Raw genomic sequence first — 51,951 nt, 5'->3', positions numbered from 1 at the left:
ATTCTCCAACTGAAGTCTTAAAACAAAAGTAAGTCTCTCCATACAGTAAATTTCTTGAATGATCCCATGCCACTGGTTCAATGTTGGAGGATCTGGTTGCAACCACCTTCTGGTTATGGCTTTCCTGCCACTTGCCAGAAGAATCTTCAACAGTTACCTGTCCTTATGCCATAGACACCATTTCTGAAAAACTTTGGCCAAACAGTAGATGAATGAAATGAAAGGCCATCTCTCTTCCCATGTCAGGTATTTTCTAGAATTTTTCCTTGAAGAATACCTTACTAATCCCCAAAAAACATAATTTTTTACAGCATATGTGATTAATATTAGTCATTCATTATTTCTTAAAGGACATCACTTTGAAATACTGTTTCTTTTCAGATATGCCAAGGTAATCATCTTGTTTGTTTAAAAAAAAAAAAAAAAGGGGAGAAAACATGTCTTTGTAACAGGCTGCTAGTAACAAAGTGCCTAAAGTTAGGGTTAGGGTTAGGGTTATTTTATTTGTTTCTCTTTATATTATTTTATGTATTTTTAATGCTTCTTGCACTCCCTGCTGCAATGCTTTTATTTTATGTAAAGCACTTTGAACTGTTTGTACATGAAATGTGCTATACAAATAAATTTGATTTTGAAATTTTGATAAAGATTCAATTTAAAATGTCTTCTTTGCTAAGTTGTTTGTGTAGGCACAAGACAACCATTGAGTTTGGTGCCTTTTTAATGCTTAAATGATTCATAGGTCAGTTTGAAGTGGCTTAACAAACAAAAAATACTCCTCTGAACATGGTCAGGCACAAGGCTGGATTGAAAATGACTGAAAAAGCAAAAGCCAATGTCCAAAGAAAAAGTTTGAAAGACTTCCAGAGCGTCTGCAGAACTACCGCTCATTACAAGATTACATGAAAGTCTGGAAAGAAATGAGTGGTGGCTCAAAATGTTTGCAATGACGTGTACCGTTTAAAAAAAAAAAAAAAAAAGTATACTTAGCTGTAGATGAGTATTATGAGTTTCAATGAGAAAATAGGTGTGGATGAGATATTTCCCAATCATACATTGCTTTTAATGGTTAGAACTTCACAATCTCGAGTATCTAAATTATAGTTAAATGTAATATAAAGCTTTTTTTTTTTATTCTAAAGACACTGTTTGAAAAAACGTTCAGAAAAAATCTCCCCAAAACGTAAAATAATGATGAATAAATACTTGTACCATTTCTTTTTGAAAATGTAAAACGTGTTTTATTTATCAAAACCAGGACAAAGTATAAAACTAGCTTCAGAGGCAGTTATCAGCACACGTGCGCAATCCCCTTCTTACAGTTTACAAAATAGGGGACCTCGGGTTTAAGGTGAGAAGAGAGAATAACCAAGAGCCAAATGAGCTTTACAAAAACTACAGTTCTGAGTTCTAAGACATAAATAACAAATTATTTTTCAAATTAGAGGAATGTAGACAAAATGCACAAACTGATCAAATATTCCCTTTGGTAAATTAAGGCTTAAGGTTCTCATTTTCAGTGCGGTCGTTCATCTTGCTGAAGGACAGAAGAGTGGGCCACACTTTCACCCAATAAGTTCCTACACAAAATCATCCAACCGGCTGTGGCAGAAAGGTCCATGTTTTAAACCCAAATGTACGCAGCAAAGGAAACCATGGGACTTGGGGTGTTCAAAGAATGACTTCAGAAAGGTAACCAAACGACACAGGCTTTACAGGAAATGCAGAAAATTAACAATGCATACATTCAGCACCTCATTTTGCAAATTTGCAAATTTACAAATTCCATACCAAAGCTCTTGAATCTGTTTATATATCGACAACTGATCAAAGCTGACGGTCCATAAAAAGAAGACCTCAAATACTATGTTCGAGTACATTGTTGTATTGGAAAACTATTTAAAAATAATTAGAATAATAAAAAAGAAAGAAAAGAAAGATGTTGAGTTCTTGAGAACGAAAGCTCAATGCAATAGCGTCAGTAAAGCTTTGTTTATTTTATTTATCCATTTCCCCTATATAAATCAACATATTCAATTCCCTGGTCATCCATGTCCCCCAGGAGCTCCTATATTCCAGCTCGACAACCACCGCTTTGAACTACGACAATTAGTGTTTAGTATAAACTGCAAACCGTGAAGTTGTTCAAAAGAACAACAATCTTGTTGTCAATTAGGCTGTTTGAGTTTGTCTGGGGACATGATTCTTCATTTGGTCAAGCTAGTCCGTGAGGGAGAATTTAGCTTCAGATTTCTACCTTCCATTCCACAACTGCTGAAGAAGGTCTTTTATTGTGCAGTAAAAGCTATTAAGTGGACTTTGAAGAGTTCTAGGCTTTACTTTTCTTGGATATTTTTACGAGTGACTCCCAGTTTGGCATTAAAAAAAAAAAAATGACTTATTAAAATCTCAGTGATCCTTTTAAGTTTAGAAGAAGCATATGAATGAGATGCTTCCTCTTCTCTTGGACACTGGCCTAAACAGCTATACTTATGAGCCACTGGAGAAGTGGAGGATTCTGCTGCTGCAAACAAGATGGCTGCTGTCGCTCAGCTCTTCCGCTGTGTCTCCAAAACCATGGTAGTGTCCATAATGCAAGAAATCCACACATTCTGCTCCCATTAGCCTCCACCATTCAGGCTGGTGGGACGCAGTGCTGCCGGGACTGCTGGTCTGATGCAGTGAGCCACACATTTCAGCCGAAGTATGCTGAGAAGGCTCCTCTCCTGCATGCTGATTGGCTAGAGAGGAGGGTGGTGAGGCTCGGCTTGTAGGAAGCTCGGTGTTACCCAAGGCATTTGAAGGCTGTGCATGATGATGTCCGCTTAGCACAGCGTTGATGTTGTTTTCTGGTTTAAAAAGAAAAAAAAAGTATAGAATTAACATAGAATTAGGGCTAGAAGGGTAAATTATTATTTTTTTTTTAAATTCCCATAACTTTACAAGTCAGAGTTGTACACACTTTTTGAAAAGTGCACCAAAGAAAGCAAGAGAAGGGGGTGGTTCCTCTAACATCAAAAAGAAAAAAGAAAGTTTGAAGATGTCTTTACAGGCAGATCGGGCCACACTGCTTCTTTTTTGTTTTTGTCTTCAAAAATAAATATGCTACAGTAATAAATAAGCTGAAAACCCACCTGAATTGAGCTCCAGGTTCATGCTCTCCACGTCCTCACCTGAGCTACTCTGCATCTGCCCCAACACAGCTGGACACAGTGAGAACAATGAATAAAGTCCATAGGTAAACATCATAAAGCTTTCAGCAGCTGTGTGGCTTTACATGGTTTTATACTTCAGAATGTTCTTAAATATTATTATGTTATTAAAGTATAATAAAAAGGTGTGTTGCATAGGTAAGTGGGTTCAGTGTTAACCCAGTGTCCATCATCGGCTGAGGATTTGTGCACCATCAGACTTAAAGACTGAGCAACACTCACTTTTCCTGTGTTTTACTAAGGATGCCATTTTAATAAGCCTCTAGCATGAAACAACCACAAGTTTTTTTTTTTTACTGAACATTTGAAACATGCAATTCGCTGTTTTCTTTCTTTTTTTTATGCTTGTAATGTTTATGTGATGTTGAAAACATGCTCATGATGATCATGTCCACCTTTTCCTTGCCATGCATCGAGTCAGTTAACGATTCAATCACAGACAACAGTATAAAGATATACGGTTTCATTGTAGATTTATGTTTTTACTGCCAGCTAATATTCGGCCTGGTCTCTCCTCAAGGTTTCTTTTTGATGTTTACCTTTCTGGAGTAAACTTTTGGCTTGTATCTAACATGGAATGCAAAACAACTCTGAAAGTTGTACTCTGCAACAGCACGAAACCGCATACTTCTCCTACTAACTTTCACTTTTTTTAAGTTCCCGGATGCATACTAGATTCTCCGAAATGTTGGGTATGCATTATGAGGTTACTACTCATACTCAAACTACCCAAGATGCAACGTAACGTGACGTCGCCGATCCTCATTTCCTGTCTAAACGGCAGTTTCAAGCTAGCTACAACGAGGGTAGGTTCACTTCCTGTTTTCAAAACAAAAGCACCAATTGTATCGGAACGGCTTTCCCTATGATAAAAGGCAACGGGTATTTTATTTTGTGAAAATAACCTGAAGTGCGTTGCTCACTGCGGCTAGCTTTAGTAGCGCCGAATTCGTCGGAACAAAATTGTAAATAGCCGGTATTTTGTCAGGTTTTCAACACGTTGGGGAACTAAACGACTACTTTCTCACCTGAAAATGTTTCAAATGTTGCTAAAGTTTACAGTTTAGAGCTTAAGCGAAATCAGGTGATTTCGGCTCGGGCAGGAGCGAAATGCATTGTGGGTAAACGCTCTGCATACTGTCTGATCGATGAGTATGCAAGTATGTAGTATGTAGTATGCGGTTTCAAACACAGCCTGTCTCTAATCCAGTAATAAATATATTCAGATTTATTTTTTATTTTTTTCATACATCATTACTTGATTTTGAAAGTGATGAAGATTTCTTAGAAATAGAACTATTAAGATCCAGTAAAGGGGACTTTGTCACAGTGCAATAATAAAAATAGCCTATAGACATTTCTTACCATCAGCTCTCCTGGCTTTTTTCATGTGACGAGCCTCAGTGGCAGTCAGCTGCCTCTTCCTGCTGTCTCCTCTTTGCACACAATTCACATGGAGTTCACTGAGCTGTTGCAGGTGTGTCCTAGCATTGGAGATGAAGCAGAAACAGTCGTGGAAGCCGTGAACATTGGCCAGGTCCGCTGCTGTCTGCCCACTGGAATTCCTTAAACTGAACAATCAGGAAAACGAGTTAAACTACTTAATTTGAAACATTTTCTAACAATCTGACTGCATCCTGCACTCATCAATTAATGGTTATGACCAAAGATGAATCTGACAGTCTTTATTATTGCAGGAAGAGATCATTTTGACCAGCTCATCAATTCTTTTCAATCTTATTGTGAGGCTGGTATCTATTTATGTACAAAAGTGGTGACTGACAGTGGCCATATTGGATGTAACATTTTAAACTAGATTAGAATTTACATTTCACATGTGTTACACAGGCAAAAGTTAAAGCTACAAACCTTACTGTGTTACAAGTCAAGTCCACTATAAAGGACGGAGTCCTGTATACTGAGATAGCACATGCAAAAATTGCTTTAAGTCATTTGTATAACATGAAATCTCCTAAACAAATCCCTAAAGAATCAGACTCATAATTTATCTTCTAGTAAAATGAAAAAGATACATAATGTTTTAACATAGTATTCTGGTCTAGAAACAAGAGCTATGGAACTTAGAATTTAAATCTTAACTCAAGTGACAAGTCTTACAGAGAGTCAAAGTTTTATAACTCATATTAGGGGTCATTTGTTTCAATTAAAGATAAGCTAATCTATAAATCACAGTCATGTGAAAAATAAAGTCCACCCTCCCTCAGCTCAAATGCATCTTGTATCAGGATATGGTAAAAACACATCTGGTCCTTATCAGGTCTTAAAATAGGTAAATACAACCGCAGATAAACAGTACTTTTCTTTTTTTCTTTTAACAAAAAAGAACTAAGCTAAAATCCAAAAGCAGTGTGTGAATTAATTGATGATTATGGGCATCCGTTTAAGGACAACCCTCTTTTTTTTAATATATCTTTTGGGGATTTTTTTAAGCCTTTAATGGACAGGATAGTTGAAGGGAGAGACAGGAAGCAGGGGACATAGAGAGGGGGAAAGACATGCAGTAAAGGGCCGCCCGATGCAGGACTCGAACCGGGGCTGAATGCAGCGAGGACTGTAGCTTCTATACATGGGGCGAACGTAACAGTTTGGTGAACGTTGGCGTCATTCGGACGCTATTTAGATCACTCGAGATCCGCGTATATCCATATAACGGGAGTGAACGGGGCATAGACAATACAGCCTCTAAAGAAGGCATTATCTGTCTTTATTTCACCAACACTTTAAGACGAATGAATGAATGAACGCGTACTATTGCACTGTTAGTTTAGAGCTGCCGTGTTGTTGTTATCGGGGGCTTTCTACACACGCGTCTACTGGGATGATGTCATCGACGTGCGCCACTGCAGCACAGCTCATTCACTCCGTGCTCTGTGACGGCCGGCTATCTTTACAGAGTTTGCTACTGTAAAGATGCTGCTGCAGCACTAACAGTGCAATAGTACGCGTTCGTTCACTCATTCGTCTTAATTGGTGCAAGAACATTTTCGTATTCTTATTTTAAATTTCTCACTTTTTTCGTATGGTGTCGTATGAACAAGCCACGTCAGATTCAACAAACGCTCTTAACTTTGGAAAAAGTTTGTAAACGACCTGCGTAAATGATGAATGCCACCCGTGCGTATTTAAGTGCACATGTACGAGGATAGTAAATTGCATACTCCACGCCCAAAATAATACCATATAAGGCTACGCTTCCTCTCTCCTTTGCCAGGAAGTGTTGGGTCATGAGAATGGCTTTTTTTTTTCTTTTTTTTTTAAACGGGACCTGCTCATGGATCTACGGGCGGTCCATGAGGGGGTCTTCCTGGGCTTCCTGTCTGCCTGGGCCCATTCAGGTAGTAGGAAGCCCTCGTTCATGGCAATATTGTGCAAAAAGGCAGCTTCTCTGGGCTATAGAGCAGTTTGCCCCCCGCTGTATCGAGACACACCCACCTGGCCTTCAGCTCAGTGCCCTCCATGACAGCACGGGTGCTTTGATGCGTATATGTATCTATTACAGTCTATTGCTCCGATTATGAAAGTGTCTCTTAATTTGTACTTGTTGGACAGCAGTGTATGGGAATCTGATGTATCATGGGTGATAATCTGATGAGAGCTTTGATGACCAAGGGGAGCGCACGACTCACAGAGGACTGGGACACCCCCGATCTGTCTCTAATCTCCCTCTGAAAGGTTTCAGTGGCCAAAAATCCAAGGGTGGTGAGGACCTGGACGTGTGGTGGAATTGGGTTTGATTGGCGTGTTTCTCTCTGGAGTTGTGGCTCTAGCAAGCTGCATATTTGCAGCAGCACAGTCCTTGGCAATCTATATCGCGATGTCAGCCATTCGTCTGTCTCCGCAGGACATCTACACGGTCTCGGAACACGTGCTGTCTTCCAAGAACCTGACTCGCTAAGGCCGCTAAGGCAACCAAAAGTAGCAAGTCAGCCGCTGGTTACACTTCCCATTGACCTTGTTATATACAGAGTCAAATTAACCTTCAATTTGTGCATAATTTCAGTCAAACAGAATAACGTCAGCATAATTATGGGGTATTTATGTATTTATTTATGATTGCTTCAAAGTAATTAAATTGTCAAGCAAACTTGATTAGAATAACTTTTTTACGTGACTCCTACGACAGCTCTGGATCACTCGTAAATTCAGTTTGTACCTGAAAGAAAACTTAAAATACAAAAAAAATTGCTGAATGCGCAAGTTCTCTTAAATCACTCGTACGCACGACTTAAGTAAAAATCTGTGTGTACGAATGATTGTTGCATGAGACCCATTGTTCATGAAACAGACTGAGCTTCTTTTGATTTCTCACTAAACTTACTATTTTACACCACAGAATAATAAAACAATCAGTTGTGAGTTAAGCATGCAGGCAAAGACATGACTATCATTATGAGTGCTTTCTTAGCATTACAATCAATCACTGTAGGAAATACCTTGCCAGTTTTGCAGGTGCAGAAAGTGTTGGAACAACAGTGAACACTCATTCTCAGAGCTGTGGTGCTTGCAGATGCATGTGTGGCAGACTCTGCAGTGTCAATTTGGATTGCTTCCTCTTTCAGGGATTACTTGAGAAAATCAGGCTCAAATTCAATGGCTGTAAAACATCAGAATGAGTAGTGTGTTTTTCTCTGTCAGCATAGTTTGAAAATATATCTCATAGATCATCGTTTATTTACATAATACAGCACATTAACCAAAGGCAAATCCCATTAAGTTAAAAATGTAACAAGAGCTAGCAACAGTCAAGCAGTAAAATACATATCTCGACTATTGCAGACTGTGATACTGAAGCTGAAAAGCTCATATGTTATGACAGAGATTTCATGTTAAAATCGACCACCACTAATTTGATTTCTCTTGAAGTTAAATTCAGTAACAGCTGGACTGAGGACAAGTTTGAAGTTACTGCAACAACAAGTAATTGTTGAGTAATTGGGGTTGTAGGAAAAAAAAATAAAAATCACAACACTTAAATCTGTGACGAGAGCAACTTTGGTGGGCAAAAATCTCACAGCATCAGAGAGGAAATGTCTTTACAATGGGTGTCTATCAGAGAATTTTGTAACAAAATTTGAAGGATAAGTTAAATTACGTCAATGCCATGTGCCAATAGAACGAAGGGCTGCCACCTAAACTTCACTCTTACGCATATTATGTTGTTGACAGAGCCACAGCTTCAATGCATAAAACACTGGACCATGGTGCCTCTCCGAAAAGGAGGATAATCAGTAAGGAGAGACTCCTTTACCTAATTACTACCTGTGTGTTAAAGCAATCTTCAAGAAAGGTGGAAAGAAAAATAGTGTTCCAGTAATTTAGAAGAATTTCATGTAGTCTGGATTTTTCTTTTTTAAACATAAGAAAGCCCTTTGCAGAGCTAGAACTGATTATCATTAATCATTGAGAGGAGAAAGAAACCTTTGGTGTCTTTTCAGCACCATAGCCAGGCTGACTAAGGGTCCAATTGACAAGTCCATTGTACTTAGGAACCCTTCTAACTCAGTGAAATGACCTAAAAGTATCTGAGCAGCAGCCATGATAAAAGCTGTTCAAATTCGCCAAATGCTAACGAAAGGAGCTGAGATCCTTTTTTTAAGATTCCCTTCGTCATACACCAGACCATCCTGTATTAAAGAAAAGAAATAACTTGCTCAATTATTTTCATCCAGTTGTACCAACACTATCTGTCACTTTAGGGATCCCCCCCCCCCCATTTTCAATTAGGAACCTTGATAATAAAGTAATATTCTACATTATCTTTAATATATGAGAACACCCTTGCGTAACAATGACAAAAAGATAAAAGTATATGCAAAAGACAAAGTACATGAACATCTATAGTTTCAGAGCTGTCGCTTATGTCAAAGTTTATATCTAATCTCATGTGATGATCGATCACAACATTCCATTACAGAGACTTTAACTTTTATTATGATTAAAGGAACTCCATTAGGCTGTTTTAAGTCATAACTATCTGGCAGATTCTAGTTTGTTCATGTAAAATATGAGTCTTCCTCACACATGAAGTTAGTGATGGAGTTCTGCAGGGCTCTGTGCTTGGACCCATTATTTTCCCTTTGTACAGCATGACATAAATTTCAATTGCTGAACAGATGATAATCAGGTATACTTATCCATGAAGCCAGGTGAAACCACTTATTTAGTTAGATTAGAAGCATTAAGACCTGAGTGCCTCAGGAAGACACTGTCTAGCCATATAGTTACTCTAGATTGCATTACCTTGGCTTCCAGTGCTACCATCAGGAACCTTGGAATGATTTTTGTCTAGGATGCACCTTTTGGCTCCCATATGAAACAGGTTTCTGGTAATGCCTTTTTTCACCTTCGTAATATTACGAACAACCTTTCTAATGCTAGAGTAATGCTGAAAAGCATTGTCTAAGCATTTGTTACATTGGACTACTGTAAGTCCATACAAAAATTCTCTGAAATCAGTTGATCTAAAATGCTGCAGCAATGGTTCCATTAAGAGAACAGTAAAGATCATCTTTCTACAATTTTGATTTCTCTTCATTGGCTCCTTGTTAAATCCAGAATAGAATTTTAGATTAATCTTCATGCATAAAGCTCGTAATGGACAAATAATGGACAAATTCCATTATATCTTAACGATCTCATCACTCTATATTTTCCCAGCGGAGGACTTTGTTCGTGCACTGCAGGCTTACTTATGGTTCATAGAGTTTCTAAAAGTAGAATGGGAGGCAAAGACTTCAGTTATCAGACCCTCCCTTTTGGAACCAGCTGCCAGCGTGGATTTGGGAGGCCGACACCCACTCTTTTTTAAGATAAGGCTTAAAACTTTCCTGTTTGATAAAGTTTATAGTTAGGGATGGCCCAGGTGCCCCTGAATGATTCATGAGTTAAGCTGCTGTAGGCCTACACTGCTGGGAGATATCACATTATACAATTAAACTTTTCCTTACTCTGCTCATGTAACTCTAGTTTATGACATCACTGTTGTCCTTTACCTAATTGGCATGGACAGAATTTTGACTGGATTGAATTGTGCATTTAAAGCATCATGAGAACACTTTTGTTGTGAATTGGCCCTATATAAATAAAGTGAATTGAAAAACCATAAACTAAAGTAGTCTGTTGAGCCCAGTTTAGAGCTGACAGCAGGTAATGACAGTTTTTACCTAAAGCTGCGGTAAGCAGGGGGTATAGTTGGGATTTTATTGATATTCCTTAACTGCCCCTGGTTCATTTGTTTTTCTAAAATTTCTCTTCTATAACCGAAAACTGTACAGTCTTATATTTCAAATAAATATTTTCAAATATTCACGGCACAAAGGAAATTACTAGATTAATAACTGCAATTCCTTGCAACAGCAGTTGCTTCATCAATGGAACAGTATCTCCATGCAAACAAAGACATTATTCTTATAATTACAGCTGAATTCAACAGAAAAGGGAAAAACCTGGAACTCATTAAGCATTCACCACTAATTAATTCATCCTCTATTCTACCCTAATAACAAGGCTCGATGCTCAAAGCTGGACAGCTTACAAAGGTACAATAGTTTTATAATGAATAAATAAGACTGCATATTTTTATATACTATATGTGATGGACAAACATACACAAAAAACATCAGCAAATTTTCTAGTTTATCTGTAATACCGTCTGCTTTTTCTGATTTACCATTTTGATGAATTTGAATGTGCTGCATAAGTGAAATCAATGCATGTGCCATATAATTGGTTTTGTATACTGCAGTGCCACATATTACAAAATAGCGGATAACATTTGGAGAGGCAACATTCAAAGTCGCTGGTGTAAAAAATAGCAAAATAGAGCCAAACATTTCTACTTAAAGGAGAAGTTTGTTCCTTTAAAAAAAAGTTACGAGGACCTTAGCCAGAAGCTGAAGCCTTCAATTCTTACTGTTAATCTGTTTATACTGATAGATACATATACAGATTTGCCACTGCTGTTTTTATATATCTTTTAGCTTGTATATATATATATATATATATATATTTTAAATTAATTTTTATTTATTTATTGCTGTTTTGCACCAGGGATAAGAGAGAAACACTTTTTAAATTCTGTGTATGTCCTGCACATATGGCAGCATTGACAATAAAGTTGACTTGACATCAGGGGCTTCTGTTGGCCCCTGATGGAATCTTTTGTATTCAGTTTTTAAAGAAGGTGAGAAAACTGACAACTATCTGATAATTGGGAGTCTGATTGTTATTAATATCAGAATTTAGGTTAAAAATATATAATTAAATAATAATAAATGCTCTGGTCATTTTAATGAGCGAAAAAGATTGACAGTAAAAGTAAACTATTAGTAGTGTAGACTGAAGTTTTCCCAACAGCGCTCCCATGTGGTCATACTTTATGGTGGTAACATGGTGGACACAAGCTCCACTTCATTTACTTATCTTGAGAAATAGCTTTAAATGATTTTAAAAATGCACCAGATTTTAACTTGAACACAATAATTTACCTAAAATAAAAGGAACTGGTTATTAAGCTTTTCAAGAGAAATCAAACTGTAATTAAAAAGAAAATTTCCCATTCACACGACATTATGATAAATGCTTTAGTTCAACAATTTTGTGTCTCCCTTTCGTTTATTTGCATGCAACGGTTTTCTACATGTCCAAATGAAATAAGGTTGTTTCTTTACTCATTAAAACACATGAGGTTCTCAGCTTTTGCAGTGTCAGCACTCTCGCCATCTTGCCATTGCATGTAAACAGCGAATTTTCATCTATGCAACGAGGAAAATAAGACACATGAATAGCATTGAAAACAAACTCACTGTTTAAAATGTGACTCAATTGTATGAATCCTACTCAGTCACCTGGATTTGAGTTATTTTTTTCTGCAAACCTTATGAAACATCAACATCATGGGGTCAACATCTTAAAGGATAAAAGGGAATAATGGCCCACTTACAATTTTTTGGTCTTAGCACGTCTAACTGTGCCAAAAAAGTTTGTTGCAATGAAAACAGTGCCAGACTATAATAACTCTTTGAGGTCCATTACATTGTGCTATGAATCTTTGGATAAGATGTACATGAAAAGTTAAGCCATCGACTAATTTATCGACATCACTGTTCTGTTTATGTGCAGCTAAAACAGATCTATGACTGGAGTGCCGACATTGATCTTTTTAAATGTGCTCTTGAAGGGACTTTTGCCAATTATAAAATACAATTGTGGCTTTATCATTAAGGCAGTCATGTAGATGACAGTTTGTTTATAGGATTATATCATTTATGTATAAAGTTTTCAAGTATGCATGATTGCTCCAGATTTCCAGCTGTGGTGATTAATGTGGACATGTAAAAATCCTACAATAATACTGAAATTACCTTTTTTTTTTTTTTTTGAGTCGAATACTACTTTTTCAACGAATACTATAAGATGATACACACTCCAGGCACAGCCTGTTGTAATCAGACAGATTAGACAGAAGGTGCTGTACCTACATACACTGGAACTGCTCCTTTCCTCGTCTTGTAAAAGTACAGAATACATTCTCTCTACTCTTCACAAAAAAAGTCATTTTTATTTCTTTATTCATTCATCAATACATATAAACCTTGTGAGAGCATCTCACCTAAGTGACACTGCGAAGACAGGACAGAATGCAGAATACTTACTGTGGTTTAGCGCCTGCTATCAGCAGGACCTGGATACACTCCAAGCTACCTGAGCGAGCTGCCTTGTGAATGGGAGCCTCACCAACACAGTCCTGAAAGCAAAATGTTAGACTAAGCATATCTTTGAATGCTCATAATGAAGGCTCATAAACTACCATCTAAACTGTAAAATTAGTTATTTGAATTTACACAGCATTTTCACCGTGGTAGGACAGCATCTATTGAGTGATTTGTTGAAATGACACAGATAATAATCTTATACCACTATCTTTTAATTTATCTGGACTGTTGCTTGTTTTTAAATTCATTTAAATGATTTGATTTGTTTCTCTTTATATTCTTTTATGTATTTTTAATGCTTTTTCCACTCCCTGCTGCAATGCTTTTATTTTATGTAAAGCACTTTGAATTGTTTTGTACACAAAATAGAAATAGAATAGAAAAATACTTTATTCATCCCCCAATGGGGGAAATTCAAATGACTCAAGTAGCTCATTTTTTTTTTTAAATATTTACAATGATTATATTAACATAACAATACTAATACCAATTCTAGTAAAAATACTACTAACTAATTTTAAATGGCTAAAAAAATAAAATCAAAAAAAAAATAAAAAATCAATCAATCAATTTGAGAAGAACTCAGCAAATTTATTTGTATAAATGAAAAATAAATTTGATTTGATATCCGACAGCCTTCTGCTAATCAATTACACCACCATTGGATTAAAATACAACACGTTTAAAATACCATCATTTCCAGACAGACCTGCTTGTTGATGTCAGCTCCAGCCTGAGTCAGCCATACCACACAGTGAGGATGTCCTCCAAATGCAGCAGTGTGTGTCGGTGTCTGGTTGAAGCGGCTGGTCATCGTGTTCACCTCACAACCCATCTGTACCAGGTGTACCAAACACTCGAGCTGTTTGCAGAGTACAAAATACAAGCCAATAATGACCAAACGTCTTCTGAGAGACAATAAAACATCAAACGTTACAATGACGTTATGGGTGTTGTAAATGAATATCACTTGAGCCTCAGCAAGAGGTTACAGTGTGTCACACGACGATCAGGCGCTTACGGAAGCCCAGAGCGGACGTGGTACGTATAAACTTTTTTTGGATGGTTTTTGGAAAACCAATGATCGTTTTCTGGAGATAACGAGTTAATTTACCGATGGTTTTCGAGGCCACTTTTTCTCCCCAGTCCGCCCCTGTTTATATGTGTTTTATGTGTTCGCAATTTGTTTGTCTTGCAGAGATAACTTTCATATCAGCCCGCGTCATTTAAGGAGACGGCTGGCTCGACTGCAGCTCAACAGGCGTTTACACCTAAAGTGATCCGGCTGATATGGTCAACTTCATCAGTGACCAGCTGAGGGGACCAGGCCGTCTCCATGGTTACCGAATGATGCACGAGAGGTGCCGTTATCGTTTTCTCGAGATACCGAGATAGATAACTCGTTATCTCGAGAAAACTAAATGCTTGTCACACCAGCGGGATTTGCTTTGAGCATTTTCACAAATAGAATTGTTACATAAACGCTCCACATTCCATGTTTGATTCATAGGCTACTTTATTCATTTAGTTTTCAATGAAAGGGGGGTAAACATGGGTACACCTTTGCCAGAAATACACATAAACACATATAAACAGGGGCGGACTGGGGAGGAAAAGTGGCCTCGAAAACCATCGGTAAATTATCTCGTTATCTCGAGAAAACCATCAAAAAATAGTTTGAACGTACCGCGTCCGCTCTGGGCTTCCGTAGGCCCTAATATCAGATGGGATGAACTTTAAAACAAACACGAGCTTTTCCTGTTTTCCATTTGGCGCCCAAATTACAATTGGCTGTACTGTAACCAATGAAAACGCGTCAACCCGCTGCTTTTTTTTTTTCTCATAATAAAACTTTATTGCACAGTGGCAAACAGACGAAACGCCACTTAGAAAGAAACACGGTGCGTTGTTCATATTAAATAACAACATGAAATGGTTCATTCAAGACGTGTCACTGTACTTGTACTTTTCAAACGAGTTAGCTGGGCCCTCTAATGCTATATTGTTGCTAAAATCTGCAGGACAAATGTCTTCTTAAATGTCAAAATATCCGTTTTTCTTTAGCTAGGCTTTCTTTACTCTGATAGGTAACACGGTCCTACCTGTCCGTAGTGAGCAGCCCAGTGTAATGGGGTCCATCCATAACAGGAGTCCTCAGTGGTCAGAGGACCCTGGTTTGACAGTTGCTGTGACAGTGAGACCAAAGCGCTAACGTCTCCATCCCGACAGGCGCGGTGGACGGGAAACTGTCTGAAAAACACTTCATCACTAGAGAAGTCGGGTTCTAATCCAACAGACATAAGATAACTGTTGAAGTGACGGACAGCAATGTTTCTCTGCCAGACTTCTGGGGTCTCAAATTAAGTTCAAACACAAAGGAATATAATGCAGCATTCAAGAAGGCTGGGAACTCGGAATTTCAAAACTCCGAACAGAAGACATTGCCACGAGAAAGTCGAATTTCCTTGTCGGCAACTCGAGAAAAGTTTCTCACATCCGAATTTTATATCATTCCGACAAAAAGAAGCTTACACAGCAAACGTAATGTTTTGGTCGGCTTCTTTTTTTTTTAAATCCAATGAAACAGACAGAATGCTGCAACGTATTTTTGTTAATTTGTTTCTAATACTGTAATACTGTTTCTAATAACTACATAACTGTTATGAAGTGTTATTTGCTAACAGCGAGGTTTCATAGCAAACCTGAATCCACTCCGTGCATGTGAAAAACAGCATTTTGGAAGCCAGAAATGAACGTGATTTAGAATTCCACATTCTTATCCGAAACGCCCCGAATGCAACATAAGCCTCCCTGCACGTACAGAAAATCATAAAAACCCGGACTGGAGTCTACGGAAGCCCAGAGCGGACGTGGTACGTATAAACTTCTCTTTTTTCGAGATAACGAGTTAATTTACCGATGGTTCTCGAGGCCACTTTTTTTTCTTACCCCCCTTTCATTGAAAACTGAATAAAGTAGCCTATGAATCAAACAGCGTTTGTGTAACAATTCTGCGTGTGAAAATGCACAAGCAAATCCCGCTGGTGTGACAAGCATTTCAAGCATGGAATCAGGTTTAACACATGTTAAAATTGGCCTTGTTCTTAGACATTATGACTATATTCTCCATGACCTAAAGTGATCCAGGATGGACACGAGACATGAAAACTGAGACTGACCCAGACAGAACAGGGAACACTGAGAAACCAGGTGCGAAAAGCACACACACATTATCTGGGTACTCAGAGACATTATTTGGCTTATGACGAAGAAACTACTCATATCCAATCATATTTGATCAATAAGGGATCCAACGTGTGAAACAATGAGACATATAAATACAAAATGTTACCGGAAATCGAGACTCTATCTGACGGATTCCTGCGAGAGTTCTGTCATACCCAGCGCTGAAATATTTCATTTGTTGCCAGAAATAAAGACTTAATTTTCACTTGAATTACTCCGGTCTGTTCTTGAGCTTTCAATTAAAGAACCGTATCTAACACACACACACCAATCATGCCGATAACGAGTTATCTATCTCGTTATTTCGAGAAAACAATAACAGCACCTCTCGTGCATCACTCGGTAACCATGGAGACGGCCTGGTCCCCTCAGCTGATCACTGTGAAGTTGAATATATCAGCAGGATCCCTTTAGGTGTAAACGCCTGTTGAGCTGCAGTCGAGCCAGCCGTCTGATATGAAAGTTATCTCTACAAGACAAACAAATTGCAATTTCAGCCTGAGTCTGTTCTTGGAAAGGCTTTAAGAACACCGATAAACTTTATCGAAAACCATCGGTAAATTAACTCGTTATCTCGAGAAAACGATCATTGTTTTCTCGCGATAACGACATAATTATCTTGTTTTCGCGAGAAAACCATCCAAAAAAGGTTTGGGCTTCCGTAGCTCTGGGCTTCCGTACAATACCAATGTTAAACTTAAACATTTCTTAGCTAGTTGCGATGCCAGCTGTTACTAGTTTGTGTGTTTATGTTAAATGATCACTATTCTCCGATAAAGGGACATACTAATCAATTTTTTTTTTTTGCTACCAACCATTATAACAGTTTCAGAGAAGTCAACTGCGGAAGTCAAAAGAAGACATTTAACAGCTGGCTCGAAGATGTCGCCTTTATTTGGCGGGAAGACAATGGATCACAAACACGGACCGAAGGTAAATGAGGTAAAGGTAAACGGTTTCTCAACTGTTCAAAGTGTGTCAGTCTGCTCTCAAATGTAAATCCATGGTAAAAGCAATCGGATGATCGGTTCTATCTTTAGTTTCAGGATCATGTCCTCGTCAGACCAAACTAAAGTCCGGTAATAGGGCTGGTGTAGAGCATCAGCTAGGAAAAGCTTTTTGCTTGATCATGTCTGTATGGAAGCTGCTAGCATCTTTGCCTGCAATTATTTATTTGATACTGTAATCTTTAGATCACAATGTCCTGTTATCTCTAGATAGCAAAGCTTGTTTTGTGTGGTTAAATGAATCTATCTGGTTCTCTCAAAAAAAAATCGGCCTTTTCTTATCTCAAGAACACAAAATGTAGTACCTGTCATCAAGAGAAAATGAGCTATGGTTTCTCAAGACATCAAAGTGATTATGGTGAGCTCTGTAATGAGTGGTTTCTATGTTAACACTTAATTTCATTGATCATAACTGCTGTCATGACAGGATCCAGATGACAGGATCTGTAACATCAAGTCAAGACATACAGGTGTTATTCTGTCTGCTGCGCTGGGTTTAGTAATATTTGCTCTTGAGGACAGACAGTGGCATCTATGGGCATAGAGAAGACTTTAACCAACTCTGCTACAGTTCAGCGATGTTTCTGTTTACAGCGATGGGAACATTTACTTTACTTACCCTGATTAACCAAAATGAATAAATCCATTATCTTGAGAAAACAAGCCCTGTTATCTTGAAGCAATGATAAAAAAAAAATCACCATGACAAAACAATCCTTGTTGTCCTGAGATAATGATGTGATCTTTACCCCCCCCACGGCCCGACAGTTGGATTAAGCGGGTATAGAAATTGGATGGATGGATGATAATGATGTTGATGATTATTATTATTAATAGCATTATTGTTATTATTACAATGGGACAAATTTAGCATTTACTCTTTAAGCTGCCCTTTAGGGGATTACTTAGAAATCCTCCTCTCGTACATATAAAGAGTGGTTGTTTTCATTATTTACATTCTGTTACATACAAGCAGCAAGGATCTGCTTTACTACTCATTGAAACTAGATGTCAATGAGTTTATGTTTGCAGTTTTTTTTATTTTTTTTTACATCTGTGGTTTCCATTTACTGTACCTCACATGTTTGGTCTTCATTAATACAAAATGGTCCAAAAAATGCTTAAAAAGTCTGAAATGTAACTTGTTTATACTTGTAGACGCCCTGCTTGTGCTCCAGCGGTTTGCACGTGTAAGCAGTAAAAATGCAGATCACAGACAGTCAATGATTAATGATTGAGTTAATGATTATAGCTGCTTACACTCACCGAACTTGACTAGGACTAAGAGATGAGGGTCTCAGAATTCCACTTACCTCATTTTTTCACACTGCTCCATCAAAGGCACAATTTGAACATGATTCATGTAAAAACCTTTCTAATCTAATGTAAGTATGAATGATTGAGAACCAAGTATAATAACTTGTGTGTTACTGCTTTTCAGTGTTATCAAATATGAACTAAAATTGTATCTTTTTTTTTTCTTTCAGGATGATTTTGTCAGAGTTAGGAGAAAGGATTTAGAGAAATTAACCACAGAAGTAATGCAGCTCAGGGAGTTCCTGCCCAGAGTTTTGAATGGGAACCTGACTGAAATGCTGCACAAAGCGCAAAGAGCAGAAACAAGTATGCTACCATTTGTCCATTTTTAACTTGATAAAAATGTATGAACTATTTTATAGATTTGCAACGAAGTCATTTTGAGAAAAAGTACACCCTCTTTCAGTTCTAAGCTTTTTCAGGTCAGTATTTGACAAAAAAAATCAGCAGGTACCTACCTATGTAGGACCAGATGCAGTCAGGTACAGCTAATGAAATGAATCGGATTAATGCGCAGCAAGTGTGAGCGCTTCTATAAAAAGCAGAGGATGTGATAGATAGCATGTCTGAAACATTCAGCTGTGTTAGCACAATGTGAAGGAGAAAAGACATCAATAATGATCTTAGACAAGCTGTCCATTAGTCTGGGAAGGGTTATGAGACAATTTCCAAACAATCTAGCATATAAGAAAAGAGTATTCACAAGTGTAAAACATTACGTTTTACAGTCTTCTTAGGAGTGGATATCCCTGCAATTTCACCCCAATTTTAGAGCATGTAATGCTCAAGAGGAATCGAAAAAAGAACCCAAGAGCTACGTCTCCGACTCTGCAGACCTCAGTTAGCATGTTAAAAGCTAATGTTTATGGCATTAAAGTGAGAAAAAGATTCCTTTTTTGGCAGGGTTGCAGGAGAAAAGCTCCCTATCTTTAAAAAGAACATGGCAGGTTAGTTCGGGTTTAAAAAGTTGCATCTAAACGAACCACAAGTCCTCTGGAACAATGGGACCTCATTCACCAATATCTTCTTAAGAATTGTCTTAGATTCTTTCTTAAGTTGTTCTTGAGAAATTTCTACGTCATATTCATGAACATGTTCTACTTAGGCGATGGAATTGTTCGTATCTTTGCTCTTAGACTGATAAATGCCAATCTCTTCGTAAATTGAAAGGATGTGCCAGCTGTCTCTAATTTGCGTTGGGCATTGATGAAGGTAGTCCGGCTAGTTGGCTGGGGCCACAAAAGTAAAGCGTTTTGCTTTTCAAAACAATATGCGTTCAAAAGAGTAATACATTTGCATCACAAAATCGTTCTCCAGGAAAAAGTCAGACCTCACAATCGCTTGGTGCTATTTTTCTCCCTTCGTATCAATGCGTGCTGTGTAAACTGTGCAGACCGAGCAGTAAACACTGTGAAACAGGCGCGGCTATCGGCAAGTGGCAGAACGCAGTGAGAACGATTTTGTGATGCAAATGTATTACTCTTTTGAACGCATATTGTTTTGAGAAGCAAAACGCTTTATTTTTTAAACCCCAGCCAACTAGCCGGACTACCTTCGTCAACACCAAAACGAGGCTGGAACTCTGCTCACAGGACGCAGCGGGGGGTAAGAAGATGTTCATAAATGATATTGCTAATATGGGATGTCATACAGCTTCATGTCAAAAGAGTCGAACTATCCCTTTAAAATACTTCTACAAGCTTATCAATCATTGGGTGTAAGGCAAGGCAATTTTATTTATAGATCACAATTCGTACACAAGGTAATTCAAAGTGCTTTACAGCTACATAAAATCACAAGAAGGCAATAAAATCATTAAAAAGAAATAAAAAAAAATATGCACAGCTAAATAGAACTGTTTTCAGCCTGGATTTAAACATTGTCAGAGCTGAGGCCTGTCTCACATCTTCTGGAAGACTGTTCCAGACTTTAGGAGCATCAAACTGAAACGCAGCCTCACCTTGTTTAGTCCTAACTCTGGGCACCAGCAGGAGACCCCTCCCTGAGGTTCTCAGAGCCCGAGTTGGTTCATATGGCTCTAACATGTCAGAGATGTACTTTGGTGCTTGACCGTGAAGAGACTTGTACACAAGCAGAGCTGTTTTAAAGTCTATTCTCTGAGCGACAGGAAGCCAGTGGAGACCTGAGCACTGGACTAATATGGTCGTATTTCCTGGTTCTAGTCAGGACTCGAGCAGCAGCGTTCTGGATGTACTGCAGCTGTCTTACAGCCCGTTTAGAGCCCAGTGAGCAGGCCGTTACAGCAGTCTAACCTGCTGGAGACAAACGCATGGATCAGTCTCTCTAAGTCTGGTTTAGACACTATTCCTTTGATTCTGGCAATGTTTTTTAGATGGTAAAAAGCTGCTGATGTTACTGATTTAATGTGGCTGTTAAAGTTCAGGTCTGAATTTTTTTAATTAACCCTACACATAAAACATTAGAATAAAGATGGTGCACTTTCTTTTATGTTTCACTTTTTGTCATTTTGTTTTTGTGTGCTATTCTGCTGCCCTACAGTGACACCCAGTGGTTTTACAAGGGTCCATATTAAACTTGTAACCTTTTGATAGTTTAATGCTTTATGTTTATAATTCTCTTTTATGAACCTGCATAATATCTTTCAAAATGATACAATTCATAATATGAAAAAATGAAAAATGAAATTATTAGTAGTGTTTGCCCCCTTTGTGAAGAAGCCCTAAAGAAGAGTAAGTCATATAGTTAGTTCAGTCCACTCGTGTGCAATCCAGGCATCAGACTTTTCTGTACATGCACTTGCTGTGAAGGGCCCCAGATTCTGCAACATTATTAAGCAAAGGGTCCCAGTGAAAACCAAATAGTATTCAATACAGCTCAGGGCCAAACTTGTAAACGTGTAAACTTCTATTTGTGTGTAGAAAAGGACCACCTTGTACAGGAACAGGAGCAGTTGCGACAGGAGGGTTTGCATCTTCAATCCCGACTGGATGCAGTTCAGACCGAGTGTCAGAAAGAGAGAGAGGTGAAAAGGGGGCACTGCGCATTGTATGAGATCTTTTGAAATAAACTCATTCCTATACACAATATTAGTCGTTAGGTTTTGACATTTTGTTCCAACCAAGAAAACTGTATGTCACTGATCCTTTACAGATATTCAGTTAGCATTTGAACACTGTGATATATACATAACAACAGCATGAAAAATGTCACCTTATCCAGAAAGCTTATTGTCTTAGACTCCATTACCACTTGTGTGTTTTTAGGAGAAGCTGCTGTTACGTGAGCAGCTCTGGCGGAGTGGGACAGAGCTGCAGCAACAGGCAGACTTCTGCTCCGGTTTGGGATCAGCTGCTTGCAGTTTGCTGTGGAGCTGCTCTGCCAGGGAGGACACTGTCACACTCTGGCTAACTGATGTGAGTCATTTCTGTTTTCCATTATAAGTCTGTCAGTGTGTCCACATGTATGTGTCATACTAATTTCCATGACAACCAGACTAAACTCTGGATTTGTTTATTGATATTCAACTGTGACATGTGGGGCAGCTGTGGCTCAGTTGGTGGATTGGTAATCCTCTAGTTCAGGGGTCATCAACGACTTATCTAAGGGCCAGGAAATTTTTCAGCAGACACTGTGAGGGCCAGATGCTGTCGTAAAATAAAATAAAAATAAAAATCATGTCCTAATTATATAATATATTATTTTTCCTTCCAAAAAATATTTTATATTTTTTTTGCCTTTGTCAGTGTAAAAGGATTCATATTATCTGTACTGCAGCATGCCACTAGAGGGCGATATTTTACGGTTAATATTTGTGAGTCGGTCAAGCTTTCCATCACTGTCACATGCCGTGTCGTTGTACTGTCAACAGAAAGGCCTTCTGAATATATTTTAAGCACGAAAAATGGCACTCTTGAAGAATCTTAAGAGGATAGTTGATGCAGAAAACCGCAGCTTTAATGAGGAATGGACTGATAAGTATGTATTCATTGTGCCAACCTTTAGAAATGCTGTACCTGTGTGCCTCACTGCTGTTGCTAAAGAATACAATCTGAGGCGTCACCACAACACAAAGCATGCAAGCTTCAAGGAATCGTATCCTGAACAGTCAGAGGCCCGTCAGAGAAAAATTGCTGCATTGAAATCTCAATAATCAAAATCAAATCTAATCAAATTTATTTGTACAGCACATTTCATGTACAAAACAATCAAAGTGCTTTACATAAAATAAAAGCATTGCAGCAGGGAGTGGAAGAAGCATTAAAAATACATAAAAGAATATAAAGAGAAACAAATAAAATCATTTAAATTAATTTAAAAACAAGCAACAGTCCAGATAAGTTCAAAGATATCGTGCAGATTTCATGCATAGACACATGAGAACAGAAATGTCTTTAACCTGGATTTAAAAATGTCTCCATTTGGTGAAAGTTTAATCTCCACTGGCAGTTTGTTCCACTTGTTTGCAGCATAACAGCTAAATGCTGCTTCTCCATGTTTAGTCTGGACTCTGGACTGGACCGGCTGACCTGAGTCCTTGGATCTAAGAGCTCTGCTAGGTTTATATTCTCTGAACATATCACAGATGTATTTTGGGCCTAAACCGTGCTGGGATTTGTAAACCATCAGCAGGCTTTTAAAATCTATTCTGTGACTGACTGGAAGCCAGAGTAAAGATTTTAAAGCTGCTGTGATGTGTTCAGATCTCTTAGTCCGGGTTAAAACTCCAGCAGCAGCGTTCTGGATGAGCTGCAGATGTTTAATGCTCTTTTTGGGAAGTCCAGTTAAAAGAGCGTTACAGTGATGGAGTCTGCTGGAGATGAATGCATGGATGAGTCTTTGGAGGACTGCTGGCGCAAAAGCCTGACAGCTGTCAAGCCCAATGTTAAAAAGATAGTGTCTGAGGGCAAATGTAACTTCTCCCATTGACCAAACATGAGTATATCTGTCTTAGGATTTTCTTGGTTTTATCTTATTTGTATTTATTTTTTGGATCATAGGCTACTTTAATTTGATGTAAAAAGCAACACCTGATACCTGAGGTCTGTCGCTTTTATTTGTCATTAGTATTTAACTGCTTTTCGGCACAACTTGCACTTACCATGCACCTCTGTGTTATGTTGATGGCCGTTATCGAGATAGCGCACATCCGAATAATTGTGTGTGGGGTGAAGCCCAAGCAAGGACATTTGGGGGAAAAAAACGACTCCAGATGAACAATAAAAGAAATGTTAAATGTGAGCAACGAGTTTATTGTCATTTTTAATGAAGGAGGGCTGTGGCACAAACTACTCCTGAGAGAGCGTTTGTTTCATCAGATTTTTTTAAAGAAAAAAATATATATATACAGAATACTTTTTGTATAACATACTGTGATATTCTGGGGGATGGATGGAAAGGCCGCCAGTTGACGTTCGTTGTTCTAGTTACATTCTCAGCCCCTCAATGTGACAAGTTGACCTTTGGCAAGACAGTGAAGCCCATATTATCCACATATGTTGCAGTTTGTGTCATGTGTAACGAGTGACTGGTGGAGTTGTAGAGTCAAAATGTCTCTATATATGTTTGCATTATCTTTCTTTGAATGTGAACAAATCCAATTATATACTTTTCAGAAACAAAAATAAAACTTTTCCTAAGCAGGACTTAAAGCTGCAAATTAATAACCTGGAAATTAAACAAGTCTCATGTATGAAATTTCTTGGGATATTAGTCGATGAAAGATTGTCCTGGAGAAACCATAATGAGTATGTATGCAAAAAAATGATGAAGTCTTATGGTATTCTCAGAAGAGTCGCTCCCTTCGTTAATCAATCCTGTCTCATGACGTTATATTACAGTTTAATTTATCCATATTTAACATATTGCAATATTGCTTGGGGTGCCTCATATTCTTCTTACCTTAACCAGATACTCCTAATTCAGAAAAAGATTCTTAAGAATGATTTCAAACTCTACAAACCGGGCGCCATCTGCACCTTTATTCAGTAAATTCAGACTCTTGTCAATTTTTTCTATTAATATGCTTCAAACATCTCTGTTTATGTTTAATTTCATTCATTGTAAACAAGACATTCCAGGCACTTTTCATACGTTCTTCTTGTTATCGTCAGATATTCCCTCATATTCAGAAAGAGGTCAGAACAATTTTCTTTTACCTCTTTGCAGAACTTCCAGACATAAATGTTTTATCAAGTTCCATGGTCCCCAGCTCTGGAACTCCCTAGACAGAAGTCTCAAGCTTTTATCCTCCTACAAAATGTTTAAGTCTAGTTTGGTGAGGTATCTACTGTCCAGGCAAAATTTCAATTGAAAGGAAATTGTGATTTTGTTCTCTCTCTGTATTTTTCCTTGTCTCCTCCTCTTTTCTGCCTTTTCTTTTCTTTTCTTGGTTGATTTAATTTAGTCTTTTGTATTGGGGGGGGGGGTTATATAAGCCCTTGGGCTTCCTTTCCTCTCCTGCACATTCTTTTGGCCTTTGTATTAATAAATGTATTTTATTGTTTAATCATTGTGCATATTTAAATAAATAAAAATAAAAATCTGTGTGTGTGTGTGTGCTGATTGTGCAGGGGAAGCTGCAGTCCTTCCTGACTGTTGCTGCTCAGACACTGGAGAGCTTTGTCAAGTCACTGGATGAGGAGATGAAAATTCAAACTGAGGACCACAACTCCCATGAACACCAGTTTGTGTTGGCTCTGGTTGGGACTTTTACAAGTGAGTTCACTGCATCGGCTGGTTTGCACATTGATGTATTCACTCTCGCTACTTGTTTTCCACATGTTTCTATGTGCCTCTCATAGTTCTACTCTCCACTTCTAAAGTTACCTCGGATACCATTTCAATGGGCAAATTCTCTCTTCAGGTTCTTACACCACCAGCACTGTAGTTGCAGCCTCAGACATATTTAGAAGAAATGTCTCTCTTTTTTTTTTTTTTTATACAACGGATTCTTGTGTGGAATCGGCTAAAAGAGGATTGTTTCTTGAGCTGATGGAAAACCAGAGCAGAAAACTGCAGTCATGACATTGTGACCATATCTTAAAGCTGCAGTCTGCAACTCTTTTTCAAGAATAATGCCTGGAACTGTCCGGGGATTCTGAAAGTAGTACATTAAATACCCCAATACAAAAAAAAAAGAGTTCTCTAGGTCCCCTATATGTCCCGCTAGGTCCCTCCAAAGCCAGCAGGTTTTTTTACAAAATTGCAGACCGGACCGGTAAAAGGTAACCAATCAGGTTACGAGCTGGGCTCTGCTGCCTGTCAATCACCGATTGTGCACGCGCGATACAAGGTAGGCTCGTCCCCACGCTTATTTATCTACACTATTGAACTTCATTACGGGCTAGTCTACTTACTGTGTCTTCCATGATCGCAAATGACAGGTGAGTTGATGAATGAGGAGTCGTGTAGGCGCATCTGGCGTGCACGTCTACGTGCACGAGTTCTCATGTGTTTTGAAGGGGCGGGACAGGAAGTTGAATAACTTTTTATTTTTCGGTTAAAAAATAAGCATTTCTTGCATTTTGCGACTACGGAGGTCACCGTTTTCAACTTCAAGCGTTCTGATAGATCATGTAAACTCTTAAAATGCCAAAAAGTAGGACTTTACGTATGACCACAACAAATCTTGCAGACTGCAGCTTTAAGTTTAAATGTAATGATACCTGTAAATCACTGATGTTAGATGGAAATTGCTTGACTGCAGCTAACGCCTCCGTATTTTCTACCAATCAGACATAGCAGCAGTAACTTGTGGGCGGGACTTCCTGTCTAGTTCAGGCCACGTCTTGCTGGACACTTTGATAAAACTTCTGGACCTGATGAAGCCTGGCATCTTCCCCAAACTGAAAGTGTATGTGGCACTGTGTCAAAACGCCTCCTGTAGACTCGGATGTTTTCCATCTCATTAGTAAATGAGATTATCTCATTAGAGAAAATTGTGATTTGCACTAACAAATTATTTTAGTATGAAAGCTAATTTAGACTACAACAGATTGTATAAAGTTGCACTCTGATCATAAATTCATAATGGATCTTGGCCCTATACATTATTCACTTGCATCGCGAACATTTTCTTGTTGTGTGTCAATGACAAGATCGGTTAATACAAAGGTAAAACGTGTGGGTTTTTCAAAGACAGATTTCTTTTTTTTTTAATTGTAGTTAGTTAGGTTGTTGTGTGGTAGGGATTCAGGATAGTTACTTTGCTTAAAAGATGCTCTGCTAAAGATCTGTTTCTTTATGTATGGAAAGTAGGAATAAAGACAGTAACCATTAACTCTTAGTGTTCATCTAGCATGTTGAAGTTGTTTGACCTTGCTGAAAAAATCTTGGTGTCAGTGCTGTATATTCTCGCTGTATTGCCTAAACAATATTTGTCTTCTGCTGCAGGTTAATGCTGATGGCCCTATATAATGTGAGTATCAGTGTTAAAGGACTGAAGTACATTACTGCGAACAAAGGACTTATGGCTCTCATTTGGACCCTTCTGGGTGGTAAGTTGACTTTTGAAAACACAACAGTCTCAGTCAGAGCAGCTAAGCCCAGCAAATGCCAGAACATCTGAATAATAATGGCGTGTTCCATTTCAAAGATCTAACCTCCTCAGAATTCAGATATCCATCTTAGAACTTTGGTGAAACCACGTCCTCTCTTACGCCAAAATCTGACTTGGACATGCTCCCAGTGAAAAGTGGAAAAAGCTCTTGTAATTTACTGTAATATGATACACTTACGATTTCAAGAACAAAACAGTAGCCTCTATTTTTTCCTATTCATAAACCCCTCATTGGCAGTGGCTATTTTTTCATATCCACACTGGCATTTTATCTGAAAGCACGTATTGAGTTGGCTCTGTTTAGTTCAGTTGATGTTTGGACACAAGAGATCATGTCTCTTCTTAGCTTAGGGGCACTTAATGGGCATAGATAGATAGATAAATACTTTATTCATCCTAATTTGGGAAATTATTGTGTTGCAACAGCGTACAGTATAAAAGACATGTAAACAATTAAAGGAAAAACAAGCAAATAGAATAGAATAAAAATAGAGAATAATAATCTACAGTATAGAATAAACATCAGAGAAATAAACATTAGCTTATATACAAATCTACAGTATGAAGAATAGGGTAAATAATAATAATAGTAATAATAATAAACATCAGTAAACTAAATAAAAACTAAATAAAAACAGATTTGTACATTTAACAATAAAGGTAAAAATAAATTTAACTGAGCAGATTGATCCAATAAGAAATATAGGGTATATGGATAATTTACATTATATTGTACTATGATGATACTACTATGCAGTGTTGCAACATAGGATTAACAGGTGCAGTCCTTCTCTAAAACTAGCAGCCAGTACATGCTTCACCCTGACTGGACATCCAAACAACACAGGAGAGATGACTTATTCATCTCACTTGACCGATTCAGTCTAATACCAACCAATGGAAAAGTGTAACTCAGCGTTTAGCCAGTTTGTGTAGTTATCCAGATTACTTTAACTGCACTTCTATGGGTCCCCAGCTACACATTTTCCAAGGTTGAAGTAGATCAAAATGAGCAGGTGATGAGGAAAGCAACGAAAATATGAAATTATTCTGTCATTGATTTGTAAGTTCATATATTTTTTTTCTGATCCAGTTAAACAAAAAATCAAACGACTCATTATCTAAGTGTTTGATCTACTTATCTGTCAGATGGACACTGGGAGGTGTGTCTCCACTGCCTGCGTCTCCTGCAATCAGTGTTATTGGAAGAGGATGTGCTTCTGCTACTGGGCTCCTCCCTGCTGGAACCAGACCTCCAGGCTCGTGTCAGCCAGCTCACGTCCAGTGTGCAGCCCGGGCTTAGAGTGACTGCTCAGCAGACCCTGGAGGACCTGCAGGCCCTCCAACAGGTGCCAACGTAAAAATATAATAAACCCTTGTAGGTCATTCATTGCAAAAGTCAAAGAAAATAAATTATTTTTTTAAAAATTAGTGTCTAAATATGTGCTTGACTAGATCTACATGCCGAAATGCTGTGATGCCAGATTGGGCTTTTCCTGTTGTGCTTTGGTGCAGTGACATGTTTCTGTTAGCTTTGCAGCTGCATGGGGGCCATCAATCATCATTTTCACTTTAACAAAACAAATGTCTTTGTTTATTGAATGGATGTTGGTTGCCTTGGCTAGTAAAATCAATCGGCAACATTGTTTGGGGTGTTGGACACAAGAGATCGTGCCTCTTTCTAGCTTAGGGCACCTAATGGGCCTGCCATGATACTGCTAGCTTGCAAGTATCAAGGCAGGTTAATTTGACAGAATAGAATTATTTGTACTCCTCACTATAGATTACAGAATCTATGAATATTATCAGTATGTGAGCCTGAAGGTTTCATGTCACCACAACTGGCTTTCAAACGAGTTATGATGTCATAAAATCCTGCATACAAATGTTGGTGCTGAAGTCAGATTTAATATGGATCCCTGACTCTCACCTTAATTTCTCAGAGGGGGGCCTCCCCGAGGGATTAATAAAGTTCTATTTATCTATCTATCTAAACACCTCCTTACAGCACAATAACATGAACAACGTGAAAAACATGCATCAATAACTTTTGACACTTTTATCTCTACAGGGCCAGTGATGTAAACAGAGCAGTGTCTCATGTGGATTCCGCCTCTTCAGTCCAGCCATCCACCTTTTGATGGCAGTTCTTTATGTCATGTTCCTGTGTTTGAGGTCCATCAATACTTTTTTAAGTACGGAGTTATTAAAACATCTTGTGAAACACTGAGAAGAAATGAAGATGTCATTGTTGTGGATTCTTCATGCAGCTGATCTGTGAAAGTGTCATCTTACGTTTATATGCCTTCGAAGCTTCCCAAACTGTCCCGTCTCTCAGTTGAGCAAATACTAGGTTTTCTAAAAAAAATCAACATAGACTTTAGCTATGCCAGCGAGCAGTTATAAGCTCACTACAATGGTATAAAAATCTTAGATTTGATTTTATTTACTTAGAATTAGATTTAATTGTTGAAGAATTAAGTTTGAGTTCCGATGCTATTTTCAGTTCATAGGTTTGTAGGATTAAAGCAGACCGTACGAAGTAAGTGGAACTTTAAATCTCAACACCCCAAATAAATATCATCTTGGGGAGAAAAGCATTTCCACACCAAGTGGGAGGACATTCACTGTTAAGACCAGGTGAAAAGAAATGGCACATTAGTTGGGAAAAAGAAACCACGTGATTCAGCTCGTTACTTGATGAGGAGTTCAGTACTTTTGTGGTGTGTGTGTGTTTTTATATAAAAATGTTTGATAGCTGATCTTTCTTCTTCTGAATTTTTTACTACGTTGAACTGAAATCTGTTGATTTAAAAAAAAATTAAAAAAAAAATAATTCAACAGAGGAATTGTGTTTTTGTAAACCTTTATTATATATATTTTTTTAAGTATGGAGTTCTCATGATCGGGTATACACTGAACATTGCCTACATTCTAGTACATGATATATGTAAGACAAAAGAGGAGAGGGTTCAAAGTAAGTATAGCAAAAGCAACCAGGGCCTCGGAGAACTTCACTGATGGAATATCTGGGACTAGACATATAAGACATGTACCTTCAAGCTTAACCCCAACCAAATGCACTCTCAGGGGGCTTGCTCTGAATTGTAACAACAATCAGCAGACTGAAGTATCTAGTCAGGTGAATGTCTTGTCCTTCACATCATTTTTTCCTTAGAAACTAATGGCACCCTCACTTAACTAGGCTCATTGGCTGATTTATACTCAAAACAATGATACTAATACTTCTGTATGAGTGTACTAAAAACTATAGAAAGTAAAGTGAGGAGGACACAGATATCCTCTCAGGGAAATAGAGAAGAAGAATGTTGTGGTTGTACATCCCAGAAGATGTAGGTTGTTTGGGGACTGAACCTCTTGAGTACCCCTTTTCACCCGCCACAACTCGGCCTCTAGGAGGATGCAGCAGCATTGGGCTTGTCGTCATAGGTGACAGGGATGCTGCGCTCACTGCGACCTGATTCGCTCCCCCCAGTGACCTTTGGCCCATTCAGAGTCAGCAGACCATCAGCTGACAGAGTGCAGGTGATTGCTGATTGGTCAACGCTGGGGAGGAGGCGGTAGCGGCGATGAAACTCACGAGAGATGTAGCCATGATCATCCTGGGAAAAGAACAAAATGTTGTTGCAATCATAGCCAGGGTCAGATTGGACCAAAAACAGTTATCTCCAAGCTGGAAAAGTTGTTATATGTATAGCCACAAATTCTTTTGGCAATGATGATGGTTCTGCAGTAGCACCAATACTTAACCAAAATGAAACAAGGTCACTTTGGAGGTTTTCAAATAGTATACGTTTCACAGCTGAACTGTAGTAAAAGAAAAAGTTCTGAATATGATGATATAATTAGGATCCTACAACAAGCCATCAAGCAAACTTAAGTTGAAACCGAAGTATCTTGTCAGATGATACTGAAGGATAGAGGACCTTCTAAACAAAGTGATGAGATGTAGTTTATTTTTCTAAGTGAGAATACAGTCATTTGACTACAAAATGCATGAGTTATTATATACTGTTTAATGATACTGGAAATGTTCCACCTCTCATAAGCAGTGTGGGAGCTGTCTTCATCATGTGTCAAAAGATCTGACCTATGAACTATTAATTTCAGATGTAGGTTTTTTTAGATATAGGCTGGTAGAAATGTCATGAACAGGTAAATCATTCTTTCCTTCTCTAAATGTCGTACTATTAATGGACCGAGGATAGAGTATGCTGTTTATTTCCCATTTTTCAAGCATTTGAGAGAAAAACTCAGTGTAACTGAGGATAGTTGGGCTGAACAAGAAGATATTGCACATTGTACCATAGCCAGCATTAATGTTACACTGAGTGACAAAGAAGAGGAGCAAAACCCGTCTTCTCACTCCAGCTATGTAAGCCCCCTCCCTTCCAAATTTTTTTGTTTTTGATCCGGTAACTAAGTATGCAACTGCTGATCTTGAAATAAATATTTCAGCATCAAATGGTATTAACATGCAGTCGAACAAAAACGTCCACATTTAGTGCTGCTCATTTTAACCACTTGAGATCTAACAAAAAAAGTCAATAAGTTAATAATTACATTTCCTAAACCAAGTTTTAAGCATCTTAAATTCATCTTTGTTTATATACATATCTGTGGTTGTTTTTTTTTTTCTATTCTAATCGACTCGTGTTAATCCTCTTATTGATCATAGAAACAGCGTGGCAATGGTTTCAACTGTCAGGACCACAGAAAACCTTTCAGTAAAATCTACAGTACCTGTCACACTTACACTATTCTATACTGTAAACATGGTGCGTGTGTACATGGAAAAGAAGAGGAACACTACCTGTCTTTCTCCATGCTTGCCCTGGATCTCCAAATAATCATCAGTCACCTTCACACTAAGCTCTTCAGGAGAGAAGTGCTTGACGTCCAGGTAGACAATGAACTTATCCCTGTCAGACCTCACCTGAGGGACACACAAGCATATAAAGGTTCCACTGTATCATACACCACATCTTCGGGTATAACTAATCCAGTTAATGTTTTTCATTTAATCACTTCAAATCGAGTGGAAATCAGTAGCAAGTTATGTTAAACTCAGTCTGACCAAATATCTGATCTGTTACAAACCTTAATGCAAAATGCTAAATTTAGTTAAACGAAAATCGTGTCAGAATCAAGTTGCTGGTACCTCAGAGATGCCAGAGCTGGAGGAATCCAAAAAGCTTCGGAACAGCGATTGTCTGTAATAGGGGCTGATGGTGGAAGCAGTGTAGGGGAAGAGGTCATAGTCAAACATTCCCTCTCCAAAAAACTGATCAAAGAGTCTGGCTGGGTAGACGGAGGCCATGGCACGTCTGAACCAGGGGTGTTGGATGGCAATATCCATAGTGAATAGAGACAGTTGGGTCTAGTTTTTGGTCTTGTTCAGGTCGGCGGATGAACCTGCTCAGCTCTGTGTCCAGAAGATCAGGAAATGGAGACGAAGCAAAAATGGGAGAACAGAGTGATGATGAAGAAAAAGTATTGAGAGAGGAATGTTTCCAGAGTGCTTTGGCCCCTGCTTTACAACAGCCTCCTCTTTATATACATGAGAGCTAGAAAGAGTGGCTTTAACCACGATCCCCCTGGAATGACATTATCTCATGGTGGGTTGGGCCCTGTCAGCAGAATCAGGGGATGACAGGGGGGAGCACCACAACGGCTAGACCCTGGTGTGACCCAGTGCCATCCACACACACCAGACACCCAGGTCTGCCAAAACAAACCCTGCAGGACAGAGAGGAGGGAGGAAGGGGGCATGACAGGGACAAAGAGGCTAGGAAACTAACTAAAGACAGAGGGATTTTACCTGCGTAATAATGCATGAAACATACAAATATATCTAATCTGTTGGTCAGTGACATAATATCGCTGTACTGTGGTGTATGCAAGGTTGGGCAGAGGGCAGATTTAGATACAGTTCTTCCCACATAAACAGGAAAGCAACAACCATTCAGGGATTAGGTTATATGTTCTATGTTTTATTGACATCTTACCAATGTAGCATGGTATAAAAAAACAGGATAACTGTATTTGAGAACTGTCAACTGTCAAGTTTTTAAATACCCGTGGTGATAAATCTTTTAAAAGGCCGATCCAGAAATAATTTTGAATAGGCTCTACTAGGCTCTCATTTATTTGATAATGGTATATTGAGATCTTGTTCACGAGTGATGGAAAAAGTTGGAGCAAGAGATACTCATGTAGATTGGGGCTTTGTCAGCAGTAATGAAATCCAACTAGAGACCTAACAAAAAACTTCCAACGACCCAGGACACGCTGGAGGGATTACATATTCCATTTGGCTTTGGGAACGCCTCAGGATCCCCCAGGAGGAGCTGGAGAGTGTCACTGGGGAGAGGGGTGTCTGGCTTCCCCTCGTGGACCTGTTGCCTTCACGACCGAACCGCAGCTAAGTGGACGATAGATAGATGGATGAATTTCTTTCATTGGCATCATGGGCTATGAATGATGAGCTAGTTAACCTAGTTGCTCATAGAACTCAATGAGATTGCTCTTATTAGTATTGTAAATTCCCTATCAAGGCAATATGTTGTTTATATGTTGGCAATGAACCATTTTTGAGGAATAGGGGGAAAGAAGACTAAAGATAAAGGGGAAAAGGTTTCCCCCATATTTTCAGTTTCAAGAAAAAATTATTTATTTTTTTGAGTACCACAAAAATCGCAGTACTATTATTCAGCCGATGTACAAATTTGCCTCGTTACCATCGTATATCGTGGTTTTTGTGTGCCCATGCGTGAAGCCTGTCTGATGTAAATTTCATCATCCTTACTAGTCCCTCTGTGACTGGTTGTACTGGTGTTCAGTGGATCATGGTCGGTTCAAGAACGGTAGCCGAACTAAGGGATGATTCTAATATTAATGTTTTAATAACAATTGAAGAAGAAAGGGCATCTGCATACTCAGACGATGAGCTGGTTCCTACATGAAAAAGTCAGGGCTATTAATCACAAACACCAATATCTCTTCTACATGAACAACTGACATTTGCAGACTGTGAGAGGTGGTTGTGCATCTCCAAAGATACCTTTACAAAAAAATATGCTATACACTTAATTATAATGTGTTACTCAGATTAAGGTGTAATGTAAAGGTAAGAGTCATTTCCTATCCCTGTTGTTTCACCACCACTGGCTTTTCATTGCCTGCATTAATATAATCCCATGGGGCTTTGGCCAGCCAGCAAAGGGGCTTAGTCGCACCATGCACTCGTGGGCCAAGAGCAACTAAGCCAGGCAGCAAGAGTTGGGATGTTTTAGGGGGAGCTCAGGCAGGTTGTTGGGGTTCAGGGTTATTAGCTGCAGCAGACCGGACATAGATGCCGTTAGACTGGCTGCAGTTCGGTAGAGTCAGCATTCTGAGTTTTTATCAATGGGACAGACAATGCCTGTGTGTTTTGAGTTTCGTGTTTCCACAGCTCTCAAAAGCTGTTTTCGCCAACAACGAATAAACCCTGTTGTGGACATGCTAAATTTGAAGGATTTTCTCCTGCTTAAAAACCTAAATATGGGGAGGAGGGAAAAAACTGAAGTAGTGTTTGAAAACAAATGGTTATATAAAAGAACAAATACGTCCCACAATATGTCCATTTGCTACTTCCAAAACATCACTGAAAAGATAATTACTTTCCATAAATAGCCAATATCTTTTAGATTAACTGTACACCTAGGCTGCATCAAGGCAAATCTACACATGACCAACAAATGGAAAGACAAACAAACAGTTACTGGAGTTTTCTCTTTATGCTGTTCAGAAATATTAAGAAAAGCTTCAGTACTCAGCACTCCATTAAAGGGCAGGACACCATTTCTTTAAAAGATACTCACATTTGGTGTTTTCATGTTTTCATGACAGATTGAAAAGAATCTTTGAAAACATTAGTTTGTATGGATTAATCAAAGGATAAGTGCTTGGCCATGCCTCTTCAGTACAAATGTTTTTTGTTACTGTTTCTGACACAACCAGAAATGACATTTCTATAGACTAGTTATTTGCAACTGAAAAAAATAGAAATTCAGTTATCCTCTGTTACTCTCAGCTAAAATGGACTCGAAGCGCAATTGCAATGTTTTTTTTTTATTTTTTTCCCCCCTGTCCTGTCCAGCATTAAGGCATTAGAATTGTAATGTGAATACCGTTTTATGCCAAATACATTTGTTTTGCCAAGGGAAACTTTATGAATGTAAAGCTCCCCTTGATTCCAAAGTACTGCTCTTTTATTTCATTTTGTTACAATACTTTACATATAATAGTGCTGAACCTGACAGGGGGACAGGGGAATAGCAAGAGCAAAGAAAAAGAAAGAGAAACGAGACAGAGATAGAAAGAAATGATCGGAGAAGGCAATGAAAAACAAGACAAAACCAAACAACTCGCTAGCCTGGCTGACGCGTCCAGATCTCGATGAGATGGTGGTCTGGGAACTAGGTGTGCATTTTCTTGTATTTGAGGCGTGGTTTACGAATGCCTAGAGCCGTTTATTGGGCGCTACGAATGTCTATCAAATGGCATCTGGTTTCCCATGCTGCTTTGCGCGCGATTCACAGCCAATTGTATCACTTATACCAGATGACGTATGTGGAGCGACAGAAATTCGATGAGGAAGAAAAAGAAAAAAAAGTAAAATAAAAGTAAACTTGCGCTCTAAGCTACTTAAAACACTTTCTAAGGCTGCATCGAACGGTAACGTTGTGTCCGCTGCCATGTTGGATTAACACTCTACAAGCTTCGGTGTTGCGCATAGATGTCGTCATCGTCTTGCTGCCCCCCCCTAACATGATAGGCAGTGTTTGTTAGTTAGTTAGTTACCTGCAGTTTTAGCCGAGGACATGCTAACGTTGCTAACGTTGCTAACGTTGCTGGGTTCAGATACACCAACGTTAGTCCGGAGCGGATCGAAAACGCGACATTCATTCATAGTTATTGCATGTTGGTAGTATTTCCTCCCTTTGGTGAAATATTCACTTTACAAGTTGCCCTGTTGTCGTCTATTTTAGGGATGTATAATCAAACTTTCGAGCGTTTGTACCGCTTCGGCGCCATGTTTACTGTTGACTGCACTGGACTCGGCACGCAACGTTGCGCGGTGACGTCATCCGCGCCCACTGGAATCGATAAGGGAATCGTTTGCAAAATCGCCAAACGATTCCAAGGAATTGAAACACTGGGAACCGGTTCTCAACAAGAACCGGTTTTCGATTCCCATCCCTAGTCAGGGTACTAAAGTATAATCCGCTTTTCTGTCAAAACGAAAAAACGGAAATAGCTGTCCTTTTTCCATTTTTCGTTTTAAACCAAAAACGGATTTTGCTGTCTTCATAAAAAAAAACTAAAAAAACCCCAAATCAAATAACGGCCCAAATTTGGTTTTTGGAAATTACTTTTTTCATTTTTCGTTTCTTACATACGAACATGACGGCAGGCAGACCAGAAGCGAAAGTGACCTGTAGCAACGCCAAAATAAAAGTAGCGTGCTAATTTAATATCGAACATATTTTCTGCTTTTTATACACCCATTGTAGGTAGTAGACTGCATTTATTTTAGTTAAGTGAAACTACAACAGCTGGATGTTTGGGAGAACGTCATAGCCTATATAAATTATGATAGGCTACAAAAAAGTGATCACAGCCAAATATGACAAAAGATTAGGCTAGCCTTTCATTTCTGACAGCTGAACATTGCACATCTACTAACCTTAAAACAAAATAAACGAGAGCAACAACCTTCTTTTTTTTCTTCTTAAAAGATGTTTTATATTGTTTTCATATAATTTGCTGATGGCAATTATAGAATGTGAGTGCTTGTGTTATATTGAAAGCGAGGCTGGGTGTGTCTATGAATATAGACAACAGTGAGGTTTTTTTTTTAGGTGCTGTACAAGCAAATCATAGCGTCTCTGTACAATGACAGAGGCCTTTAGGTAACACTTCACAATACTGACTGTGTATTAGAGTGTACATCCCGTTCACTTATTTCCTACTTTGCCCGGACTTCCAGTGTAACCTAAATGCTGGCCAATTCCCACCTTCTCCAGTTTTACAGCATTAAAAAATGGCCACTTACCATGTAATTCGCGAAACTGCCCTAAATTCGGAATCAGTGTATTGAATGAAGCACTGTAGCCTACACTAAAAACAAAAATGCTTTTGCTCTTTGCTCATGGCAGTTGTGTATGTATACATGTCAGCGGGCAAGCTTCACCCTTATTCTAGGGATTTATTATGTTTGTCTTACAGCCTTGCATGATTCGAAATAAGAATATGTTCCACTGTTTTTTCTTATTCACGTTCAAGTTCATGTTGTTCCTTCAGTTATAAACTGTTTCATTTAGTTTTGATATTTTGTTGTGAGCAGGTCGTTTTTCTTAGTCAAATCAGTTTCAGTTGACAAATGCTCTTTTTAGTCACAAGTCAAGTGGAAAAGGTTGTTGTGATGCTACTACCACACTGGAGTGTGACACAAGGGGAGGGGAACCCAACAATAATCTGTCCTGCTTTGATTACCCCCTGAAGCCTCTTCCTGTCTGCCTCAGTGCAGGTCCCAGCGGGCTCTCAATACAAGAGTTGTAGAAGGTCTTAAGGAGTTTGGTGTCTAGATTGTTCAATCTGGACAATGTGGTGGTCCTCCTCACTGTTGGGCCCATGTCAGGATTGCTGGAGATTACAGTAAAATACACCCTGACATAGCCTACAGTTAAGTGAACATGTCAGACCCTGTAATGTGACCTTGCATTTTGCTAATTTGAAAACAGCCAAAAGGTTGCAGGTGTGCGGACAAAGTGGAGTACCATCTTAATGGTTTGAATGTGTTAAAACAAAACAACTCATGTCTGTGTGGCATGTGTTTAACCCAAACGCACAACTCAGGAAACAAAGGAGTTCTCAGTAAACAAAATAGTACAAACAACGACAAACACATTTATTCGAAACACAATCTCAACAGAACTATATAACACACACACAGACTGGTAGCAATTCAAACATTCCCTTTCATAACTGTAACTGAATTGTTACAGTCCTGTGAGTATTTCAGTATGTGTTATTTGTGTCAGTGCTGCTCCTGCTATAAAAAAGAATACAGTTAAGGCGAAAATAGTGGAAAAATTGTTGTTGAGAGTGACCTTTATACTTTATAGATAGGCCCAAAACTAGATCTAAATCAAAGCTAGGATTGTACACTTCAAAATGCTACCAAACATGCTCTCATAACATATGAGTAAAGGTCTGAAAATGAGCACAAGACAGGATATGCCGTCTGCGTTTAGAGGCCCATTTATTGCAGGGGGTTGATAACTTTATGTGCTGATAACTGTCATAAAGCTACCACTGAGGATGGGTTATCATACCAAAATATCATCTATGGACATGGACCTTTTCAAAAAATGTTTCTAGATTTTGCCACCCTGAGTGGTACCAAAATCTGGTCTGGCCCATGGACAAATATTCACAAACCTAATTCTCTAAGGAAGGCCAGAATTTGGCAGAATGTGCCCAGTGAATTACTGATGAACGAGCAGTTGTGGGGAAGTAACAACAGTTGGGAAGACTATTGCCAGGGTCACGATCATCTTGTAGACCACTTTGGATATATCAGTCCCAAGATAATCCTCCAAAGGAATCCCCCTCTGTGGAAGAATGTTTTTAGGTTCAGAGGTTTCATTTTTCCACGGATATTTGGTTAAAGCTTCCACCTCCATTAAAGATCCACTTTTTATGTTTTGCAAATTAAACCATTCACTTCAAGACCACTGTCCGTTCAAATAGTCTACTTTACTTAGAAACCTGATCAGGACCAAGAAGCCTTTTGGTCAATATACCTGAATAGCTACTGCATCTATAGGCTCAAAGGGAATGAAAACCACTCAACCACCATGATTTGACTATTGATCAGAGATTGATGGTCAACAAGCTCATTCACAGTTTACTCACAAACCACATCCCAGTCCTTCTTCAACACAAACTTATGAGATAGAGATGTGTGTCTGTGCTCACATGAAAAATGTCTTTGATTTATGTACTGCATCCACATGAGTGAGTAGTGCTTACATTGTTGGTGGATCGTTGGTAGGATTACAAAAAAGGAAAGCTCTATCTCCACTTTCTATTTAGGAACAGTTCACTCAGTTGGCAATGCAGCAGTGCATACATTCAGCTTGTTAGGGAATGTTAGTCTAGAGTTTTGCCACAAGGTGGTACTGTTACCTTACTAAATATTCTTAAGGGCACGGGATATTGTAAACTGTTTATGTTGATGTTAATATAATCATAGTTGTTTTTTGTTTTACATATAAAATCTATTGACTATTCATCTATATACAGTATTCATATTAATAATCTATAATCACAGTATTTTCATAATATTTTAAACTGCAAACAAGAAAATAAAAATAGTTGTTTTTAGTTAGAGCGAGCAGTTCTCATTCAAAACTGCTATGGGTCACCTTTATCGCCCTTCTCCATGTTGCACAGCCATGTTACTACAATAGTTCTGAAAGGCTACTGTAGTTTGGGAGAAGGTGGGCTTATTCAGGTGGTTGCAATTAGCAATTTATGCTACTAGAGGTCATTGCATATACCAGGCCTTTAAAGATACCAGTCAAAAGTATTGTAGTTGCTACATGTAATTGCTATATGTTGTTAAAGCCAAAGATTTCTCTGGATAAATTTTCAATGATTAATTGTTAGAATAATTAAGGGAACATTAGAGTCTTCCAATAGGACTGTTTGCAATACCAAGGCTATTAATATTGCTGCCCCCCCCCAAAATACTTCAGAATTCCAATGCAGTAACATGCAGGAAACTCTGAAAAGATTGATTTCTTTTAAATCTAAAATGCAAAATGCATCCAATTATGCACTAAAGCAAAGAAGGACATGCTAATAAAGTGAATAGGTTTACTACTAGTAAACATTTTTTATGTTTTAAAAAATTATATAATTTTTTATATGGTGAAAATAAGTTTAGATTCACTCAGTAGTATCAGTATGGGTAGATTTATAGAAAATTCCATCTAAGCTCTTAATACATAACCTTAAATCCCCATTGACTAGTAATTTGCCTAAAGGGACTCACACTCTATACATGCCCGCTCGTGAATTAATTTTGGATCAGGTTAAACAGTTCTGATTATGCCAAGCTTTTCTGTTTGTTAGACAAGATTGTTCTTTAAGTGTTAAGATTTTTTTTCTCTGAAGGAATGCAGCTAAATGTTTGTCTCAGTAGGTATAGCTATTTTATTTATCAGTAAAGACGTTTGGTTCCTCGTTGTGGTCCTCAGCAACTACAGTGCTGTTGATTGTTAACACAACAACATATGATTAAATTTACATGGTGTACCAATGTTGTAAGTTCTCATAACATGACCTGAATTAAATTAGTTCTTACAGTGTCCTGAGTGCCACAGCTGAGCACCCTTGTATAAGTAGGTATCAAAGAGCTGTTGGATAATTGCTTTGTTCCTCTGTATCTCCGGCCATTCATATGGGACTGATCATGGTTTCTTAACACACTGACTTAGAAATATGTAGAGAACACAGCAAGCATTTGACTTTAAAAAGATGGAGCAAAACTAATTAATATAGGTGTGCGTGTTGAGCTGTCTATGGGTGAGGTTTGGAGACTTTGTGGATTGTTATGGTAAATTCTGTCTCTTAGAACTGCTTTAGAAACCTCCACAACAGGCTTTCCAATCCACATCACCATTTTCCTCATGCACTATAGAATAGAATAGAAAAATACTTTATTTATCCCCCAATGGGGGAAATTCAAATTCGTCAAGTAGCTCAACATTTTTTAAAATATTTAATATGATTGTGTTAACAACAATAAAACAACAATAATACTACTACTACTAACTAAATAATAATAAATGACTAAATGACAAATAAACAAATAAATAAAAATCAATCAATCAATTTGAGAAGAACTCAGCAGTCACTGTTATAAAGCCTTATGGCTGTGGGAACAAAGGACCTTCTGAACCTCTCAGTCCTGCAGCGCAGAGAGATGAGCCTCTCACTGCAGCTGCTCCTCTGTCCTGTCAGGATGCTGTGGAGAGGATGTTTATTGTTCTCCATCACAGAATCTAACTTCCTCCTCATCCGTTTCTCCACCACAGCGCCAAGAGGGTCCAGCCTTCTGCCTACAACAGAACCAGCCTTTTTCACAAGTTTGTCCAGGCGCCTACAGTTTCTGTCTGTAGTGCAACTCCCCCAGCAGACAGCAGCATAGAACAGTGCACTCTCAATGATAGTGTGATAAAACATGACACATCACATGTGCCGAGACACAGTAATTGTGTTTCAGAGAAGTGAGACACACCCCAACCCCCCAACCTGCCCCTTCCTCAGGTATAAATGATTTTGATTCCCTTTGTCCTGAGTCTTTTCTCCATCATGATCACTGAGTGGTGTAGGATTGACCTCTTTTGCAGAAGAAATTAAACAGGCCGGCAGAAAAAGAAAGGTCTCTATTTAATTTCTCATCAGATATAATAGGAAGGTAATGTTAGCTCGATTCTTTCATTGGAAGCTCAAGAACAAGCTGGAGAAATCTTAAGTTAAACAAAGTATTTATTGGTGGTCACATGTGAAGTATAGCAGCGCTGGACTCGGAAGGGACAGAGCTCTCGCAGGAAATCCGTCAAACCGAGCCCCGATTTCCGCAAACATTTCATATTTATATGACCCTTTATTTCATGGAGGTTGGACTTACACTCGACAGAGTATAATTGGACATGAGCAGGTTAAACAACGTCTTCGTCATGTTCTTTGGATAAGCCAAACAATGTGTGTGTGAATGTTGCTTTAAGCGTGCATCTGCTTTCCCAGACAAAGATAGCATAGCGAGACTAAACAATAAGAGTCTTGGACCATTTAAGGTCATATATTGTGTGTAGAGTGGAAAAGTACAAACTAGGAACATGGACTATTTAATATGCATTCATAATGTCTAAGAACAAAGGCAATTTTAACAGTAAGAAAAACTTCCACCACAGGATAAAATAATTGAGAGGAAACTTTCCAACCCCATTTTTTGGTTTATATGCATGAGAACATCAAATACATTTGAGTGAATTATGTAAAACATATAAACATATTGAGGTTTGCAATTATATATTGGGGTGAGGTGGAGGCACTTTTCTGTTTTTCCTAAAATGGGAAGATCCAGACCCCCCTCCACCAGACTCAAGGGATAACGTCACAGATCTCTGTCCAGAATAGTGGACAGCTATGATACTGCATAGAACCCTCAGGTTCCTAAGCCTCTGTTAGAGGACCCGAGCTAGAAGAGTGACCACCTACTTACGGATGAAGGATTTTTTTTCAAACTGCTATATTTACACATTGTGGTTGTGTGTGGTTTTTGGTCAGCTCGAGGGAGAAATGCCAAGGGAGAGACCATCTGACATGGTTTTGATACATTTGCAATCAATCTCTCTCTCTTTATTTGCACTGTATGCTTGTATTTGAACAAACTTTGCTGGGAGCTGACAACCACTAGGTCCATTATAAGCTGCAGGGCTTCTGTGAGTGTTTTCTCTTGTACAAAAATAATTTAATCATTGAACTATGGGTAGGTGTAAGTGTGGAAATGTGGGTCCATGAGAAGAAACCTTATCATACCTAAACATCTTGCTACAAGTACCACCTGATGTGGTTCATGGAGAATGTTGCAGTGTCTGCAGCCACTGGTGACACTCCCAGCTGATGGTTGACAATACTGCTCACCATCGCAAGCATGTCTCGTGGGTGTTTCAGCAGCTGTAACTTTCGCTCAGCAAGAGTGGCAGACAGAGAAGCTGCAGGAGCTGAATGAAAAAAGATGAAAGGGAAATTGTATTATTGCAGTATTTGTAGATCATTGATGAATGATCCCATTGTGCCCAACAGGGGTCGCACCGCCTTGATGTATTGGTGTTCAGCTTCACTTGGTTCTGCCCACGATGATGAAAGCTATGCTCCCATTTCATGCCCTCCGAGTTTAATAAAGTAAACACTTGTTCGAGACCTGTGTGATCCTTGACTCACACACACTCTCACAGAAGCATCTACAAGACATTTGTTAGTAACTTGTTGGATTTTTCTCTTCCACGGACCTGTTGCTTCGGGTTACGCTAACAAGCTAGCCTAGGAAATTTTTGCTGAACGTCATGGCGGAGGGTTTTCACAGGCCAGACCCCGTTGCCGAGAGCTGGCATATTTTTGAACGGGAGTATGATATTCTTATTGCTGCAGCACACCCTGACAAAGCAGCAAAGATGAGGGCTTACATTCTTCTCAACCTCACCGGCCCTGAGGCCATTGACCGAGAACGCTCTTTCGTATACGCAGCTGAGGTGCGCGCGTCAGGGGATGGCGGAGCACTGATCACCCCGAGAGAATACAGAGAGGATCCGGACTGCCTGAAGAGGAAGTTCAGGGAAATGTGCAATCCTCAAAGTAACAGGACAATGGACAGACACAGATTCCATTCACGGAATCAAAAACAAGGTGAGAGCATAGAATCCTCCATCAGCGATTTGAGGATAAAAGCTAAAAGTTGCCGCTTCGGTGAATTAACAGACAAACTCATCTGTGACCGTATTGTGTGTGGCATCGCCAGTGACTCTTTGATAAAATCTCTATTGAGAGACAGTGAACTGACTCTTGCCAAAGCCATCTCAGTCTGTCGCATACATGAAATGACCGAGGAAAACAGTAAGACATTAGCAACTCAGGCCACCAATGTGGATGCACTGAAGCCGTCCTACAATAAAAGGCAGCAATTCAGGCCCCAGGCACCCACTCAAACCGTAGCCAAATGCAGCAATTGTGGGGGCAGCCATGCTGCTAAAAGAGAGAAATGTCCTGCTTATGGACAGCAGTGTCATAAATGCAAAAAGATGAACCACTATAAAGGGTGCTGCAAATCCGAACCTTGGGACCAACATAGATCACAAAGGATGGGCTTCAGGCAGCCAGTGCATGAAGTGACAGTGGAACAACCATCGGCACAGGGAGACGACACGTTTTATGTGGATGGTATCGATGTTAACAGTGTTAACTCTCAGGACTGTGAGAGGGACGGAGGATTCGTCACTATGCAACTGAATGGGAAAACTATTGAGTTAAAGGTGGATACTGGAGCAAAGTGTTATGTGGTTTCACAAAAGACTTTTAAACAAGTGTCTAAAGGAGAGGGAGTCACCCTGCAGAAGACTGCTGCAAACCTTGTTGCTTATGGAGGCACCAGGATTGAAACAATGGGACAAGTTACACTATCATGCAGTCTAAAGGAGCAGCATTACACGATACCCTTCTTCATAGTGGACTCAGATGTGCAGCCACTACTTGGATATCGGGCATGTGTGAACCTCACCACCGTATGCGCTGTGTTGAGGAGGTGGCAGTTCAGATGTCCGGGGCAGCCGTCTTCTCTGTCCTGGATGCTAAGAACTCCTTCTGGCAGATTTGTCTCGACAGGAAATCTTTGATGATGACAACGTTCAGTACCCCGTTTGGGCAGTACAGATTCCTGCGTATGCCGTTCGGCATCAACTCTGCTAGTGAGGTGTTTCACCGGCTACCCATGCTTCGTTATCGTCGATGACATCATCATCGGAGGCCGCGACATGGCCGAACATGACGCCAACCTAAAGAAAGTGCTTGACAGGGTGAGGGAGGTCAACCTCAAGCTCAATCCAGAAAAATGCAGGTTTCGTTTGGATCAAGTGGGGTATATAGGCCACATTTTCACAAGCCAGGGCCTCAAAGCTGATCCTGCCACAACAGTATACCGGTCCCCCCCGACGTCACATCATTGCAGCGTTTTCTGGGCATGGTAAATTACCTGGCAAAATACATTCCCAATTTCAGTGACATCACAGCTCCACTGAGAACACTGATATACAAGGACACTGAGTGATGTTGGCTCCAGCAGCACCATGAGGCTTTTTGTCGCCTGAAGTCTTGCCTCGCAAACCCACCAGTATTGGCATACTATGACGTCAAGAAACCAGTCGCTCTCACTTGTGACGCTTCATGCTTTGGGTTTGAAGCAGCGTGCATGCAGAATGGCAAGCCTCACGCACCCTCACAGATACAGGGCCCGCGACGCTGCTTTCAGGTCAGGTGACAGGGCTCTGTACAGGGCCGCTCGAACTAACCTGAACAGAGGAATTAAAACAGCCAAGGCGGACTATAAGAGGAGAATAGAGTCCCACCTGTCCAGCAACAATACACGGGAGGTGTGGAAGGGCATACATGGCATCACAAACTACAAAGGCTGTGAGGTGTCAACAGGAGACCTGAGTGCGCCGCTGGCAGAGGAGCTAAACTGCTTCTTTGCTCGCTTTGAAACATCACATCAGCACTCATCTGCTCCAGCCCTGCCCCCACCCCCACAAGGGCCCTGCTCCACTCCACTCACTGTACAGGAGCACGATGTCAGACGGGTGCTCCTGGCTGTGAACCCCAGGAAAGCTGCCGGCCCAGATGGTGTACCTGGAAAGGTGCTCAGAGCGAGCGCCCACCAGCTCGCCTTCACCTTCACCAGGATCTTTAACCTCTCCCTGGACCAGGCAGTCATCCCGCCCTGCCTAAAATCAGCCACAATCATCCCAGTGCCGAAAAAGTCTATCATCACCAGCTTAAATGACTATCATCCTGTGGCCCTCACCCCGGTAATCATGAAGTGCTTTGAGAGACTGGTTCTTCAGCATATCAAGGTTTATCTCCCCCCAGACTTCGACCCTTACCAGTTTGCATACCGCGCGAACAGATCCACAGAAGATGCCAGTTTTGCTCTTAGCTGTTTGGTTTTGGAAGGAAATGCACTTATGATTTCTTGTGACCTGAAGTTCTTTTGCCTACCGATGTTGAATGCACTTATTGTAAGTCGCTTTGGATAAAAGCGTCTGCAAAATGACCGTAATGTAATGTAATGTAATGCCATCACTTTAGCTCTCCACTCTGCGCTGAGACACCTGGAGCAGCGGCAGAGCTACTGTACGTTCGGATGCTCTTTGTGGACTACAGCTCAGCTTTCAATACAATAATCCCGGACACTCTCATCACTAAACTAACCACCCTCGGCCTCCCGCCTCTCACATGTGCCTGGATAAAGGACTTCCTGACCAACCGGCCCCAGACAGTGAGACTTGGTCCCCACCTCTCCTCCACTCGGACCCTGAGCACCGGCTCCCCATAGGGCTGTGTGCTGAGGCCCCTCCTATACTGTCTCTACACCCACGACTGTAGCCCGGCCCACAAGAACAACCTCATCGTCAAGTTCGCTGACGACACCACAGTGGTCGGACTCATCTCAGAGGGAGACGAGGCAGCCTATAGAGAGGAGGTCCTAAAGTTGACAGACTGGTGTTCAGAGAACAACCTGGCTCTGAACACCAAGAAAACCATGGAGATCATTGTTGACTTCAGGAAGCACAGCACCGACCCTGCCCCCCTCTACATCAACGGCGAGGAAGTGGAGAGGGTCCACTCTTTTCGGTTCCTCGGCGTCCTCATTTCCGCCGACCTCTCCTGGGCAGAAAACACCAAAGCGGTCATCAAGAAGGCTCAACAGCGGCTTCACTTCCTGAGAGTCCTCAAGAAGCACAACCTAGATTCTAACCTGTTGCTGACCTTCTACCGCTCATCCATCCAGAGCCTGCTAACATACTGCATTACAGTATGGTACGGCAGCTGCACCATGGCAGATAGGGAGAGGCTTCAGAGGGTAGTCAAGGCAGCTGAGAAAATCATTGGCTGCCCTCTCCCCTCCCTGACGGACATCTACACTTCCCGTTGCCTCAGCAGAGGAAAAAACATTGTCAAGGACAGCTCCCACCCTGGCTTTGAACTGTTTGACCTGTTGCACTCGGGTAGGCGCTACAGGTGCATCAAAGCAAGGACCAACAGACTCAAGAACAGTTTTTTCCCAAATGCCATAAACACTCTGAACTCAAACAGGCACTGGCTCTACATAGTGACCCCCCCCCCAGGCCTTTCCTTCACCCTGTGCAATACTCCATTACTGTGCAATATCCTGTTATGTGCAAAATTCTGTCATGTGCAATAACCCACACTTGAATGCATATTTATTTATATATATAGTAATATCTCTGTGCACCTACCCCCCACCACCCCTTTTGTACTATATTTTATTATTTTATGTCTAAGATTGTTATATTTGATATTTTTTATATGCTCATGTCTGCACTGAGAAAGAAAGATGCTTTTAATCTCATTATACTTGTATAGTGACAATAAAAGGCATTCTATTCTATACAGAGACGCGATACGCACATATAGAAAAAGAGCTTCTGGCTGTTGTGTTCGGCTGCACAAAATTTAAAGACTACGTGTATGGAAAGTCCATTATCGTGGAAACTGACCCCCAGCCATTAGTAACAATATTGAAAAAGTCCATTCACACTGTCCCTGCTCGTCTCCAGAGGATTCTACTTCGCCTGCAGAGCTAGGACATCAGCCTGGTGTACAAAAGGGGTAAGCACATGTATTTAGCTGACACACTCCAGAGCTCCATGTGCTCAAGCTTCCCGGTGCCCTGATATGGAGGAAGCCTATGAAGTCATGTCAGTGAGTTACATCTCCACAGCCCACATGGATGAGCTCAGGCAACACACTGCAGAGGATGAAGAACTACAAACCCTCTGTGCAGTCACCAAGAGTGGATGGCCTGCCAGAGAAAGCCATCTCAAGCCCACCATCGTTCCCTTCTTTCCCTACAGGGACGAACTCACTGTGGATGATGGCGTTATTAGGAAAGGCCACAAAGCAGTCATCCCCCGCTCCCTGCGCAAAGAGTATATTCAATTCAATTCAATTCATTTTTATTTATATAGCGCCAAATACAACAAATGTCATCTCAAGACACTTAAATAATAAAGTCCAATTCAAGCCAATTGGAATTCAATTCATTGTAATCATTATTATTTATAAAATAATCCTATTCATTCATATAGACATTTTTAAATCCAGGTTAAAAACATTTCTTTTCTCATGTGTCTATGCATGAAATCTGCACGCTATCTTTTAACTTATCTTGACTGTTGCTTGTTTTTAAATTAATTTAAATGATTTTATTTGTTTCTCTTTATATTCTTTTATATATTTTAATGCTTCTTCCACTCCCTGCTGCAATACTTTTATTTTATGTAAAGCACTTTGAATTGTTTGTACATGAAATGTGCTATATAAATAAATTTGATTTGATTTGATATAGAGCCAATTCAAAAACAATTTCCTAGCTAAGGAAACCAACAGATTGCACCGAAACTTGTCTTCAATCCAATCTCCCGTCCTGAGCGTGCCTGAAGCAACTGTGAAAAGGAACGACTCCCTTTTAACAGGAAGGAACCTCTGGCAGAACCAGAACCAGGAAGGGTGGCCATCCGCCTCGACCAGCTGGGGTTTGAGAGGACAGAAAAGAGGGGGAAAAAACCACTGTAACACCATTCAAAGGATATCTGTTGGAACAGGGAAACAGGAGTTAATGACCACAATAATGTCACATATACATAATATCATTTGAGAAATTAAACAGGGGAAAAAAAAAAGTAAAGTGAGGAAAGGTGTGACAGATGAGCTCCCCCAGCAGTCTACCTATAGCAGCTTAACTATGGGCTGTTTCAGGATCACCTGAGCCATCCCTAACTATAAGCTTTATCAAAAAGGAAAGTTTTAAGCCTGGTCTTAAAAGTGGAAAGGGTGTCTGCTTCCCGGACATTTACTGGCAGCTTATTCCACAATAGAGGGGCCTGACAACTGAAGGCTCTGCCTCCCATTCTACTTTTAGAAACTCTGGGAACCTCAAGTAAACCTGCAGTTTGGGAACGAAGTGCTCTGTTAGGAAAATATCTTATACTGAGATCTTTAAGATATGATGGAGCTCGAGTTATATCACCATAACTCACCACCCAAGTGTTGAAGCAACCAAGCGCAGAGCCAGAGGTATAAACAATGGGATTTCATTCACACCACCAGCAGTCCTGAATTCCCACAATCCAATGGGCTCGCAGAGAGAGCAGTGCGCAATGCCAAAGAGGTGATGGAGAAGTCTCACAGAGATGGGTCAGACGTCTTTCTCAGCATTCTGAATCTCAGAAATATCCCCGGGACTCAACACTGGGTTCCCTGGCGGAGCACCTAATGTCACGTCAAACATGCACAGCCGTTCCTGTCTGCACTGAACTGCTGCAACCAACACCTAAAAGCAGCCAGCAAGTCAGAGCCTAGCTCCTCCACAAAAGGCTCACTCTGAAACACCAGCATGACAAGTCAAGTCGTCCACTGCAACCTTTAACAGAAGGACAGGTGGTCCGCATGCAAACACCCAGAGGATATGATCAGCTAGGGATTGTGAAGGAGAGGAGCAAGGAGCCTCGCTCATACATCATTCAGTCAAATGGGAGGACATACAGGAGGAATCGCCGACCTCGGCCACCCAGGCACGAGTGGAGTTCAGGACCCACGCCCCATGAGCCTGAGCGCCACCCAAACCCCCAGCAGAGGCCTGCTCAATACCCGAGAGGGCCAGGCACCTCAGACAACCACACAAAGAGGGCCAGCGCACGCCCAAATACCCAAGTGCCCTAGGTCCAAGATGCGCCCACAAGTGGGATATGCTGCTCTGGCAGTGGTATGGCGTGCCGGTTTGTCACACTGTGGGGGTCATCAGCCAGCTTTTAAGTGGATACCCACGGTCACCTGGGTCAATTGAAAACAGACAAAGTTAACTGGATATACAGATTCCATTCGTTATTCTATACATACTTGCATATGGATCACATACTATTATTGCGCATAAGTGCGCCGGGGAAAAGGTGAGGCTGCTTTTACGCACGAGGTTATTAACATGAGTACTTTGCATACAGATAATCAGGGGTCAAGATCTTGCGCTGTAGTTTAACCAGCAAAAGACAAACTAACCTTAACCAACGATTTGTACCGATGCTGTGAAGACGGGATGGAAATTGGGGGCGCACATGCCCAATGCATGTCACGGGGAATAATATTCGGACAAAATTTACACGAATAAAGTTACTTACCAAGAAGCCACCCATCGCGCACAGTGCCAGCTTGTAGTCTGTCCCCAACAATGCTGTTACTCAGAATGTATGAGTCGTGCGTTGAACCAGGCCACCTCGCCACAATGTTGGTTAATTGCATTTGCGCATCACATATAATCTGTACATTTATGGAATGAAATTGCTTCCTGTTAACATATACAAATACAGTACCGATCGGACGGCCAGCTCCCTCTGGAATGCCCCAGTTGCCAGAAACCCCAACGTGGTCATCACCTGTATGGGCACAGGCAGCGCATGGCTCCTCTTTGTGTTGCGCTCCAACTCCGGCCGCAGCTCTGCGCACAGTTCCAGGATGATTACCCTCGGGAACCTGAAACGGCTGATGAGCCAGTTGTCCTCATTTGCCAGCAGGTCCTCTCTGTCTTTAAACACACGCTCTCTCCTTATTGCACCATTTGCAATGTCTTCGAGTAGTGCTAAAGCAGCCATTGTTTTTTATGGTGTACATTGCACCACTTTGCGCTGCTTTTATATCTACTCGTGTAATTGCAGACACATGGGTGTATTCATTGTTCATCAGTGTTAATTGTACATGTTCTCAGATGTGCACATCACTCAGTCTGAGGACTAATTGTTTTCACGTTTATTTATTATAACAGTTTCCCAACATCTTCTTAGGTGTCGCCAAAGAATCTGTAGAAAAGTGCGTACGCCAGCCCTGAAGTTGGCGTGAGGCACCGCACATTTCCACGGTCTTTTCGCTCTTGATACATCTTGATGACTCTGTACATCTCAGTCAGAGTTAGGAGAAGCGGTGAGAGTATAGTCAGGGGTCCCCTGTGGTGCTCCTGTGCTGCTGACCACCTTCTCAGACAACCCCCCAATCTCACAAACTGTGGTATGTTTGGCAGGTAGTCTAATCCAGGTGGTTATGGAGGCATCCCCCTGTATTGTATGGAGCTTCTTATACATAACAGTGCAGGCTGAATTGTATTAAAAGCACTGGAGCAATCGAAGTCCATGATCCTCACTGTGCTGCCTCCTCTGTCCAGATGAGAGTGAGCTAAAGCAAGTAGATAATGGCATGTTCAACACCAACCCCGGACGATAAGCAAACTATAGTGGGTCGCAAACTAAAGGTGTTGACTTGCTTACTTAGGTGAGCCAATAATGTTCTCTCCTGTACCTTCATGATGTGAGATGGTAGGGAAACTTATCTGTAATCACTTTATACAGATGGGGTTTTTTTTAGGTACAGGAAGGCAGGATGTCTTCCTGCAATTTATTCAAGCTGAGGTTAAAAGGGTGCTGTGGAATCCTGGCTATTCTGTGCAGCTCTAATGTGTGCTTTTTCAGGCTTGACTTGTTCTGAAAACTTATGCAGATGCATGAGCTAAAGGTGTAATTACACATACCCTGTCAGTTCATATCAATGCTACATGTAGTGTATTAAATAAACACCATCATTGCAACACCAATGTCACATTTTTGTAATGTGGCATGTACAATCTTGGCAATTACATTTTTTAAATCTTCCTTTTTAAGAGCAAATAGGGCAACACCAACTGTAATGTTTTACTATCCGACTGTTTAAGAGTCTAGAAGCATTCATCATTCTGGTTGCATAGCAACATCTTGCCGTTTGATCTTCTGCTCTCCAATGACGCTCACATGTACAGTCTGCAGCTTTAACAGGGAGGGGGAAAAAAAGTACGACATTTGTAATGATCACCATATGATAAATGTATTATGAAGCATAGATATATACTGATATTGTATACCATTTCACATCATAACAAGAACAAT

General features: G+C 40.0%; 3 protein-coding genes across 3 annotated transcripts; 1 reads left to right on the top strand and 2 right to left on the bottom strand.

Annotated features, from left to right (window-relative positions):
* Nucleotides 1-672: 672 nt before the first annotated feature.
* Nucleotides 673-15,442, bottom strand: ankrd10a (ankyrin repeat domain 10a). The gene is made up of 6 exons (XM_075477449.1): nucleotides 15,049-15,442; nucleotides 13,656-13,808; nucleotides 12,887-12,978; nucleotides 4,578-4,783; nucleotides 3,135-3,203; nucleotides 673-2,849 (listed from the first exon to the last, which is right to left on the bottom strand). The coding sequence occupies exons 1-6, from the start codon at nucleotides 15,244-15,246 to the stop codon at nucleotides 2,491-2,493; spliced, it is 1,077 nt and encodes a 358-aa protein (XP_075333564.1). The 5' UTR covers nucleotides 15,247-15,442; the 3' UTR covers nucleotides 673-2,490.
* A 1,185-nt stretch (nucleotides 15,443-16,627) lies between these two features.
* Nucleotides 16,628-29,923, top strand: hsf2bp (heat shock transcription factor 2 binding protein). The gene is made up of 9 exons (XM_075477102.1): nucleotides 16,628-17,134; nucleotides 18,687-18,822; nucleotides 21,417-21,520; nucleotides 21,762-21,911; nucleotides 25,068-25,212; nucleotides 26,233-26,350; nucleotides 26,890-26,993; nucleotides 28,205-28,404; nucleotides 29,127-29,923. Exons 1-9 carry the CDS (start codon nucleotides 17,075-17,077, stop codon nucleotides 29,133-29,135), a joined length of 1,026 nt encoding a protein of 341 aa, XP_075333217.1. The 5' UTR covers nucleotides 16,628-17,074; the 3' UTR covers nucleotides 29,136-29,923.
* A 545-nt stretch (nucleotides 29,924-30,468) lies between these two features.
* Nucleotides 30,469-32,435, bottom strand: cryaa (crystallin, alpha A). Its single transcript, XM_075477101.1, has 3 exons — nucleotides 32,238-32,435; nucleotides 31,890-32,012; nucleotides 30,469-30,678 (listed from the first exon to the last, which is right to left on the bottom strand). The coding sequence occupies exons 1-3, from the start codon at nucleotides 32,433-32,435 to the stop codon at nucleotides 30,469-30,471; spliced, it is 531 nt and encodes a 176-aa protein (XP_075333216.1).
* Nucleotides 32,436-51,951: the final 19,516 nt, after the last annotated feature.

This window comes from Odontesthes bonariensis, chromosome 11 (genome assembly GCF_027942865.1).
Source record: "Odontesthes bonariensis isolate fOdoBon6 chromosome 11, fOdoBon6.hap1, whole genome shotgun sequence".
NCBI lineage: Eukaryota > Metazoa > Chordata > Actinopteri > Atheriniformes > Atherinopsidae > Odontesthes > Odontesthes bonariensis.
This window is presented reverse-complemented; position numbering and strand designations above follow the sequence as displayed.

Coding starts and splice junctions, on each gene's coding strand:
- ankrd10a (XM_075477449.1), bottom strand. CDS start 15,246: ATGTCTGTTGGATTAGAACCCGACTTCTCTAGTGATGAAGTGTTTTTC. Junction 4,784..12,886: donor ATAGCAGGCGCTAAACCACA/GTAAGTATTCTG, acceptor CTGATTGTTCAG/TTTAAGGAATTCCAGTGGGC. Junction 3,204..4,577: donor AAAAGCCAGGAGAGCTGATG/GTAAGAAATGTC, acceptor CACTGTGTCCAG/CTGTGTTGGGGCAGATGCAG.
- hsf2bp (XM_075477102.1), top strand. CDS start 17,075: ATGTCGCCTTTATTTGGCGGGAAGACAATGGATCACAAACACGGACCG. Junction 21,912..25,067: donor TCACACTCTGGCTAACTGAT/GTGAGTCATTTC, acceptor CTGATTGTGCAG/GGGAAGCTGCAGTCCTTCCT. Junction 26,994..28,204: donor CATTTGGACCCTTCTGGGTG/GTAAGTTGACTT, acceptor CTTATCTGTCAG/ATGGACACTGGGAGGTGTGT.
- cryaa (XM_075477101.1), bottom strand. CDS start 32,435: ATGGATATTGCCATCCAACACCCCTGGTTCAGACGTGCCATGGCCTCC. Junction 32,013..32,237: donor CCAGCTCTGGCATCTCTGAG/GTACCAGCAACT, acceptor TGTGTCCCTCAG/GTGAGGTCTGACAGGGATAA. Junction 30,679..31,889: donor GCAAGCATGGAGAAAGACAG/GTAGTGTTCCTC, acceptor TTCTTTTCCCAG/GATGATCATGGCTACATCTC.